Genomic DNA, 72,089 nt, shown 5'->3' with positions numbered 1-72,089 from the left:
CTGACATAAATATAAATAAAAACAGTAAAGATCATTAACACATTAGGTATCGAAGCGTCCGAAAATGCTCGATATATCAAAATATGATAACGGTTTTTCAATGCGTTTAACACCGTAACAGAAAATAGCGGCCAAAGTCGAAAATTGCACTTTTTAGGTCGTACAGTCCTAAAAATGATATCATTGAAAATATTATCAAATTTCGCAAAAAATGATACCACCCACAGCTCCGTAAACCAAAGTATAAAAAAGTTATTAGCGCCAGAATTTGGTATCCCCTTAATCGTACCGACCCAAAGAATAAAGTAGACATGTCATTTGGGGCGCTCAGTGAAAGACGTAATATCCAAGCCCACAAGAAAATGGCGCAAATGCGTTTTTTCACCATTTTCACTGCATTTGGAATTTTTTTCCTGCTCCCGAGTACATGGCATGGAATATTTAATACCATCACTATGAAGTGCAATTTGTTATGCAGAAAACAAGCCGTCACACAGCTCTTTATGTGTAAAAATAAAACAGTTATAAAACAGTTATAGATTGAGAGTGAAAAATGGACATGAAAAAACAGGAAAGGGCCCTGTCCTTAACTGGTTAAAGGTGTATTCTCGTCTGGGCATTCAATTCAATTAATCTACCATATACATATATTTCGTCAATAACATGTTATTAAAAAAATAATAAAGTACTCATGTGGTCCCTTAGAAGACTGTGGAAGCGGAGGAGCGTAATCAGAAACAGGTCCAAGGTCACAACAGGAGGGCAGAATGGCTATATACTACATGGGGCTGGCTATGTGCTACAGGGGGCAGGATGGCTATACACTACAGGGGGCAGGCTGACTATATACTAATTGGGGGCAGGATGGCTATATACTGCATGGGGGCAGGATGGCTATATACTACATGGGGGCAGCATGGCTAGATACTACATGGGGCCGGCAGGCTATATACTACAAGGGAAAGGCTGAGTGTATACTACATGGGGACAGGTTGACTACATACTACATGGGAGCAGGATGGCTATACACTACAGGGGGGCAGGATGGCTATATACTACATGGGGCTAGCTGTCAGTGGCGTGACTAGGAGATACAGGGCTCCCTAGTATATTAGTATACATTAGTATATATTAGTATATTAGTATACTCACAAATGCGAATTACAATCCCATATAAATACACGCACAGCATATACAAACACATACAGTGCCATATGCAACATACTCATATACAGTGTATACAGACACCTTATACACATTACAAATATTGCATATATACATCACAGTATATGTTATATACATATTATGCTGGACAATGTGCAGTACAACATAGATATAATGGTGCACATCCTCTATTCTTTATTGTGTCAGGTCGGATGAGGGGGCTCCCTGACACTGCGGGCCCCATAACGGCTGCTATGGCTGTTACCACTATAGTTACACCCCTACTAGCTGTACACTACAGGGGGGCAGGATGATTATATACTCCATGGGGCTGGATGGCTATATACTACATGGGGCTGGCTATACACTAAAGGGGGCAGGATGGCTATACACTACAGGGGGTAGAATGGCTATACACTACAGGAGGTGGGATGGCTAAACACTACAGGGGGCAGGATGGCTATATAGTACATGGGGCAGGATGGCTATATACTACATAGGGGCAGGATGGCTATATACTACATGGGGCTGGCTGGCTATAGACTACAGGGGGGCAGGATGGCTATGAATTACATGGGGCAGGATAGCTATATACTACATGGGGCTGGCTATATACAACAGTCATGGCCATAAGTTTTGAGAATGACACAAATATTATATTTTCACATGATCTGTTGCCCTCTGGATTTTATATGTGTTTGTCAGATGTTTTTATCACAAACAGAAATACAAGTGCAATCATATTATTATGAGTAACAAAAGCTTTTATTGACAGTTAGAATGAGTTAATGCAGCAAGTCAATATTTGCAGTATTGACCCTTCTTCTTCAGGACCTCTGCAATTCTCCCTGGCATGCTCTCAATCAACTTCTGGACCAAATCCTGATTGATAGCAGTCCATTCTTGCACAATCAATGCTTGCATTTTGGCTCAATTTGTTGGTTTTTGTTTGTCCACCTGCCTCTTGATGATTGACCACAAGTTCTCAATGGGATTAAGATCTGGGGAGTTTCCAGGCCATGGACCCAAAATATCTATGTTTTGTTCCCTGAGTCATTTAGTTATCACCTTTGCTTTATGACAAGGTGCTCCATCATGCTGGAAAAGGCATTGTTGATCACCAAACTGCTCGTGGACGGTTGGGAGAAGTTGCTCTTGGAGGACATTCTGGTACCATTCTTTATTCATGGATGTGTTTTTAGGCAAGACTGTGAGAGAGCCGATTCCCTTGGCTGAGAAGCCGCCCCACACATGAATGGTTGCAGGATGTTTTACAGTTGGCATGAGACAAGACTGGTGGTATCGCTCACCTTCTCTTTTCCGAACAAGCCATTTTCCAGATGTTCCAAAGAATCGGAAAGCGGATTCATCAGGGAAAATGACTTTACCCCAGTCCTCAGCAGTCCACTCCCTGCACCTTTTGTAGAATATCAGTCGGCCCCTGATGTTTTTTCTGGAGAGAAGTGGCTTCTTTGCTGCCCTCCCTGACACCAGGCCTTGCTCCAAGAGTCTCTGCCTCACAGTGCGTGCAGATGCACTCACACCTGCCAGCTGCCATTGCTGAGCAAGCTCTGCACTGCTGGTAGCCCGATCCCGAAGCGGAAACACTCTTAAGAGACGGTCCTGGCACTTGCTGGTCCTTTTTGGGCGCCATGGAGCCTTTTTGGCAACAATGGAACCTCTCTCCTTGAATTCCTTGATGATGCGATAGATTGTTGACTGAGGTGCAATCTTTCTAGCTGCGATACTCTTCCCCGTTAGGCCAGTTTTGTGCAGTGCAATGATGACTGCATGTGTTTCTTTAGAGATAACCTTGGTTAATAGAAATGAAACAATGATGCCAAGCACCAGCCTCCTTTCAAAGTGTCCAGTGGTGTGATTTTTAATCATGACAGATTGATCTCCAGCCATGGAGGAATCACTGAAACGATGTTAGCTGCTCCTTTTGAGGCAGGCCTGCAATGAAGTTGAAATGTGATTTGGGGGAAAAAGTTCATTTTCTAGGCAAATATTCACTTTGCAATTCATTGCTGTTAAGTTGATCACTCTTTATAACATTCTGGAGTATATGCAAATTGTCATTATAAAACCTGATGCAGTGGACTTTGTAAAAATTAACATTTGTATCATTCTCAAAACTTTTGGCCATGACTGTACAGGGGGCAGGATGGCTATACACTACAGGGGGCAGGATGGCTATACACAACATGGGGGTAGCTATATACTACAGGGGGCAGGATGGCTATATACTCCATGGGGCTAGCTATATACTAAAGGGGGCAGGATGGCTATATACTACATGGGGATGGCTGACTATATGCTACAGGAGGGCAGGATGGCTATATATTACATGGGGCAGGATGGCTATATACTACATGGGGCTGGCTATATAGTAGAGGGGGCAGGATGGCTATATACTCCATGGGGCTAGCTATATACTACAGGGGGGCAGGATGACTATATATTACATGGGGCTGGCTATATACTACAGGGGCAGGCTGGCTACATACTACATGGGGCAGGCTGGCTATATACTACATGGGGCAGGCTGGCTATATACTACAGGGGTGGCTATATATGCTATATGGGGGCAGGATGCTTTTATACTACATGGGGCTGGCTATATACTACAGGGGGGACAGGATGGCTATATACTACATTGGGCAGGCTATATAGTACAGGGAGGCAGGATGGCTATATATTACAGGGGGCAGGATGGCTATATACTACATGGGGCTGGCTATATACTACAGGGGGCAGGATGGCTATATATTACATAGGGCAGGCTACATAGTACAGGGAGGCAGGATGGCTATAGATTACAGGGGGCAGGATGGCTATATACTACATGGGGCTGGCTATATACTACAGGGGGTAGGATGGCTATATACTACATGGGGCTGGCTGGCTTTAAATTACATGGGGGCTTGTTGGCTATATACTACAGGGGGCAGGATGGCTATATACTACAGTGGGGCAGGATGGCTATATACTACAGGGGGCAGGATGGCTATATACTACAGGGGGGGCTGTCAGGTTATAAACTACTGGGTGCTGGCAGGCTACAAACTACGGGGGGATGGCTGACTGTATACTACATGGGGCTAGCTATGTACTAAAGGGGGGCAGGATGGCTATATACTACATGGGGATGGCTGGCTATATGCTACAGGAGGGCATGATGGCTATGAACTACATGGGGCAGGATAGCTATATACTACATGGGGCTGGCTATATAGTAGAGGGGGCAGGATGGCTATATACTCCATGGGGCTAGCTATATACTACAGGGGGGCAGGATGACTATATATTACATGGGGCTGGCTATATACTACAGGGGGCAGGATGGCTATATATTACATAGGGCAGGCTACATAGTACAGGGAGGCAGGATGGCTATAGATTACAGGGGGCAGGATGGCTATATACTACATGGGGCTGGCTATATACTACAGGGGGTAGGATGGCTATATACTACATGGGGCTGGCTGGCTTTAAATTACATGGGGGCTTGTTGGCTATATACTACAGGGGGCAGGATGGCTATATACTACAGTGGGAGGATGGGTATATACTACAGGGGGGCAGGATGGCTATATAATACAGGGGGCAGGATGGCTATTTACTACAGGGGGGCTGTCAGGTTATAAACTACTGGGTGCTGGCAGGCTACAAACTACAGGGGGATGGCTGACTATATACTACATGGGGACAGGTTGGCTACATACTACATGGGGGCAGGATGGCTATATACTACATGGGGCTGGCTATATACTACAGGGGGCAGGATGGCTATAATCGACATGGGTCAGGATGGCTATATACTACAGGAGGCAGGATGGCTATATACTACATGGGGCTAGCTATATACTACAGGGGGCAGGATAGCTATATTCTACATGGGGATGGCCATAAACTACAGGGGGCAGGATGGCTGTACACTACAGGGGGCAGTTTGGCTATACACCACAGGGGTCAGCCTGGCCATACACTACGAGGGGCTGTCTGGCTTTATACTACATGAGGGCTTGCTGGCTATATACTACAGGGGGCAGGATGGCTATAAACTACATGGGGTCAGGATGGCTATATAATACAGGGGGCAGTTTGGCTATACACTACAAAGGGCAGGCTGGCTATACACTATGTAGGGCTGGCTGGCTTTATACTACATGGAGGCTTGCTGGCTGTATAATACAGGGGGTGGGATGGCTATATACTACAGGTGGAGGATGGCTATATACTACAGGGTCGCTCCAGTAAATAGTGTCCAAAACAATGACCACAATAAATATCCAGTTAAAAATCTTCACTTTACTTCAAAAAAAAAATTTCATAGGAATATAACAACAGTTTCTTGAAAAATCCATTCAAATTCATATTGCTTGCATTAGACAATGTAAGAGTATAGAGTTTCCTTTATAAATTCCTAAACTCAATCGCCCATGCGGTGTAGTTCAGCAAATGAAAAACTTTGTAAAACTCACGTGTCTCGATTTCAGGCAGAGACTCTACCACTGGATATTTATTGTGGTCATTGGTTTGGACAGTAGTTACTGGAGCGATATTGTGGGGAAACGGGAGAACCCCCCGTCCTAGACCACTCAAGAATTTGTGTACACCGCCTCTATATATTGTCATTTTTTGTATTGATATATACTACAGGGGGCAGGATGTCTATATACTACATGGGGGCAGGATGGCTATAAACTACATGGAGGCAGGATGGCTATGTACTACATGGGGCTGGCTATATACTACAGGGGGTAGATGGCTATATACTAGATGGGACTGACTGCTATATACTATGTGGGGAGCATGCTGGCTATATACGGGGGCAGGGAACTGGCTGGCTATATGCTATGGAGCTGGCTGGATATACGGTATATTGTCTGGCTATATACTGAGAGCATGGGCTACCTATATGATGGGGAAGTTTGCTGGGGCTACCGGATTAATGAGGGGGAAATAATATGGTAGTATATATTATAGTGTATTGATTGATCGCAGTGTATTATCTGTATATGCAGGGGAAATTATATTGACTGTGATTTTCTTTAGGGGTGGAGTGTAGAGGTGTTCTCCAGAGGCCATATACACCAATGTGGAAAATTCTGCAGAGATAAGTCACGACTTGGAGAAGTTTTCATGATGTTCTCTACCTAATGGAGAAGGATTGGCAGCAATGAGGAGACTACAGGAGGAAGAACGAGATGGACCAGGCCAACATGGACAAAGGAGGAGACAGCAGCCTAACAGTAAGCGATGTCTGTGCCCGAGTGCAGCCTAGATGTGCAGTACATGTAATGCTGGCATATATTGATGTGTGTAGTAAATACATTTTTGGTCTATATTTCTAAGTGCAAAATATTATTATGTGCAGTTTATTCATTGCTGGTAAATATTTGTATGTGCGGCCTAGTCATTGGTATGTATGTGTTTGGTATATTCATTTCTGGAATATATTTATGTGTTTGAAACTTTTTGGTATAAGCATTGCAGGTATTTTCACTGGAGGGACATATTTTTCTATTTTACCCTATATTCATGGCTGGGGGGCCTTATTGTAGATGTTTCGATATGATCTGGCTAGGGCACCAAAATGCCTAGTCCTGACCCTGCTCATAGTACATCCCTAATAATACCCCAGTCACTTACATTATACTGTAAACTAGATAATACTGTGAACCAAAATAAGATATCACCCTCACAACTTTCCAAACCGTCCCCTCACACATACATCAAGCATATACACAAGCAGTCCCTAATTAATATATAGCCTTCCTAAGGCCCCCTCACATGATTAGTATGTATGTGTTTTAAAATGCATTGCAAACGCATCAGACAAAATACATCACCAAACGCATATGTATGAGTAACAACATGTAATCTGTTTAATTAACATTAGTAATAATGATTAACAATGTAACAAGTTGCTACATACAAATCACTTATGCGTTTTGCCTGATGCATTTGCAGAGTATATCAAATAGATAATGTAAACGCATCATGTGAGCACAGCATCAATAATATATGGTCTTCATATACTGCACCCTGTTATTCTAAATATTTAATAATTATTACTTATGTACAAGCCCTCCTAATTTATATTTAACAACCCCCAAGATTTATTTACAGTGCCACCCTAATTATTGAATTTTTATAGCACCAAAAAATTTAAATTCATATTTATACCCACTTATATTTTTTTTTTACAGCCCACCTTATTTCCTACTGCGCTCATAAACAGCTCCTCTCCCATTTAATTATATGAAGTCCCATTCAACTATCTCAGTTTCAATATATACCATACACAGATCCCCCTCTAGGGCAACCATAACACTTTACTGTACATCCGATAACCCACCCCTCTCCCCCCATTCCCGACTACCAGTCTTACTCAACAATACACATTCCACACAATCCCCCTTCCCTCAATCATTCAGACAGCACTACCCCCTACAAACCAACAGATCTCGTTAACACCCACCCCTTCAATACCTGAGCTATACTAATAAGCCAGCTGTCTGTCTGCATCTGGGATGAGTGTGATGAGCACAGAAAGCAGGGGAAGCAGTGATAAACATTCCTTTTTGCAGCAGTCACAGCAGTATTAACCATACCTCCCAACTTTTGGGTGAGAGAAAGAGGCACAAAAAGCTCCTCCCCCTTTTTCTAAATCATGGCAATTGTACCACCTAAAAGCACAGTATAATATCGACCTTGATGGTCCCCACATAGTCTCCTTACTTTGGCACCCCCCTACGGACCAGCCTCCTCCTCCTGCCCCCCAGCCTCCTCTAGCATTCTCCTGTCCTCTTCCTCCTACAGCATCCTTCTGTCTTCCTCCTTCAGCCTCCTGCTCCTGTCCCCCAGCCTGCTCCAACATCCTGCTGCTCTCCAGCCTCCTCCACCTGTCCCCAAGCCTCCTCCAGCCCTTCAGCCTCCTCCTCCTGTCCCCCAGCCTCCTCCTACCTTCCAGCCACTCCTGACCTCTATCCTCCTCCTAGGACCTCCTGTCCTCCAGCCTCCTCCTGTGCCCCAGGCCCCCTGACCCCCAGCCCCCATGTCCTCCATTCACCTGTCTTCTATCCTCCTCCTGTCCCCCAGCCCCTCCTGTCCTCCAGCCCCTCCAGCGTCAGGCAACCGTTTATACCACCTATAAGAGGATCCACTATTGACAGTACATGGCATCCACTGTTTCAGGACTGCAATCCTTGTAGAGTCCTGCTGTAAAGTATAAGCCAAATAAAACACAATGTAGGATTGGACAAATCTTTTCTTTCATGGAAAAAGAGTTAAATTAAAAAAGGAAATTATATTTGTGTGACTCACATACAAGAAATGTGGTCATGCTCCAAGAGCAATATAATATTGGCTGGTGGCTTCCTTCTCCAGATGGGATATGCTTTTAAGACAGATACTGAGGATTCCCTTACACTACAAGGGTCTGGAAGTAAGAGTTCTCCTTACATAGACTGCCAATTAAGGCTATATTCACACGAAGGTATGGGGGACGTATATACGGCTGACATATATACGGCCCCCATACGTTTGTGTGAATATAGCCTTAATTGTCAGTCTCTGTAAGGCTATATTCACACTGCCGTTGCCCGCCCGTACCGTACCGGGCAACGGCAGTGTACGGGGAGAGGAGGTGAGCGCAGGTCACCCCCGCCCCTCTCCATAGGAAGTAATGGCGCACGGCGCCGTACTACGGAGAAAGATAGGACAGGTACTATCTTTTTCCGGGTACCTCCTCTTTCTCTCACCCAAAAGTTGGGAGGTATGATTAATACTGCTGTGACTGCTGCAAAAAGGAATGTTTATCACTGCTTCCCCTGCTTTCTGTGCTCATCACACTCATCCCAGATGCAGACAGACAGCTGGCTTATTAGTATAACTCAGGTATTGAAGGGGTGGGTGTTAACGAGATCTGTTGGTTTGTAGGGGGTAGTGCTGTCTGAATGATTGAGGGAAGGGGGATTGTGTGGAATGTGTATTGTTGAGTAAAACTGGTAGTCGGGAATGGGGGGAGAGGGGTGGGTTATCGGATGTACAGTATAGTGTTATGGTTGCCCTAGAGGGGGATCTGTGTATGGTATATATTGAAACCGTGCGCCCATTGACGTCTATGGAGGACTATATCGGCCGTATATACGTCGGCCATATATACGTCCTCCATACGTCAGTGTGAATGTAGCCTAAGGAGACCTCTTACTTCCAGACCCTATTTAAACTATAAGGAAATTTGGAATGCCTGAGGCTGAACACAAACCACGTGGAGATATGCACTGTCCAAGAAAATGGCTGCATCATGAGTCTTGCAGGAGGAGTGATGAAGACAGCAAAAGAGAATGTCACCAAGCAGAACAGGGTGTGGGGAATTGCTCTGGTAGTTGACTGGTAGCAGTGCAGGAAGCAGTGACACACGCAGGTTTAAAAGTCCAACTTAAGTGTTTATTCACACTTGCAAAACAGAACACAAATTCAGCCTTGGCTTAGGCACATGCAAAAACATTATAAAAGTAATTCCTGCCCGGCTAGGCGCTGTCTAATACATTTTGAGGACCCTAGCTATCCGGGTACCAGGCTGCCTGGCACACGCTCTTGGCCAGCAGCAAGACAGGAGACCCTCAGTTACCTTTGCTGTGAGAATGCAATCTCGCTTTCAGCTCTCCAGGTAGGGCCTCTCCTACTGCTTCTGGCCTGCAGACTAAATCAGACCCTAACGAGGCCTGTGATCTGCACCTGTGGGCAATTCACAAACCCAGGACCGAAGCCCGGGTGGAGTAGGAGTCCCACTACCAGCCTACCCCTACTCCATAATAAGCAAGTCCAGTACGGACATTACAAATGTGTCTGTGTTAGCTAGGCCAACACAGACAAAACAGACTATTCCTGCTTATCATGTCTGCATTAACCCTTGGGTTACTGCAGACAAACCCAGGGCTTTTACCACCAGCATTTCATCTGCCTGTAAGACAGATAGCGGTTTTCCCACACAACACCTCTCACTTTCTCACATACCCTCCCCCTCAGTTCAGACCCACCGGGGCGAACTCCTGACATTAAGCAATGCGTTCGGGACAAGGCATCCGCATTGCCCTGTAGCTCCCCGGCTCTGTGCTCCACCATGAAACTGAAATTTTGGAGGGACAAGAACCACCTAGTGACCCTGGCATTCTTCTCCTTAGTTCTACTCATCCACGTGAGAGGAGAGTGGTCAGTTATGAGACGGAACTGTCGTCCCAGCAAGTAGTACTCTAATGCCCACTTTATCGCCAGACATTCCTTCTCTACGATACTGTAATTTTTTTCAGCTGGCGTGAGCTTCCTGCTCAGGTAAGTAATGGGGTGTTCCTCGCCATTCACCTCCTGAGACAGGACAGCTCCCAGTCCTACATCTGACGCATCCGTCTGCACAATAAACTCTCTCTTGAAGTTTGGCGCAATGAGGATGGGAGATCCACATAACGCAGACTTCAATGCCTGAAAAGCACCTTCTGCTTGTTCATTCCACCGCACCATGACAGGCCTTTTACCCTTCAGCAGGTCTGTCAGGGGAGCGGACATGGTGGCAAAGTTTGGTATAAACCGTCTGTAGTACCCTACAATGCCCAGGAATGCCCTGACTTGCTTTGTGCTCACTGGTTGAGGCCAACCCTGTATAGCGTCAATCTTGTTGATCTGAGGTTTAATTATACCTCGACCGATCACATACCCCAAATAGTGTGTCTCCTCCATTCCCAGCGCACACTTCTTGGGGTTTGCAGTCAGGCCCGCTGCCCTTAGAGAGTTCACTAGGGCCTGTACCTTGGCCAAGTGACTCGCCCAGTCTTGGCTGTAGATGATAATGTCATCTAGATAGGCGGAGGCGTATCTCCTATGTGGCTTTAACACTATGTCCATTAACCGTTGAAAGGTAGCGGGGGCCCCATGAAGCCCAAACGGTAATACAACATAGTGAAAAAGGCCCTCAGGGGTGATAAAGGCTGTCTTTTCTTTAGCCCTATCTGTCAGGGGTACCTGCCAATATCCTTTAGTTAGATCCAGGGTGGTGAAGTACCGAGCTCCCCCTAGTCTCTCAATAAGCTCGTCCACCCGGGGCATGGGATAGGCATCAAACTTAGACACCTCATTCAATTTTCTAAAATCGTTGCAAAATCGCAACGTCCCATCCGGTTTGGGAATTAGAACAATTGGACTGGCCCACTCACTTTTGGACTCCTCAATAACCCCTAGCTTCAGCATCTTCTGAACTTCTTCTGCTATGGCTTGTCTACGAGCTTCAGGGACTCGGTACGGCCTTAATCTTACCCTTACCCCTGGCTCAGTGACAATATCATGTTTAATTACAGACGTGTAACCAGGCAACTCTGAGAACACATCTGTATTTCTTGCTACAAACTCTCGAGCCTCTCGCTGTTGCTCTTTGGTAAGGGTATCGGCTATTCGCAGTTCTGCCTCCGGCACAGGCTTATCTGCGGCCGGTGAGGGTATCGCAGGAGGTGGACTAGCCAGGACCATCTCTGTATGCAGACTCTCTCTGTCTTTCCAGGCCTTCAACAGATTTACATGATAAGTCTGCTCGGGTTTTCTCCGTCCGGGCTGACGTATCCTGTAGTTCACCTCTCCTATTTTCTCTATAACCTCATACGGTCCTTGCCATTTAGCGAGAAACTTACTTTCTACAGTGGGGACTAGCACCAACACACGATCACGGGGACTAAAGCTCCTTACTTTTGCTGACCTGTTATAAACCCGGCTTTGAGTTCTTTGTGCCTCCTCCATATGCTCTTTGACAATGGGCATGACGGCTGCCACCCTGTCCTGCATATCTGCGATATGGTCTATTACACTTTTGTGGGGGGTGGGCTCTTGTTCCCATGTCTCCTTGGCTATGTCCAGGAGACCCCTGGGATGTCTGCCATACACTAACTCAAACGGTGAGAACCCAGTAGAGGCTTGTGGAACCTCTCGGATGGCGAACATTAAATATGGCAATAGTACATCCCAGTCCTTCCCATCCTTGTTTACCACCTTTTTTAGCATACTCTTTAAAGTTTTGTTGAACCGTTCTACCAATCCATCCGTCTGAGGATGGTACACAGAGGTGCGTAACTGTTTAATATTAAAGAGCCGACATAGCTCCTTGGTGACTTTTGACATAAAAGGAGTCCCCTGATCTGTGAGGATCTCCTTGGGAAGTCCCACCCGGCAGAACATGGCAAACAACTCTTTAGCAATTAGTTTCGCCGAGGTGTGCCGTAGTGGGATGGCCTCAGGATATCGGGTAGCATAGTCCATGACTACCAGGATATGCTGATGCCCCCGAGCAGATTTAACCAAAGGACCGACCAAATCCATGGCGACCCTTTCAAAGGGTACCTCAATAATGGGCAGAGGTACCAACGGACTTCGAAAGTGTACCATGGGAGCATGCAATTGACAATCAGGGCAAGTTTCACAATACCTTTTTACCCTATCATATACTCCTGGCCAGTAAAAACGCTGCAAGATGCGTTCCAGAGTTTTTGTGGTACCTAGGTGCCCTCCCATCACATGCTTATGTGCAAGGTCTAACACCATCTGACGATATGGCTGAGGTACCATTAACTGCTCCCGGATTTCACCGTGGACCTTATCAATGCGGTACAATAACTCCTGATTTACCACCACTCGAGGGAACAACTTATCCGCACCTGGGTGCTGAGGTACACCATTAATCTCTACCACATTTTCTCTGGCGCGGACCAGAGTGGGGTCCTGGAGTTGTGCAGTACCAAAGTTGTCACGGGATACCTCCAAATCCGACAACTGCGGTCCTGTCACTACCTCCTCAGTTTCGCCTGCCATAACATCTAGGGGAAACATTACACTTCCATCTTCTGTGGCGGTCACCCCTACGGCAGGAACTCCAGAGTCTGGGTCATCAGGCTCGGCTTCAGAGATCTGACCAGACAACACAGGAGAACAACCCCCCAACTCTTGGTTTCCCCGCCATAGAGTCCAGAACATGGGGAAGTCCCGTCCCAAAATAAGATCATGGGGCAAGTTCATGACAACCGCTGCCTCATGTAGAGTCTCTCCACAAGAGGTCTGGAAGTTAATAACTGTGGTGGGGTAGTCCTTTACGTCCCCATGGATGCACAGGACTCCAATTGTGCGCCCTGTGACTGCCTTGGGGTCTGTGAGGGACCCATTAATCAAGGTCACCCGACTGCCTGAGTCAAGCAGGGCCAACGCTGGATGCCCTGCCACTGTCACCCGGCACAGGTGGCGCTCATCAGTAGAGTCGGGGCTAGTAGCTGTGTAGACAGGGGCAGCATAGAGAGAAACCCTTCTGGCGGAACTGCAGTCCATGGGCTCTGAGGAATTGGGGCAATGGGCTGCAATATGACCTGGCTCATGGCAGGTCCAACAGGTGGGAGCCTCCCCCCTCCTCCTCCCCTGGGGTACTTCCCGGACATTGGGCGTTGTCCTGCCCCGGGAATTTGTGGGTGACAAGACCTTCCGTGCCTTAAGGCCTGTCTGGGTATAAGGGGCTTTCTTTGTTAGGGCCTGAGTGGCACAAAACCTCTCCACCAACCCCACCAGCGCATCGGCATCAGACGGGTCCCCGTGTCCCACCCATTGTTGGATCTCACCCGGCAAGGCCCTCAGGAAACGGTCCAAAACAACCTTCTCGACCATCTGGGCTGGGGTGGATGTCTCCGGCTGGAGCCACTTGCGGACCAAGTGAACAAGTTGGTGCATCTGCCCCCTCGGTGGTAGCGCCTCCTGGTATCTCCAGCTATTCACTCTTTGAGCGCGTAGATGCTGATCCACTCCTAGTCGGGCCAAGATCTCTGCCTTTACCTTGGAGTAGTCCCGGGCATCCTCCTCGCTCAGGTCGTAGTATGCCTGCTGGGGATCAGCGACGAGGAAGGGGGCCAACACCTCTGCCCAGTGTTGCTGTGGCAACCTCTCTCGGGTGGCCACCCTCTCAAAGCCTGTCAGATAGGCCTCCACATCATCCTCGGCGGTCATCTTGGTCATAGCTTTGCGGACCTCTTTCCTGGCGTCCTTCACCGTCATTGCTGGGACAGTCCTTTGCTAAGCAGCGGTCAGGGCTGTTATCTGCTGGAGCAGCAATCTGTTTGTCTCTTGCTGCTGCACGTTGGACTGGACAAGCTGCTTGATTAACTCCTCCATGGCTGTGGCTTGCAGCTTCAGTGCTGTCAACTTCCAGGACATGCACTAGTGTATACTTCACTGCACTTTGCCCGCTCCAATCCACCATATGTGGGGAATTGCTCTGGTAGTTGACTGGTAGCAGTGCAGGAAGCAGTGACACACGCAGGTTTAAAAGTCCAACTTAAGTGTTTATTCACACTTGCAAAACAGAACACAAATTCAGCCTTGGCTTAGGCACATGCAAAAACATTATAAAAGTAATTCCTGCCCGGCTAGGCGCTGTCTAATACATTTTGAGGACCCTAGCTATCCGGGTACCAGGCTGCCTGGCACACGCTCTTGGCCAGCAGCAAGACAGGAGACCCTCAGTTACCTTTGCTGTGAGAATGCAATCTCGCTTTCAGCTCTCCAGGTAGGGCCTCTCCTACTGCTTCTGGCCTGCAGACTAAATCAGACCCTAACGAGGCCTGTGATCTGCACCTGTGGGCAATTCACAAACCCAGGACCGAAGCCCGGGTGGAGTAGGAGTCCCACTACCAGCCTACCCCTACTCCATAATAAGCAGGCCCAGTACGGACATTACAAATGTGTCTGTGTTAGCTAGGCCAACACAGACAAAACAGACTATTCCTGCTTATCATGTCTGCATTAACCCTTGGGTTACTGCAGACAAACCCAGGGCTTTTACCACCAGCATTTCATCTGCCTGTAAGACAGATAGCGGTTTTCCCACACAACACCTCTCACTTTCTCACAAGGGCCACAGGCATATCTCAAATGACTTAAAAACAGACCTCAGAAACCAGGTTGAAAAACAGATGGCCATATAGCAGAAGCACAGGAAATCTCACAAACTCAAAATAAATGGTTATAATACAGAGAGTGGTTCCAGGGTACGAGAGAGGATTGGATGTTGCCTTTAAACCGCCCAGTGACATGAGTGGGACTTTACCTTGCTACAAGGTAGTGGTGACTTTGAGGCTCTATAAACTGGTGAGCATTGGGAGAGTGCCAGGGGAAAATTCCTGGATCAGTTGGATGCAAGCCCAGTGGCAGGATTAACCTTTTCCGGACCAGGATTTTTTGGTTTTTGCTTTTATGTTTTTCCCTCTAGTCTTTTCACAAGCCATAACTTTTTTTTTATTTATTTACCCATTTAACTATTTTTCCATTTACCGAGCTATATGAGGGTTTGTCTTGTGCCATACAAATACTGCCAGACAAGTAGTTTTGAGTGGCACCATTTAATATTCTGTGCCATGTAGTGGAAAGCTGAATAAATTCCAAGTGTGGTGAAATTGGCAAAAGAACGCTTAGGTCTTAGGTAGATAAATCATCTTGAGAGTTCTCTCCTCTCTCTGTCACTCGTGGCTACAAGCTACAGCAACTTGATGCGGCTCTCAGGCACAATAGAAGGTGTCATTCCGTATTGGAGCAGTGTCATTCAGTATTGGCCGATGATGCTCTAGTCACATGATGTTGCACAGGAGAGTAATACTAACAGCCCGATCCTATCATGTGAGAATGGGCTGATCCAATCAGTTCCCTGTCACAGCAGCCCGTGAACACGGCACTCATACTAAGTTACCAAATTACAAAAATACAAATTCAATTTAAAATGTAACCCCCCCCCCCCACACACACACACACACACAAATAAATAAAACATTTTTTAAAAATCTGCAAGAATTTTATCCAACACAACAACCATCAGAGGTCTGCAGTGTTAGTCATAGTCTGACTAAATGTCTTGCAACACCAAAAAATTCTCCAGGCAATAAAACATTTTTTGGAGTATAAATGTTATATAAAACATGAAACATAAACAGCAAAAGTTTGCGGTGCCCTCATGATGTAAAACAAAAAAACTAAAAAGTATGATTATATATGAAAATTAATGCACAATAAATTGTAAACAGGAGCGAAAATATTTTTGTACCTGTTTACTTTTTTGGTTTTTAGTTTTATATCATGAGGGCCCCACAAACTTTTGCTGTTTATGTTTTATATAACATTTATGCTCCAATAAATAACCAAAGGAATTTTATTGCCTGGAGAATATTTGATGTACCAAGACATTTGTTGTTTTTGTATATTGCCTGTGATACCAAGGCTATTGCACCCGACTATCCCCATATTTGAACTGGTGAGCACTTCCATACACTTTTTTCTTAATTTTAGTCTGGTCTGGGAGGTCTGAAGCATCATTCATAGTAAGTTCTGGGAAATCTGCAGCATCTGCCATATTCTGGTCTGGTCTGGTGGCTGGCTCCATCAGCCATAGCCTGCTTTGGGGGTTGATGGCCTCAGCCACATCCTAGTGTGGGCAAGTCGGCCGCCTCATCTATAGTCTTGTTTGGGGAATTCAATGGCCTCAGCCATTATAGGATGACCTCAGCCGACGTCATCGGCATCCTATAATATACTATACTAGACTGGTTGACTGTAGACATGATAATAAATAAATAAATGATCCAATCTAAGCTCAATAAAATCAATGTGTACAAGGCTCCTGAACCAGATGGGTTACACCCCAGAATTCTTAAATAACTTAGTTTTGCTATTGCTGTGCCACTGTATAAAATCTTCAGGGATTCACTAATAACTGGTATGATGCCAAGTGACAAGCACAAGGCGAATGTGGTGCCAATGCTCTAGAACTTCACCAGGCAATTACAGGTCTGTAAGCTTAACTGCAATTGTGGGGAAAATATTGGAAGGGTTACTAAAAGACTACATACAGGAGTATGTGACATTAAAAAATAAAATAAGTGTCAGCCGGCATGGATTTACTAAGAATAGAAGTTGTCAGACTAACCTGCTTTTATGAAGAGGTGAACAGATCCCTGGATGGAGGAGCAGCTGTGGATATTACCGTATATACTCGAGTATAAGCCGACCCGAGTATAAGCCGAGACCCCTAATTTTACCACCAAAAACTGGGAAAAACTATTGACTTGAGTATAAGCTGAGGGTGGGAAATGCATTGGTCACAGCCCCCCCCCAGTATATAGCCAGCAAGCCCCCAGTAGTATATCGTCAGCCAGCTCCCAGTAGTATAGATCCAGCCCCTGTAGAATAAAGCCTGCCAGCCCCATGTAGTATACAGCCAGCCAGCCCCCAGTAGTATACCTCCACCCCCTAGTAGTATACAGCCAGCCAGGCCCATGTAGTATACAGTCAGCCCCCAGTATTATACAGCCAGCCCCCAGTAGTATAAAGCCAGCCCCCAGTAGTATAAAGCCAGCCCCCAGTAGTATACAGCCAGCCCCCAGTAGTATACAGCCAGCCCCCAGTAGTATACAGCCAGCCAGCCCCCAGTAGTATACAGCCAGCCAGCCCCCAGTAGAATACAGCCAGCCAGCCCCCAGTAGAATACAGCCAGCCAGCCCCCAGTAGAATACAGCCAGCCTGCCCCCAGTAGTATACAGCCTGCCAGCCCCCAGTAGTATACACCCTGCCAGCCCCCAGTAGTATACACCCTGCCAGCCCCCAGTAGTATACACCCTGCCAGCCCCCAGTAGTATACAGCCTGCCAGCCCCCAGTAGTATACAACAAGCCAGCCCCCAGTAGTATACAGCAAGCCAGCCCCCAGTAGTATACAGCCAGCCCCTAGTAGTATACATCCTGCCCCCCCCCCCAGCACTTAAAAAAAAATTAACTTATATACTCACCCTCCGATGTCGGCGTCGCTCCCCGATGTCCCCGTTGTTGGCGCGTCCCGTCTTCTTTCTTCCCCACGGCTCTTCTACTTACTTCTGTCATGGACGCTGCCATGTTTGCTTCTAGCAGGCGCATACTATGACGCGGCCGCTACTGACGTCATAATACTGACGTCCAGCACCTGCTGGAAGAAAACATGGCCGTGTCCATGACAGAAGAAAGAAGACAGAAGAAAGAAAAAGAGCCGCGGGGAATTAAGAAGACAGGACGCATCGACATCAGGGACATCAGGGAGCTGCGTGGAGCATCGGGCCGCCGGAGGGTGTATAAATGGTTCATACAAAAATTATGGTGAAAAGTTGTTCCAGATTAAATCAAATCAAAAAATAGGTGTGTATGTCAGGCTCCAGGGGTAGTGGACCCACTGGACCACCGCGGCAGATGACGTAAGCCGACACCTGGGACCGGAGTCTAAGTGACACCCAGTGTTCAACAGAGCCCACCGCAAAGCAGGTTGGACTTGCTGCAGCGTGGTAGCACCAGGTCGTTCCACAGGTGCAACTTTGTCCGCGGTGGCAGCTAGAAATGAAAGGCGGATTCATGGTAGGGGACAGCAGGAGGTCAGGACAGGCGGATCAACGTCAGAAGCGGAGGAGAAGGTCAGAGCTGGCAGCGGAGGAGCGTGAACAGGAACAGGACAAGGGTCACTATGGGAAATCAATACACAAGCACAGGACAACAATCTGGCAGGGTGTGCAGGGAGAGGCAGGCTTATATGGTATTTTGGACAATAGCCAGCGGCAATTAACGGCAGGCTGGCCCTTTAAATCATCTGAAGCCAGCGAACACGCCCTAGGAGTCGGGACGCACACGCAGGGCCAAGGAAGCAGAGACAGGAGCGGGGATAGGTAAGCGGACGCCACTGGGGACACAGAGAGTCACGGGTGAGCCCGCAACCTGATACATGGGTCGCGGGAGCACCCTTGACAGTGTACTGTTTGTGTCTGGAGAAAACAAATGTTTACTCACCAGAGGCAACAGGGCCTTTTCTACTATGAGAACTGTAAATCTATGGAATAGCCTGCCTCAGAGAGCAGAGAGCTTCAAGAAGGGTCTAGATGTCTTTTTAAACCTAAATAACATTGACAGTTATGTTATATATAATTGTTTCCCTTAAATCCCCTTCCTCATCCATGTGTCTTTTTCCAACCGTATAAAGTTACTATGATACTATAACGGTACTATGATCTCCTCCTTCTTCATATCACACATAATACTATTGCCCTGATTTCCTATAGATCGGTATTATGCTCCCACAGTATCCAATATAATAACAGTGCTTGCACAGTAGCCAATACAGTAACAGGTCCCCAGCAGTAGCAAATATAGTATTGGTGACCAAACAGTAACCAATATAGTCACAGGGTCCCCACAGTAGTCAATATAATATCAGTGACCAAACAGTAACCAACATAGTTCTGGGTCCCCACAGTGGCAAATGTAATCGCAGGGCTCCCTGTTTAGCCAATATATTAACAGTGCTCCCACAGTAGTCAATATAGTAAATGTCCCCCACAGTAGCCGATATAGTAACCCTGCACCTACAATAGGCAATAGTCCCCACAGTGCCTCCAGGTGCCAATAAATCACAATGTCCCTCAGTAGCCAGTAGTCACAGGGCTCCTCTGTAGCTAATAGTCACATAATCCCCCTTAAGCTAAAAGTCACAAGTTCCCCCTGTATCCAATAGTCACATGGGCCTTCTGAAGACAATAGTCTCAGGGCTCTTCTGTAGCAAATAGTCTCAGGGCTCTTCTGAAGCCAATAGTCCCAGGGCCCTGCTGTAGCCAATAGTCTCTGGGCTCTTCTGTTTTCAATATCATGGTTCCTTCTGTAGCCAAAACTCACAGGGTCCCATATTACTAATTAAAATATTTGTCCCTCCAAATGGATAATTTGCTGTGGCTGTTTAAAAAATAAGAAATCATATATTTACCTCTGCTGAATGTCCCACGTCCTGCTCATGTCTTCAGGCTGAGCGGGAGCTGAGATGGACATGCAGGAAGCACGGCCACATGATGACATCATCAAGCTGCCATGCTACCTGGGTCAGACGCATGTTGGGGAAGTATCCTGGCTGCTTCAGCACCTGTGGGCACAGCCCAATGGGAAGTATGTGCCGGGACATCAGCTCTGTCAGCATCATCTGGGCAACGACAGAACTGATTACAGTGATAAAACAGAGAGCCGGCAGCTCCCTGCACAATCCCTGTGCCTCTGGTTCTGCTGAATGTAGCAGAGACAGCAAGTTCCAAGTGGTGATGTAATCCTTAGGCCGGTGCCACATGCACCGCTTTGTCTGCATTTGAAAACGCAAACAAAGCCGCGCCTACCGGGGCGGGCCACGTTCCCGATCGCAGACGTTTCCATAGAAACGCCGATGTGATCGGGACGCCTGCATTTCTCGGGAAACGCATGCGATTGATAACCCGATCGCATGCGTTTTTCTGGAAACGCATATGCGATCGCCCAGAATTCCACCCCCTTGGTGCGACGCTAGTGGAACGTGTGAACAGGCGCTCAGGCTCATTAGCATAATTTAAAAAGTTGATTTTAGAAGGATGGTGGACATAGATCACAAATCTAACAAGATTACCGCAGTCACAGAGCCTGGATGTATGAGTAAGTGCCCCTAGTTCATCACCATGGATTTTGATGGTAGATTGGAGCTGAGATAATGTGCTCTGTAGTGTTAGTACATGTGCAGCCTTTTTATGATCACCATGAAGTTGCAGTTCACCCCTGCACAGTATGTACTACACTTTATTCACACATTACATTTACCGAAACTAACTTGTGACCAAAAGTTAGTTTTGTGCTGCAAAAAAAAAAGGCTGAAAAACGCCAGTGACAGTGACAAGGTGAGTGTACCTGTGAGGAGCCGCTACACTGCAGACACGTCTGTGCCGCCATCTCCCGGCACCCTGCGGCTGGGCGGCGGCCTATGCTAATGAGCCCTACCTCAGGAATGAGGGCCAGTCCTCCGCTCTTAGTCATTTCCTCCGTGAGTGAGTGAGTAGTTACACGCGGGTCTCCTAGGAGAGAGGGTTTACTTCTCATCACAGCTACAGGGACGGCTGCTGCCCCGTACAGGACACCTCAGGATCAAAGCTAAGGCGGGGAGGAGGTGAGTGCCCGCACACACAAAGGCCGCTGTGCCCCTCACATTCCAGCTGCTCTATTACCAGGGACTGAATGCCCTCAGCCTGTCCCATCAACTTTCCATGGCTCTAAAACTATTGTGATTTGTGGCAATGTAGCGGCAACATATTCAGCAGTGCTGTACAAAGATTGTAAGCACACATGCAATTACAGTCATTAGGGGAAGTCTTATATGATGCGGGGCATCTCTTCACTAGTGACTTAACTTAATTTACAGCTCATGGAAAGTAATTTTTCTTTGTTTTTAGATTTTTATATTGGTTTCTATACACCCACGAATAGATAATGATGTGGGGCTTTTGTAATAATTTCAGGGGTTCATACACAGAGCCCCTTACACTGGAGCAGAGCTCTTATAACATACTCAGCACCGGTATAATGTAAGCTGGACCCATAACATATGCCTGATACAGGGAGGTTCTGATCTGCCTACTAAGGTGTCTATTCATAACTGGCTGCGTGGATTTGGATCTACAGTATCTATTTCCAGTCTCCTCTTTAGCCTGGATAACCTTAATATTTGACATCTAATACCAATAACATTACTTTTACCTTTTAAGATAACTTCAATATGAACTAGTTGTAAGTGACCTGGCCACTGTCTCATATAACAAGGGTAATAACTTATCCACTTTGAAGAAGGAAAATAAAAGATGTAGATGCTGGAGCACAGTCCTCTGTCTTCAGAAAGTTTACAGTTGTGGCTTTAGATCGGAGCAGTGTTGTTCAGATGGGATGCCCACAGGGGGAGCTGTCCACAACATTGTAATGGAGCTAAACCCTAAATCCACTGCGCACTCTGCCAAGGCGCTCACTGTAATGTTACATTTCCTTGCTGTTACTACTGACAAGTATAAACTGATCCAATCAGGAGGAGTAATATGTTGTTCCAACATAATCGTCATAATTCTAACTTCTACAATACATTTTGTTGTGTATGTGGTCATATCTGACTTTCAAACTACTTCAATTAGTTGTATTTTTTTATGCCGTTGGAATAAAATTCATGTAACTTTTTAAAACTTATTGTCCTTATACTGTCAGCTGCTATAATTTGACCCCATTTTATGGTTAGATAGATCAAGCCTTGAATAGGGGGCAACATACAGATATTCCTGGGTGTATATAAATAGAAATAGGTTTTCATTCTAGGATTCATGTTGTCTGTGGTGGTTTGGATTATTGTTTAGGTTGATTAATGTGACTGATTTCTTTAGTCTATATCTGCTATTTAACCACTTCCTCTCTTGTGCAGGTTTACTATGGCCAGGAAATTAGTTGTTGCAGGAAGTGTATGTGGCTCTGTCTGTAATGTTTATCTCCAGAGCACAAGTGCAGGAGTTGTAAATGCTCATTCCTCTGGGATGTCGCCTGGACAATGTATAATCCAAGCCATCTGTGTGGGCTCTATATTGTATAGTTTCTTGCGTTGCTTTTTTTTTTTTTTTTTACATTTTTCATAATCGCCAATCTTTAGTGATTTGGAAACTTCAGAAGCACCATTGATATTGCATCAATGTAGGTAGAATGTAATCAAATGAATGACTTTAAATGCTTTTAAAGGACAGTTGACCATTGTGTTCAAAGGGCTTTTCCAACCGTTGGAAAAGAAAACCCTGAGGCGGCAGTTTTGGCTAAAAAATAGAAAAAGTATACTTTCCTCTCCTGAGGGCCACACTGGTACCATCGACACCTCTCCATTTTCAGTTGATTCAGGTCCTATCAGACCAGAAATAATAGCAGACCCTGGACTAGCGTCTGAATAAAATGGCGTGGGGCTGTGACCTATTCATTGTACGTGATGACCTCACTTCCTGTCGGTGGGAATCTGAATAAGCTCATGGAAAGTAAAGTCTATAGTAAAGAGATGCCCCGCATCATATAAGACTTCACCTAATGACTGTAACGCCGTAAGGCACTGCTGCAACATTTTCCCGAAGTGGGAATTTAAAGGGATGGTACCAAGTTTGTTTTCCCCTATCTGATCTGTAAGGGTCCGATTGCTGGTACTCTCACCGATAATGAGAACAGACTCCCATCAATCTGGAGAACATGGGTCCCATTCTCCATAACGGGTGAATCTATAGGTCACCTTTGGCACTCCTATTCATTGTCAGAGTGCTGTAGATAGCCGAGCACTGTGCTCTACAATTTCTGACACTCCCTTGCTATTGAATTCAGCAGCAGAATGCACATGTGACCTACATCTCCAACCTTTCATGAAGACGGGTTGCCAATTCTCCAGATTGGGGTCCATTGTCATGAACTGTGGGTGCTCCCAGTAGTTGGACCCTCTCTACTCGATTGTTTTCCCTTACAAGATTGAAATTGATATACAGGCGGTCCCCTACTTAAGGACACCCGACTTACAGACGACCCATAGTTACAGACAGACCCCTCTGCCCACTGTGACTTCTGGTGAAGCTCTCTGGATGCTTTTTTATAGTCCCAGACTGCAATGATCAGCTGTAAGGTGTCTGTAATGAAGCTTTATTGATAATCCTTGGTCCAGTTACAGCAAAAAATTTTGAAACTCCAATTGTCACTGGGGCAAAAAATTTTTTTGTCTAGATCTACCATTATAAAATATACAGTTTCGACTTACATACAAATCCAACTTAAGTACAAACCTACGGACCCTATCTTGTACGTAACCTGGGGACTGCCTGTACTGTAGAATTGAAGACTTCTGCTGCTGAATAACTAGCTTGAAGCAAATGCTAAACGTCCGATGTTGCATCTTGTCCTTTCATTAGACAGTGATTTAATGGTTTTCCCTCAAGCATAGCCTATTGCCTTTACATTGGATCCATATAGGAGTCAATGGACCACCATACATGTCATCAGTGTGGATCCCAGTGGTGAGACCTCCAGAAAGGAGAATTGCAACTTATCCACCAGTTAGTTGATGAATTGTAATTTTTGATTAACACCTTCAGGTCTCTCTGTATGATATCCACATCATTAGTTGCTCAATATGTATAACTACATATCTTGCCACATGTAACTACTGATGTTGTATTACTGGAGTATTACCATTTATAGACAGCCAGATATTGTAAATTGATCTATTTAATAATCGTTTTGCATTTATTTCAAGCAATGTTCTGAACTATAACATAAAAAATGGCCTTTTACCTTGTTTTTGTGATATGGGGAAGATAATAAGAAAGCAAGGAAGTGGATTATAGCTGACTAGAGAATTGCATGGAGGAAACCTCATGACATCCATTATTTGCATTGTCCCATTTCCTTGTCAATCAGAACTAATGTTGTTTCAGTGATGTCCTGAGCTTTCCTCAGCAGTTCCATATATGGCTTGTATTAGGATCCATCCCACTCGGTTACATGATATAGCAAGGTCAACACACCAGGCGTGACCTCCATTGTGTAGACATTTCAGGAATACAGGGCAGTTTTAACTTAACTTACAAAAGACCTATTTGCTCTATATCATATTGTGTCTAAAAATAAAAACTGATCTTTCTAAATGTAAGAAGTTGCATCACACTGGGAATATAGAAGAATCGCACTGATATGTTATCATAGTAATTTTCTTCTGATAATGTACCTAATAAATTCAAGCCGGCAAAGACATTCCATTGTGGTTCCCTACCTATTCAGGGACTTAATTGTGATTCGGACACAGGTGGGTGGCGTTTTGTGGCCTAAATTTTCATGGCAGGTTCTCTTTAAAAAAATCTTGTCACCGCCGATCAGCTAAATAAACCCAGGACAGTACCTTAGAGAACACTGTAGAGTCATCTCAATGCTTCTAATCTTGTTGTGCAGTCCACCTGTTAGTCTGGCATCGGCGTGAGCGTTCACGGCCGGCCATACAGGTGCACTGCGCGTGTGTATGTAATGTACATGGGTCTGGTGTGATTGAGAGCCAGCCGTGCAATGGCGCATGCGCGGTGCACCTGTAGGGCCGGCTGTGGACGCACATGCCTATGCCAGACTGGCAGGCGGACTGCCCATGCGGGGAAGTTTCGAAACTGGAGTGTAGTGACGTAGAGCTGGGGGCAGTGTTTTGATTCGTGGGTTCCAGCGAGAACAGCCGTGAGGAGGTAGGCAGAACTTGAATGGATCAGAAAGCTGCCCCGCCTCCTTGACTGCATAAATGAACAACCACAATAATAAAAGGTGTTTTTATCACACAACAGCAATGCAGAGTAATATGATTGGAAGCATTTAGAGGACTCAACAGTGTTATCTAAGGTACTGTCCTGGGTTTATTTAGGTGATCGGAGGTGACAGGTTCCCTTTAAGTCTTCAGTATGCAATGTATGGAATTGTACTAGACCTGATGCATATTGGCAAACAGCAGATGCAGTATGGATACTTTGGTGGCTCCCCTCTGATCCTAGATTTATGATAGGTTCTCAAAATGAATGTACTGCAATCTCTCTTCCATAGAATTAAGGGCTTCCGAGTACTGACTGTTACTAAAGGGCAGAAGAGGTGACTTGTTGCTGGATCTTTGAACCATTAAGAAATAACTTCTGTTTAGTCACTTTTTTAATATAAAAATGTTATGCTTTCTATTAGGAATGTTAATTCTGCTGAATCTACTATGCCTTTTGCCTTACAGCTTTTTCAGTGTTTAGGCTTCTTTTCAAAGCTCCACAGTATGAATTTTATGGATTAGAAGATGTCTGGTGAATGTACCCCTGCCAAAGACAAATTCATTACAGCCTGTGATATGTTATTGTAGGAGCTGAAAAAAAATAACATCTTGGGGTTGGACAACTTCCTTAAATCTCTTCTCAAATCTCACTTCCACACAATATACATATTACACAAAGTAGCTTCTTTGACTTGTCCTATGAAAGAAGCTAAGGATAAAACAACCTTGTTTATCATCACTTACTCTTTGCTGAAAACTTTACTGTGATTCCTAAGGGCAGAATATGATAAGGGGAAATAAGCAGAGCTCTGTGATACTGTAAATAGGTCAACTATATATGACTGTCGTGGGCTAGCTGTTCTAACGGCAGCATTGTGCACATACATGTGTTTCACTGTACCATGTTGTTGCCAGAAAAATGGTAGAGCATTCTGTACCTTTAGCCCTACATGCAGCACAGGAGGAGTACCGGAGTGCTCGCACTTCCACCTCTCAAGCCGATTGTATGCTTCCCCTGGGTCTCGTGTGTGTCAAAGCACCCAGAGGGTGCTATTGATTCTATAGTTAAATATAGTTATAGATTCTATCTGCCAATTCTATAAACTGATATATCATGATATCATATATTCTCTCTATATCATATCCTTGTCGTAGGGCAGCTGAACTTTCTATATATCCGTGGTAATGTTATTGTGTTTTGTTTCTTTGGTACTGAGATGTTTCCTTCTTACCAACAAACACTTTATTTCATGTTTTACTGTAATGCATACATGGGACATGACCATGCATGATATGGATTCCTTTGCATGTACTTTTAGTTTACCTATGTTGCATGGATTTGAGAATTTTGTCACAGCCCCAAGAATGTTCAGAAGTGTTATAATTCACCAGACAGCAGATCTGTCAGATAATTTGTAGACATTCACTTCACAGAGGTGTACTGTTACTTGTACAGGATTAACCTGTCCTTGAGTAAAATATCTGCTGACCATTTCCATGTAGGGTGGTAAAGAGTACAAGTGAAAATACAGCACATGAAATGCAGATTACAGCTGTGATTGCTTATAAAAACCAGGATTTTCATTCTTGTTGGTCTGTGACAGAAGATGATAGAACCTGCAGTTGTCAGGCCCAAGTAAAGTTATAGAATTCTTCATCAGAATGCATAATTTGTTTTGGTAGAGTAACTATAATAAGGGCATAGTCCTTCCCAGACTGACAACTCTGCTGGGAACAGGACTCCTTAATATAGAGCGCTATAATGTAAAGAGCCCTAATCTCAGAGTTGTTGGTGTAGGAAGCAGGACGCTGTCCTTTGTATAATTACTCTACCAAAATGAATTCTGGGGAATGTGAGTAATAATATACTAGGCTAATTTTAATTCTATAGATTTCCATGATTAATAATGATGACCTATTGGTAGGAGCAGTCATTAATATAAAACCCCTAGACCCATAGAAATGTGCATTATTTGGAAGGCTGCAGAGAGTAAAGGTTTGTTAACTTACAATTATTTGTTTAGAAAATGAATTCCTTGAACCATGACAGGGTTGTTTCTGCTGCAGGCACATCTATTACTACAGTGTATATTCAGATAAACCTGTCAGAGAAACCCTCAGTAGTATATTTTCTAGTCATTCTAGACATTGTTTTACGGATAGACTGTGATCAAAGTAAAATGTAGTTTTCCTTCACTGAATATTCAAACACTGTTGCAAATGATCTGTCACTTCACACAATATGTGACAGATGAGGACGTGACGCTGACTTGCTGCATAATTACCTTGTCTGGATGACATAATTGAGGACCATTGATAAACCCTGAAGGTTATTTCATACCTGGGAGGCAGGGAGCAGATTACCTCCTGTAGAGGGTCTAACTTCCCAGAAGTTTTTAGACAGTGGATAACATTTACAGGATTGTCTGAACTCTTAAAAGTATTTTGTTGTAATTCCTTGTTGGGTGTTACGTAGTGCAACTGACACCAGACTTCCATGGAAATGGTAGAGCCACGTATGTCATAACATATGTAAATACTATTCTAATCCTTGCAGTTTCTTTATGTTCCATTATACATTTCTATTCTGTCAAACGAGGCCCACAGTTTGCGGCCTATAAAGGTGTAGCTTTACCCATATCTGTTTGAATGTCATACTTTCTGAGTAACAGATGTGATGATGATTGAAAATGACTTATTTGAGTTTTATGGATCTGAAATGCAGTGAAGACTATCCATCCATGTGCCTTCAATTATTCCATCACCATATCTCATTGCATGAGGGGCTGTAGTGGGGATCCTTGTTCGCTTTTACTACCGTATATTCCGGCGTATAAGACGACCCCCCTACTTTCCTGTTTAAAATATAGAGTTTAAGATATATGCACCGTATAAGACTACCCCTTTTCCAACGCATACAGTAGTATACAGCACAGCCCCCAGTAGTATACAGCACAGCCCCCAGTAGTATACAGCACTGCCCCCAGTAGTATACAGCCCAGCCCAGCATTAAAAAAAAATAAATAAACTTATATACTCACCCCGATGCTCCCCCGATGTCCGCGCCGTCTTCTTTCTTCTGCCGGGCGCCGCCATTGATCTTCCCCGGCAGGCGCCTAGTATGACGCGCCGCTGCTGACGTCATACTAGGCGCCGACCCGGGGAAAGACATGGCGGCGCCCAGCAGAAGAAAGAAGACGGCGCGGAAGACTGAAGACAGCACAGAGCGGACATCGGGGCCAACGGAGGGTGAGTATTTCCCCCCCGATGCCTTTTTGAGGCTGCCGGCAGCTTTTTGAGGCTGCCGGCAGCCATCGCTGTGCAAACACCCGCGATTGGTGCTAGCACCGATCGCGGGTGTTACCGGTAAGCCTTTGCTGCAATATGCAGCAAAGACTTACCGGCTATGGAGAGGGCTCAGCCCGTGAGCCCTCTCCATGCACCGGTACCCGGCGTATAAGACGACCCCAGAGAAGACAGAAGATTTTTCTGTCTTCAAAAGTCGTCTTATACGCCGGTATATACGGTACTTTATTTGCGTAGGTTTTTTGGGTTGCTAATTTACTGGGAAAACTTAAAAGGGTATGCAGCACCAATGTGATTTCCCCATGTTTTTAAGATCTGTGCATGTCATAAAGGTTAAACTTTGACAGATTGTAAAATGAGGATTTATACTAGCCACATGCAATCACAATACAAGATGAAAATGCCCAGCATACATAATTCCAGCTTTGTCTGCTTTATGAAGCTCTGAACACATGGCAAAAGTGATTGTTCCTTTTTTTTTTTTTTTTGTATGATATCAGTATCACATGTAACTGATACTCTGTATTGTTGTAAATACTGATCATCTTTAATATATGGGCTCATGTTGTCCTTTCATCTCCGTTCTTAATTTGCCTTTGTGAGGCTTTTACAGTATTAACTAATGGTCTCTGAACTCACTCTAGCCATCCATGTTTATACCAGCTGATTTGGCAGAGGGCACAATGGACCCCTGCAGAGCCAAGTCCTCTGCCTGGTCTCCCAAAACAAGTACTATTTTTAAGCTCTGTCAGGGAGGCACATTCCTATGTCGGCTTTAAGAAGCATTATACCCAGTGCTGAAATCCTGATGTATATGACAGAAATAACACCTTCATAATTTTTTTTTCTCACACTGGATGTCTGTGTGCGTATTGCTGGTTGCCTGTGGAATTACCGCTGTATAAATTCCACAAACCTTTTACCTATGTAGAATTGCTACATAATAAAGTTATCATGACGGTGGCCCGAGTTATCTATGTATTAGCAAGTCATTTTACTAGTAGTACCAATATTTATCTAACAGGAGCTGAAACAGTTTTGTTCACATCACATTGTTTCATGCACTTGGTGTATATGTCAGGAAAGCTCCCAATATATGCATAGTGTATGCAGACTTAGACAGGTATCCTGTTTTCCTCAAGTATACGCCGTATATATACTGTGGAAAACATGGGATGGAAAGACGCAACAAGCTACATCTTCCCATGTTGAGATATATACCATTATAAATATGGACCGGTGTATCCTACTGCACAACGTGGCTCAGAAAGCTTGATGATTATGGCGCATAAGGTGTTTAAAAGGGTTGGCCACTTTTCAATAAATCTGTTCCATTAGCCATGTCTTTGCATGAATATGTACCTATGTCTTTGCTATCTTTTCACACAGTTGCACGGCTCATTATATCACACAGCTCTGATTGCTACATGATATAATGAGCAGTGCACCTGTGTGACCATGGTCAGATTTCTGTCCACTGTAAGTAGACGCAGAAGCTTTCTATGGAATGACAGCAAGCAGAGATCTAGGAACCCATGCGGAATTGATACAGAAAGTATATTGGAAAGTTTTATAACTTTTTATCATGAAAACAATGACATTAATTTGCTGAAATGGATATACCCCTTTAATTTTCTGGGTAAACCCCAGCACACAGAAGATGATGGCATCTAAAGTTGATGGCTTAAAACAGATGGTGCTCTCCTGTGTAATGGCCAGAAAAATAGGAGTAATAAATGAGTCACAAGTGCCAGTAAAGGTTAAGCAAGGGCAGATGTTCTTTGTTTGTGGACTGAGCAAATACAGGGCTGTGTAACCGCATCTTGTCTTAATATGGCAAAGAATCTTCAGCTATAGTTGGAACATTGCATTTCTTGTCACTGCAGTTTCCAGGTCCTGCTGATGAAAAGTATCTTTCGTGTGGTTATGAATTACTGTACATGGCACCAAAGTAGTCTTAACATTGACTATAGAATATCTGTGCTTACTTGCTTCTTATTGAAATAAGTATATAGGAATGTCTCTGGTGGTGGGGAGACGTGTTGTAATTCGTTAAAGGGGTTGACTTCTAAGCTTTACAAGGATAATAGCAAAATCTTAATAGGGTCACCCATATCATACTCACCATGGTAAAGTTTGTCTGTAACGGTCTCTGGGAGCCCTGCGGTCAGTACTGTATTTCATGTATGCCCCCTCTGCGATGACCACTCTCATTTTAGTGGTTGAAGGGGGGTGCCAATCAAACAAGTGACGTGGGAGAGGATTTCATGGAGGGGGTGTGCATTCAGTAATGAGTGCACAGCCTTCTCCATTCTCCTGGTTGTTAGACAGGTGAGTACAATATGGGAAGACTAATTAGTGCTTTATATTTACCCTGGTAAAGTTTATAAGTGGCCAACCCTTTTAATAGCATTCTCTATTGCCCTGGTAAAATAATCCTTTGGTGTTCCTTGGTTTCTATCCAGTAGAATACTTGTCAGATTCCATGTATGAAATCTAGTTTCATAGGATTAGTAACAGAATGGTCTGCAGGTCAGAAAGTACGAATGACTTTAAGCATTTAATGCACAGGATTTGTGTGCTTTGATGTTAATTTGAGTATACTCATTTTTATTCTGATTTTTAATATCTAAATGGTGTAAAGAGCCCTCACTGGAAATATATTCCAGTGAAGTAACCCTGTTAAACACCTAACGCCTTTGTTATTCCCTATACCCCGTTTGACAACTCCAACTTTTTTTCATCCATTAAAAGGTGCCACTCAAGCTAACACCACGATCTACTTCAGGCCAGAACCCATCATCTGACATTTAAAGCATTTAGTATATTCTGAACTGAAACTACTGTTAATGTTTGGGTTTTCCTTGGCTGTAAGCCATAATCCTCAACATTCACCCTTGAAAAAGTTCACTCTGTTTTGAAATTACTCAAAAAAATTAGTTATTGAATTACTGGATAAATAACTGATATTCTTTATTTATTGAGAAGCCCTTGTATATTAGCTCAGGATGCAAGATATGTTCAATTTCTAATAGTCATGTTCCATATTTATCACATTCCTGGTCTGCTCTGATCACTGCCTCCTGAAGTGCCTGGACATGGAAAGGAAGTGACAATTACTTGGCACACTATGTCCGAAAAGAAGTTGTCACATTTCAAACCCTTTCATCTAGCAAGCTCACGGCAACAACAGGTTACTCCTTTCCTTGATGTCTGATACGTTCTGAATTTACTGGATGAAAGGTTACTGTAATATTTGTGTTACTTAGTTGCATCTTAAACCTCTATTTGTACACAAGCTTGTTGGCTGGAAACAAAAGGAGTCATAAATCAAGACAATGTTCATTTTAAAGGACATCTACCACCAGGATGAAGGATTGTAAACCAAGCACACTAAAATACTGGCATGTGCTCCCTCTGGCAGGCTCTGCTTTTCTTTTAGCTTTTTATTCCCTGGTTTTTACAAAAAAAAAATTATTTTAAAATTCTGCAAATAAGCCTGAGGGGCTCCAAGCTCCATAGGTTTTAATGGAGACTGGAGACCCTTAGACTCATTTGCATAGTTATTAAAGCCTTTTATCCTTGAAAAACAAGGGCAAAAGAAGCTTAAGGAAAAGTGGATCCTGTCAAAGGGAGCACACACCAGTATGTCAGTGTGTTTAGTTTAAAATCTTTCATCCTGGTGGTAGATGTCCTTTAAGATCCTTTGTCAAATAATGTATAGTGGTGTTGATTTCCCCATTATGCATAGACGGCCCACTGAATTGCACTGAATACTATATACTATACACTGATCATTCATATCATGGGGGAGATTTCTTATACACACTGACGAAGCATTTGTGCGAAACGCGCGTCGGGGTGCATCCTTTGGCTTTCCCCTGATCTGCCCAGCGTCAGTCCACCATGTTTTTGGGTGAGTGTGCAATAGTAATATGATATTTTTCCAACACTGGATGGTACCTCCAGTGCTGTGTATGGTTTACCTCTACTGCACTATTGCCACTTTCCCCCTATTTATTTGAGTCTAACATTTGACTGTATTACTATTATTATCAATTACATTATTTGGACTCTGGGCTAATAGGGGTAGCCATTGGTCTCCTGTGTTGCCCTTTTTTCTATCTGGGCTACTTGTGTCCCCCATACATTGTATTTATATATTTTTTTTTTTTTCCCATTTGAGGGTTATATATGTCGAATCTATATATTTACTTCCAATAAAGAGGAGTACTTTTATACATTTAGTGTTTGTTGCTGCTCTGGTTCCTTTTGGTGTTTCAGTTTCATCAATAGGCTTGGGCCTATGGATGTATCTTTCAGGCGGCCACGCAGACCTGGCGTTGTTTTGTGGAAAAAAAACCTGTGAAACTGCGGTAGAAGTGCTAATAAATCTGCCCAAGTGTGTAATATTGTGAGGGCTCTAATTGTGAGGACTAATTCTTCCTAAAATAACATGAGATGGCAGGTGGAAGTGGCTATTATTGCTGCAAGTATAATGACCTCAGGAAATCCCTGGCTCCCATCCCTCGTGTCTGCATCATATTAATATTTTTCTTTTATATGGAACTGCACTAGGCAGAAAATGTTTCAATCCCAGTCCTGCAATGCTTGTAATCTTATTTTGGAACAGATAAAGAAAATTACAATGGTCTACTGTGAAGTGGGGACATTATTCAAGGCTTGCTGTAGAGATGGCACCAAATAAAAAAAAATTAATATCATTTACAGGCAGAAATGGCTCAGCAATCCCATTTTACAAGAGCTCACACCCATTAAATAGGCATATTTACAGAGGTAGATAAAGTTTCTGTAATAACTTAATAAATCTTTGCTAGATGACAGATTAATACCAGTTAATGCCCTGGTCTTATTTATACTATGTGAAATCATTATTATTCTGGGGAACTCCATGTTCACGTCTAATTCCTTAAACTAATGGTAATGTTATAATTGCTCAGTTCAAGGAATAAACACTTTAAGATCAATAAATATTTTCCCTTCACAGCTTTGTAAAAGCTAATGAAACGAGGGTTTTTTTTATGTCTCACTGATTTAGCTATCCAACTTTCTATAAATGGTGCATACTGTTGACAATTTTTCATCTACATGATTCAGGACCTCTACACAACTTGTAACAATTTGACATAAATTAGGCTATTTCTGATCCGGGTGCATAAAACATAAGGTATTCTATAACTGTTAAGGGGGTAAAATTGCAGAGTGGCACAATATAGATTTTTCAGGTTGCAAACAAAAGATATAATACATGTTGTCTCCTTACTAATAATTCTGCACTTTATCCAGAATCCTCCCATTTCTTACCATTAAAAAATATGTAAATTGTTGCTCTGGTTCACTCTTGACTAGCCTTCTGTAACTCCCTCCTAATTGGTCTTCCACTCACTAAACTCTCTCTATTCTTAATGCAGCAGCCAGGCTTGTCTTTCAGACCAAACACTACACGGATGCCTCCAGTTTGTGCCAGTCACTGCACTGGCTGCCTGTCTCTTCTAAGACAAATCTCTACTTTACTTTAATTTGAACAACTCAAAGACTTCTCCCGAGCTGCACCAATTCTCTGGAATGACCTTCCCCAGACTATAGGACTAATACCCACCCTCCAAAGTTTCAAATGTGCTCTTAAAACCCATCTCTTTAGGCAAGCCGATCACACTCGCTAACTGAATGAATTGTCAACTCTTTCCTAACTCGTCCTATGTCCTCCTCCTTACTGTTATCCTGCAATCACCAGATTGATGCCAAGCATCAATCAAATTCATTTTGGACTCTGATGGCTAGTTCAATCAGCAGCATTTTTATTTATTAAATTATTATATTCTGTTCCCTTGTATAGTGGTCCAGCCATACTTTATAAGCTCTTATACCTATTGTGTAACCCCTTCATCCTCATAGACTGTAATCTGTTATGAGCAGGGCCCTCACTCCTATTGTTCCATATGATTGTACTGTAATGTATTATTCCTTTGTGCATGTCCCCTATGATTTGTAAAGTGCTACAGAATATGATAGCGCTATATACAATTATTATTACTTTTGTAGACACTGGTTCTTTAAGCTATTGTTATGCACAGAACTTTTCTCTTTTAACTTTGCGGCAGTAAAGTTTGTTTGTGTTTTGCATCCTTTGTGCCATAAAGAGAACATTTCCGTGCATATATATCTCCATCCATAGGGATTTATGCTTCCTTCAATAATTTTTTACTTTACCTCCCGCCCCCCTTTTGAAAGAGTGTTGTTTTTTTTCTTTGGTAGTGGAAACTAAAACCACATGTCCAAGTGTACTAAATTTAGCCTGGTCAGCCGATAGATATTTTTAATGGTCTGCCTTGAAGAAACCAACCATTGTTTAGCATGTGAGAAAAAAAATGCAGTCTGTGTTTGGTGGAAGTCTTGGAATTTTGGATTTACACCTTCATCATTACATTTACATAATTTTTGTGTAATTGTGGATTTCAAGACACAACGAATATTTCCTAGATCTGCTGTTATAGTAAAATATTTTGCCTCTACAGTGGGTTGAATAGCGGTTACTCTTGAAAAAATGTTTCTATTCTTGACACATACTTTCTGCCCTTAGGTTACACGCCTCGCATAGCTTCTTAGAAGCTTTTTTTCTGGAGACTGTAAATCTCTATGCCCTATTATATAATTGTAAGCTGTGTATCTGTTGCAGCTATTTTAACCACATGACAGGTTTGTATTCATTCAGCATAAACCACACATTCTGTAAGCTGTGATTGTCTCTTATAATGTGAGATCTGTGACGGTCTTTGACGGTATAGCTCATTGCCATGATATCCGTGTAAATTACATGTATCTAAATGCTTTTACTTGGGTGTAAATGAAAACACACTCCAATTGTAAATTTGATGAAAACCTCTTATCGTTAAAAAGCCAGTTTTAGACGGGGCTCTGCAATGGAAAACTTGTTTTATATGAGAGAGGTAGAGAAATGCGATGGTGATAAAGTATGTTACCTCACCCTGCAAAAATGCTTTGTTCCAGAGAAAGTGGAAACCGTCTGAGGTTTGTGGTTTGACTCAAGCCCCTGGTGCTCTATCAGGATGGAGCTATGGCAGCAACATGTTCCACATGTCGCATATGCTTCACCCCATTATGTGGCTCTGAAATGCGTTATTATTCCATTAAATACTCTGAATGGATCCCTTGTTACCATTTTTTGGGTACCACGCAGAAAACAAAATTCGGATACACATTACACCATTTACACCACTTCAGAATAGGTTAGAATAGCGCAGTGGCTTAGTGGTCAACATCTGCAAAGAGTTTGTATGTTCTCTCTGTGTTTGTGGGTTTTCTCCGGGTCCTCTGGTTTCTTCCCACACTCCAAAAAATACTGGTAGGTTGATTAGCTTGTGAGCCCCATTGGTGACAGGGACCAATTTTGCAAGTTCTGTACAGCGCTGCGTAATCTGTGCGCGCTATATAAATAAAGGAATTATTACTCCCTCCCCCACCCCCTTGAATAGGAGTTCTGTTATTAATTCAAGCAGCTGACTAGTGTGGGAGGTAGGTATTGAACCCCAATAATCGCATATTGATCACCTACCCTGAAAACTAGATATCGCCCTTGTATTCCCAGAAAAACACCAGGGTACATACAAATGTCTTGAAGGGAAGTAAAACACATCTTGGCTAATGTTATGCTTCATGATGGGTATTTAGCTGATGAAAGAAAACTAGATTGTTTTCTTAGTATTTGTGTGGGGTGATAGGTGGGTCTCTCTGTAATTAGATGCCTCTCATCTGTGAGCAGGCGTCTGGGCTCTGACTGATGCTAGGCTTGTGCAACCTAAAACGGTAGCGTTGAGAAGTAGGTATTTAGTCTGGCTTCATCTTGTGGTTAATGATGTCATTCTGACACAGCTGGAACAGCAACCAAGCCTATGTAATTTTGCTTTCCCAAGGCTTTTTATTAACTCATTTGTGTCTGGGAGTCTGGATTGACACATGCAGGTTTGTGGCTAAAAACTTGATATCTAAAGGTTTATTATAATCTAGTAAGAAAAATAAATTTAAAATCCCTAAAAATAGGGAAAGCCCCACTTTCACTAGAACTGATATAAATGGTAAAAATCCTATACATGTTTGGGTATCTCTGCGGCACAAAATGTCCAATGTATCAAATATAGTTATTTCCAGTGTTTAACGGAAAATAGCATCCAAATGTCCAAAATAGTACTTTTTCATCATTTTGCAACATCTATAAAATTTAATAAAAAGTGATCAAAAGGCTGTGTCTCATCTCGCATAAACATGACATGTTGCACAGTTCTGCACACTGAAATATGAAAAGGGCATTGGCGCCAGAAGAATGGGAAATTAATTTTTAGGTTTTATTTTTTTTACAGAAGATTTTGATTAAAATTACCCTATTGAAATCAAATGTGATGTTTTTGTTTGTTTGTTTTTTTAACCATATGTGCATTGGAATCGGTGGGGGAAGGGGCTAGTCTTTTATACGGCAAGTATTTCATGAACTCTATATTTTAACTGGAAAAGTTGGGAGTTGTCCTATACACTGGAAAATACAGTATTTTTATTACAGCATTGCTCATGTTTTGTGCGTGGTTTCTAATAAACTGTATGTAACAGGGCGATAAATTTAGATGCCCTAGTTATATGCCGGGTCCTGCCAGGCATAGAATTCTGCTGTAGCCTGCTCCACAATTCTGTTGCAAGGTATAGGAAAGCATCAGATTGCGGTGTCCTTATCCTTGCTCACTCCCCATCCTGTCATGCGGCATGGGGTTGTTCAAGCCATGTAAAATTCTACGGGGGAAATTATGTAAGCCACACCCTTCTGCCATGCCAGATACACCAGGGGGCGCCGACCACCTGATGTGTCCTGCTGTGCTGGTGTACAATTATGCCAGGTGCACACTGGTATAAAATTACACTATTACTGGATACCGTGCCAGGTGCCAATCCATTCCACCACCACAGACTCCCCCTTCTATGAGAACCTAGAGATGGAGATAGCATAATGGGGGAAATAATTGCAATTCCTGACGGAGTGCAAGAAATTATGATAATCTCAGGGCCTTTACACCAGAAAACTGGTGGAGAAGTTCTGATAAATCTCCTCCCTTGAGTTTATCATCAAGCTAACTCACCGGATAGGGCCCAACTTGCTGATCAGTGGGGGTCTCGCTGCTGAGAACCCCACAGATTGCGAAAACGAGGGGTCTGCTCCTTAGACTTAGGAGCTGATGGTCGCGTATGACCGTTCTGCTCCATTAATCTCTATGGAGCTTACGGAAATTGCCGAGCGCCACGCTCACAGATCTCCGCCAGCTCCATAGAGATTAATGGAAGCAAACAGTCATGCGCGGCCATCTGCTCTATTACTTTTAGAGCGACAAGGGGTCGGTGGGACCCCTAGTTTTTGCGCGCTGCGTGGGTCTCAGCACAGAGACCCCCACTGGTCAGTAAGTTCAGGATAGGGCCTAACTTGTCTTTGTGGGATAACCCCATTAAGTCAATTTTATTAAGCATTTGTCCTTTCCTCAGGAGGATAAACTTACCAGGTAGAAAAGACACACTTCAGAATCATTCAGTCTCGGACCATGAAGGTGATTACTATTGTAACCCCCTGTGGTTATCTTGGTCATCTGTGAGATGATATAGATTGGCTCCTGTGTACAGAGTTGCTTAGAGCTGGTAAATCTGTGACCAGCTAGTGTGCTGCCACATGTCTTTTCTCAGTGCTGACCTCTTCCAGCTGCACAACTCTTCTGTCAATGTGGCATTTCCAAATTGGGGTGGGGATGGGGATCTGGCCCCACCAGCCATAAATATTGCTGACAAGTGATTCATCCAGACTGCATGCAACCCCTCACTTAAGAAGCTCTTATTTCCTGTACACTGCTAACTTTTTTCCAATGCGTGATCACAATTTTTTTTTTTTTCTCTGCAAATTCATGCCAGAGACTTGAAGTTAGTTTTGCAACCGTATGTTGATGACAAGCGTTTTTCTGTATGAAAAACTTTGCAGCAATAAAATGAAATGTATTATTGCACATAAAATGACTTGCATCCAGAGTTGTTGTCAGGCAATTTAGTACTTTAACAATTGCACTGTGTTTAAATGACTTTTAAATGAAAAATGTCAAACTTCTATTTTGAACTTTTGGGGTATAGAAGACTATGTATACAGGCCAAATATATGCCACATTTAAAGCTGGAAGGACAGGTCATGTCTACCAAGACATCGGAATTGAATTCATGCATTTGTAAGAGACTATTCAGTCACTAGCGAGTTTTCTTGTCTTGTTACAAAGCATATGGAAGTTATTGTTTTCAGACATTTTAATGACTTGTCTGAATGATAACTAGATGTAGACTCAGTTCACCTATCCTTCATATATGACCCGAGGACAGGTTAGAAAGGGCAGCATTCCTCTGGAGTTACTGTACATAGAGCTGTCTAATTGTCTCCTTCAGTAATAGAAATATGAGGCTAATGGTATTACTAGTCCTTACTTCTGCATATACTATATTTCATTAAAGAATCTAAACCACTGAAACTCAATCATTATAGTCTCCTGGTTTCTGACCAGCAATTATTCATCATTAAACATTGGTTAATAAACAAAACACAATTGTGACATTGGGGTCATCTATGCTCCATTTATCAGTGTAGGAATAAGAAACCCATCCTAGAAACCATCGACCAGCAAAATTGTTTCTGCTGAATGATATGTGTTTTAATGAGAACCTATGGGGATGTTTGGGACAGTTTAAACCACTAGAATGCCTCATTACAGCTGGGTTTTAAGGTTACAAACATATTTATCTTTCCACTGCCCATTGCTGCAACTTTGAGAAAAGGTTGGAAAGGAGGCAGGTGTTGCTGCTGAGAGTGTGCATGTGATGCCTTAAAGTGAACCTGTCACCAGGAGACCCATTTTAGCACTCCCCCAGTTCCCACAGAGCATAGTACATACACTGACCAAGTTTTTGTATAAAAAAATTGGTTTTATCGAAAAAAAGATGCTATAAAGTACCTTTCAATGCCATATGCTCTGTGACTAGGCACTTGTCCCCTGGGAGTGGCTATAGAGAAGCAGTTCCTCCTTCCCCCTCGGGAAACCACTCCTCCATGTGTCCTTTTTAAATATATGAAAACGCCCATCACTAGGCTCAGCTACTCCCCCTGCTCCTCTATAGCCACTCTCAGGGGCTATAGAGGAGCTCTGTGCCTAGTCACAGAGAACATGACATTGAAAGGTACTATGGGTCTCCTAGTGACAGGTTCCTTTTAATAATATAAATTATGGGCAACTGCACAATGAACAGAGGTACACTATCCTCCCTTTCAGATCAGACTCTTTAATGGTAGCATGAATTATTTTATTTTATTTTTTTTTTTTAAAGGGGGAAAACCTCTGGACAACTCCTTAAGTGACTGGAACCAACCAGAACAGGAAAACCAGTTTTTGAATTCCACAGGTTTTACCCCATGTGGTACATGTGTGGGTTTTTTGTTAGCTTTGCCAGTCAATGCTGAAAGCTAGTTGTGTTAGGTTGGCACAACTGACCAAATATTTCTATAGTGCGGTTTACTATTTGTAAAATAATATACACCTCTTATGAAAGTAATAAACTGGTTCATGTTTATCCAGTGCCCTTGGAGTTAAATGAATTCTGACCTGATCCAAGGAAGTTTTTTTTTTTTTATGATTCTTTAACATGGGGTCTGAATGGTCTGCAGCACTGAACATGAATTATAACGATGCATATCAGAAGATTACCAACTTCATAGGAAGCTACACTGCCCTATTCCTCACCCCATAGACATCAGAAGGGGAAGACAAAATGTACAAGTAACATGAGAATCCTGGATGCTTCTACCAATCGTAATAAAATTAGAATAAATGTTTTGGGTTTTGTTTTTTTTCTAGCTGTTTTATTACGTCATTGGCTGATGCTATCTGCCTTCAGAACTAGCAGCAACATGAGAAGGCTCCAAGAAAAACACATAACTGGCAATTCTCCAAAGAGAGACTTCAATAGTGAATTCATGGATCCTCTAGGATATCGTTGTTTGGCTGCAGCCTTTTTTACTTTGATAAACCTCATAAACTGAGGGTCATTATCTATGTGAGAATGGATTGTATATTTGTGCCTAAACACCCAGTGTTCTCTATTAGCTATTCTACACACATTTATTGACAGTGTTTCTTGGCTGGAATTGACCAACTGAAAAATATTAATTTGCCACCTAAATATTTAATAATAATAATAATTCTTTATTTATATAGCGCACACAGATTACGCAGCGCTGCACAGGCATGTCAAATAGGTCCCTGTCCCCATGGGGCTCACAATCTAAACAACCTAACAGTATGTTTTGAGGTGTGGGAGGAAACCGGAGTACCTGGAGGAAACCCACGCAAACACGGAGAGAACATACAAACTCTTTGCAGATGTTGACCTGGGTGGGATTTGAACCCAGGACCCCAGTGCTACAAGGCAGATGTGCTACTCACTCAGCCACCGTGCCGCCCAAATATTTTGGATTATGTACACATGTTTTTAAATCATTGATATTCACAATAAAGCCAATAAGGTGTTTGAAATATACTTCATGGATCATTATACATTTTCCTGTATTGTTAGTAGTAACATTTTCTTTTCATTTTTCATATTTTTATGCTTTGTCAATCCTATTTGCCCTGAGGTTCCTGATTGGTTAGAATTCCTCTCAGAGTAGGAGGTAATATATATCCCCTCTGGATGGAGTTTCAGAGAGTTCTCTTAGATTGTTGTTAGTGATCCTTGCTAGAGGACACCAGGCCTGCAGACACCACCTGATGTTGCTGTCTCTCCTGAGGGTAATCCCTCTCTATTAGGCCTGCTGCAACCCTGCACCTATGTAGAGTCTGCCCAAAACTTGCTGCCAAAGCAGCTTTTGCCTTTTCCAGCCCCTAGTTCCTGGGCTGTGAGCTTATTCTACCTGACTGCATCCAACCAGCTACCTCAGATATTGGCAGATAAGACCAATACCTCAGAATGTTACCATTTCTGCGTAGAAATCTTGGAATAAAGAGACTATTCCACCTGGACCAAGCTACCCGTGACAAGTCTATTGCTAGGCCACACCAAATCCAGCCACTCTGGTACCAGGGGAATCCAGCTGCCCGTAAGCCATTAGGTCAGGCCTCGATTTGGAGGACGTTGCAAACGCGCTCACTCTTCCTTCTCTAAGCATCCCTGTGCTCACCTGGGCAAGTGTGAATTTAGCCAAATTTGGGGGGAAATAACAAAACTCTACAGAGCAAAGTCATGATGTCAGTATAATGGTGTCAAACCCTAGCCACAAATATCCAGTTATGCCAAAGCTTTGCATGTTAAACCACATGGAATATAAACTACAAGTCATTATGGACCTGTGATTTAGGCTACCAAATCAACCTTTTTGAAGTCCTTAAGGTTTAAAAAAAAAAACAAAAAAAAACTTTTTACCCGCTGCTCCTCTTGCGATGCTGGAAGTGAAGCTGACATAGTATCACAGCTTCACTGCACTTGTGCTGTACCTATGTGGCTTGCACAGTGAAGCCTGGGTATAATAAGTCACCTGCACTTGCCAGAACGTGCAGGCGCCAAGGAGACAAGTTGCGTGTAAAGTGGTTTTTGTTTTTTTTCTTATATGCCGACTGCTTAAAAATCAGAGGGTGTTTTGGGATACTAAACCACTATTCCATAAGGACCTGTAGGTGGTTTAGTGTCCCAAATTGCCGGGCAAATTGTACTTCCTATTGTTATCATTTTAGTATTCTGTGCAGTGTGCTGTGCCCATACTCTCTGTACACCCTTGATGGCATGTTTATTTAACCCCTTGACGTAAAGTGTATCCGCAGTGGATCGGTGCTTTAGTTTTGTAGGGAACGGGAACTCCTGTAACTATATGTCGATCCATGTGTTTTAGCCCTTAAACTACAACAGTAAAGTATAAAAACTATTGCCTAACCTGGCACTTAAAGTAAATTAGCAAAAAATTCTCTAATTGGCTATCTGCATGTGTTTAGCTGCTAGAAGAGGTTTTAGCTAGGGACCCCAGGATACTCTGAATTTGCCAAGCTTTCTAGTAACCATGGGAAATTGTATAGAATTAATGATTAATAATAATTATTCTTGTATAGCGCCTACAGATTACACAGCGCTGCACAAAGCATGACACATCCTCCCTGTCTCTGTCTCCATGGGGCTCACAATCTAAACAACCTACCAGTAGGTTTTGAACTTTTATCGACAACAGGAGGCTTGGTGAGAGTGGCTATAGGACCTGTAGTGATGTCATAAGAATGTGACTCATAACATGCTTCCGGTCATTCAATTACGAGCATGCTGTACTGTTCTGGCTTCAGTGGGGTGAGCTGATGTCTCAACCAGTAAGTTCCTTCCCACTTCAGGAATAGCTGAATCTAATCTAATAAAAAATGTTAAAGGACATCAAGGACATACTGGTGTGTGCCACCTCTGGCAGGATCTTCTCTTAGTTTAGCATCTTATGCTGTGTTTTTTTACAAAAAAAGTGCTTTAATAATTATGCAAACGATCCCAAGGGGCTCTGTGCTCCATGGGTGTTAATGGAAACAATCCTTCATCCTGGTGGTGATGTCCTTTTAATTACCAGGCAGATGTATCTCAGGCTAGGTAGAAGCCAGCTGCATGATACAGGTATTGTTGGAATTGTTGTCAAGGCCTCTCTTTAGCTGTGCTTCAAGGGCATCTACCACCAGGATGAAGGACTGAATGCAAATGAGCCTGAGGAGCTCCAGGCTCCATTGAGATCTATGGAACTCGGAGCCCCTCAGGTTCATTTGTATACAATCCTTCATCCTGGTGGTAGGCGCCCTTTAAACCATTTTTTGTCAGGAATTTTACAGTTACACTTCGACTTTTATCTGCACTATTGATTTTCAGTTTGGTTATGGTTGAAGTGGTTTCCTATATTTATCTATAAAATAGTATTTTCCAGTCTCAACATGCTTGCATATTGCAGAGGTTCTTAAAGCCACGGAGATCCATGTTTTTCCAGGTGGCCATTTTCACAAAAGCACTAAATTGTGTAGATTAAGTGGTTTTGTTCTTCCCTTGTTTGTGTTTTTCTACTATGTTACAGAAATGGGGCAACTACAAAAAAATGGAGCAGCAGACATCTAAAATGATGGACACCAATGAAATATTAACTTTTTAGTCTGTCATTTTTTTTGGTCTTCATTAGCGGCCCCAGATTCCATTAAACGCAAAGTGCCAACCTAGCCCTAATGTAATTCTTATTTTACAATTCAATATAAATGTGGATGTGTTCATAATATAATGCAGCCCATAAAAACAGTATTTCACATACTTTTAAACAGGCGTCTACCAGTACATTAGTGGACCTGACTGATCATGTTGCATATGACCTCATTGTTTGTTTCGGGAAAAGCACTTAATATTTTTGCACCTTTTTCTGAGAAGTTGCACACCAAACGTTGTCCCATTACATGAGCTGTCTTTACCTGTTAGGAGTTCTAAACGCTGAGTTTAATTGCAACGTGGTGACGACATGCCTCCCATTTTACCATTCGATGAAAGAAGGGAATGTATATGTCATGTTATGCTTCTTATTAAATCACTTGGAGACTAGTACATCTACTGAATCTCAAGTGTACCTGCTTAACTTTTAGCTTTAAGGAACGTTAAGAGTGGACCTGTCACCCATAAAAAAGGCCCTAGTAGCTGCTGCTGTGAGCTTGATCTGGCGTTCCTATTGTACAGCACGGCAATCTGTTTAAGCAGTAGGAGCTGCTTACTTTAGTAAGAAGCTCCTAGTGCCTTTTTTATGGGTGACACACTCTTTAAGAACGTTCTGTATTAACATTTAAAAGTCATCTAAAAACTTAGAGGACTTGTCACCTCTAAAGTAAGCAGCTCCTAGCTGCCGCAGTGTTACACTGCTAGAAATATTGGAATCGTCTGATAACGCTAACAGACACTGCAGCGCTGTACAATTGAAAAAGCCGGCTGCGCTGTAAGCGGTCAGGTGTAGGCATTAGGGGACGGTCCAAGGCGCTGCTTCACCCCCAGAGCGCCCTCTGGCTCCATAGGCGGGCGGTGACTTCCGAGCTTCACGCGCCATTCTCTGCCCCTACTCCCGCCCCCACATGAATACGCCCGACCTCTTACAGCGCGGTACAACGTTTTCATTTGTACAGCCCTGCAGTGTGTGTTAGCGTTTAACACTGCGGCATATGCTGTAGCACTAGGAACTGCTTACTTTAGTGCAGTTTTTAGAGGTGATAGGTCCTCTTTAAAGGAAACCTACCATTTCATTTGGTGCAGTATGAAGCAAACATACCTTGAGAATGCTGTAGCTACACTGATGCAGGATCATATTTTGGTTAATCCCTGAGCTGAGTGGTTTTGCTGAAAAAACAATTATGACTTCAGGACTTTGGGAAAGCTGGGTCAGACTGGCTGACATAAACACATTACACACAGCAGCTTGTAATTACAAATGGAGGTTAGTCAAGACCTGACTAATCAACCTGAGCTGGATCACTCATACGCAGCAGCTGGGGGAGGGTGCAGTAATTGATTATTCTGTCTTGTAGAAGAAACGCTGAAGCAAGCACTGAAAGAGCCATAGAAGCAACATAGCTTCATGGGATTAACCAAGATATGATTCTGCATCAGTGTAGCTACAGTATTCTCAGAATATGTTTGCTTCATAATGCATGAAATCAAATGGTAGGTTTCCTTTAAAGGTAGCCTCCTTCTGTAAGCCCAGGAAATGTATTTAGACATCAAATACTAAAGCAAATACTTTTGTGATCCCGAATGGAAAGTCATTCTTCAGTGGCAACATGTCCCTTTCCCTGTTCTGTTTAATTGTAGTTCTTTCATTACATGTAAATGGCACCATTCAATATGCTGTGCCCACTGCAAAGTAAAAATGACTGGCTGGTTAAGTCTTACTCTGACAAAGTCAGCTGTGTGCCTCCTTGCACCACCTTTGCCAATGAGTGAGTCACTGTGGGTCAATTTTGTATAAGTTGTCTCCCTGATTTTCATTTGAAAACTTTATCTCAAATCCTGAAAACAAAGAAATGTGTTCAGAATTTGTGGTGTACACTGTCTACACTTTTTTTTTTTTTTTAATAGATCATTGTAATACCAACGAATTGTATGGGAGTGTCAGAAATAGCTCATACAGTGCTCTTCTCTCTGGGAGTCCCAAATAATAGAATGGCGCAACATGTAATGTTGGGACAACTCATTTTAAAAATGGGAGAGAAATGCATCTATCGCACAGTAGGCGGGAATACATGACATCACGCGTGTTGTCATCTCCTCCCAGCATGGGAGAGGGTGGTGCGGGGGCGCGCATAATTATCAGCCCGAAGCGCAGGACATCTTGTACTTGCACTGTGTGCCGTTAATTAGGTTTGTTTTTCTGGGTGATACCAGGGTATCAAGACCAGCGACGGGATCAAGATGAAGAGGAGTGGAGGTAAGTATCTGTAGTGTTTTTTTGTATTCCTACTGGTTGATTTCCTTTAAGACGGTATGCCTGTTTTATTTTTCACCTTTTATCATTTATAATTTTATAGTGCAGGGAGTGGTTTTATTGTCTATATCGAAAAGGGAGTGCCAGGGATATGTTTGGTTTTGAGTTTTGCTTGTGGGATGTGTACTTTGTTTTGTGAGCACCACATTAGGAATGACTGTATTTTTATGGACTGATTTCTTTAGTCTTTTGTATAAAGAACAACCTAGACTGATAAGGAGGTAGTGAATCAGTGCACCATGATCAAAGGTCATTTTGACTTTGGTGACTAACCTGAGCTTAAAGGAAAACATAAGAGCAAAATTGTTACTGTAGTACATACAATGTAGTTATTAGAAGGCCCAGTTAACACAAGTGTAAGGGGGGGGGGGGGGGTCCATTACACTCTCCATTGAAATAGAGAATGTATAGAAGGTTGAGAACTGAAAAATTTAGAGGACCTGTCACCTATAAAAACGCCACTGGGAGCTGCTTACTAAACCTCCGATAACACTAGCAGACACTACCGCAATGTACACTAGAAACGCGAGAGGGGACGGGTTTAGGAGCCTATGGCGTGGGAGGGGTGGTCCGGGGCATCCTCATGAATACGCTGGACCGCTTCCAGTGCGTTTCTAGTGTACATCGTGGTAGTGTTTGCTTGCATTATCGGAGGTTTCTCATAATGCTAGCAGTGTAACACTGCTGCGTCTATTTTAGTAGTAGGAGCTGCTTACTTTAGTGTGTATATATTGCAACCCACATTAAAAACAGGACCTGTCGCCTATGAAAACTGCACTAGGAGCTGCTTACTAAAACCTCACGAGATTTTAAGTGTACTTTGCGGCAGTGTCTGCTAGTGTTATCGGAGGTTTAGTAAGCAGCTCCTAGTGCAGTTTTCATAGGCGACAGGTACTACTACTACTACTTGATGTAGAGCTCGGTACAGAGCACAGAAAGCTCTTCATGATGAAACATTTTCTCCATTCTCGATGACAGAGATACATCCCTGGATTAAAAGGGTTTTTTTTTTTTTGTTTTTTTGCTATTAGCAATGCATAAAAGTAAAATTAAACATCTCTGCATGGCTCCTGTGTAGCACTTTCTGCATTTCTACTACTCAGTCAAAACTACCAGTAGCCTCCCTTTTAAACCATTTATTTAACAATCTGCATTACTGGCATTTTTGTTTTTGTTGCATAGGAGTTGAAGTTGAGTGCCAGTGACTTTCATTCGAAACCTTTTTTTTCTGTCTTCCTTAAATGCTTGCTTTCTATTTCACTTCTCCATATTCGCTGCCTTTTTTTTTTCTTTTTTTTTTAAATCCACTTCTGATCCATTGCGTTTGTGAGGTCCGCTCATGTGCTGAAGACAGTAGAAAAGCCAAGCCACAAATATGAGCTGGATTAGAACCTGAGTTTGAGACTCAGCATTTGGGTAACACACAGGGCCATGGAAACCACTGCTGTTTGAATCAAAGTTTGTGTGCAGGGAGCCTTACTTGTATTATATTATTATATGTATGCATTTTTGTTTTTTTGTTTAGAAGAGGCACATACCCCATATCTTTGATCATTCTCACCATCTCTACTGCTTGAGACAGCAGCTAATGGACAAAAAATTACAATAAATGAGATCCCTCGCAGTCAGAATTGTTTTGAACTAAAATAAAATTTTCGGTAAATAAAGTAATTTACAAGATTTCATAGATGGGCTATTTTAGAACATAACAGTGATTATTCAAGTATTATTAACAGTATATTATGTCACTTTAACTTTTTTTTTTTTTTTCCTTTTCAAGAGTCCAAAACCAAAATGAGTGAACCATTTGACTGTGACAGCTGTAAGGAGTCTCTGTATGGAAGGAAGTATATCCAAATGGAAAAAGGACCATACTGTATACCGTGCTATGACAGCCTGTTTGCCAACACATGTGATGAGTGCAAAGAACTTATTGGCCACGATTCCAGGGTAGGTCAGCCTTATCAGAAATTTTTACCTTCTCAAACTTTCATGATAGAACTGCTTATGATCTAAATATGTGTATATAGAATGGTAATCCTCTCCAATGATTGTCGTTTTGTTGTGGTTTTAAGAGAGTTCAAGTTTTGGCAACAAAACATTTTAAATGGTTAGTTGTAGATATTGGAGATTTACTTAACAATTTTATTAAAGTTTTAAAATTTTACATATCTTAAACCATAAAGAATAACTTTGCAGGGTCTACCTCTGTAAACTAAAACAAAAGAAAGCATACCAAATTCACTCGCTAACGTAGTAACCACCATTTCGGCAAGGTCTACAAAACACAGTAACCTAGTGTATAGAAATCGTAAATGGGAATAGTGGAATAGGACAATGAGAGAAAAAAAAAAGGAAGAACATTAACAAGATATACCCATGGGTTCAAAATGTAGCTGTCTGCTTATACTCTTCTTAAAGGGGTCGTACGACCATAGACTTTGTCCTTTGTGTTTTAAATAAAAAATAGTATAAGTATAAACTATTTACGATACCAGGCTGTTTTGTTAATAATGAAATTAGTAGTTACAAGGACAGAACTTCGGGAGTCTTTGGCCAGGGAGACTTGCTTAAGTGCCAGTTGCGCATTACACTTAGAAAAAAGGCAAATCCGTGCTATCCCAGGTGCTTGATCCCGAGAGACGCCCTTCCCTCTCCTTCACTAAAAAATAATGAAAACTGTGAGATCAGCACTCACTCTTCATTTTTTATTTGTCCAGGATAAAAGCACTATAAATAAGCCTTGAGAATATATAATGTCATCTGACATGTTTCAGACCTATTGTCCTAAGTACTAGATAAAAACTAGACCTTTGGAAAAAAGCAGTCCTTTAGAATCCAAAATCCTTCACGATTTAGTACCGTTTTATACTTGAGTATAAGCTGAGTTTTTCATCACAAAAAATGTACTGAAAAACTCTAACTTGGCTTATACTCGAGTCAAGAAAAAAATTAAGTATTCTCCCCTTCTAGGTCCTCTATCCATCACGGCTCTGGGATCAGGTCTGTGTCCCCGTCCGTCATGGGCATCGTGACGTCAGCCACACACTGACATTCTAATGTGTGCGCCGGCATTGGCACACACTATGTCAGTGAGCGGCTGACGTCATGGTGCCTGCGACGGACCAGGGCATGGAGCTGATGCCGAAGCCGCGATGGATAGAAGAGGACCTGCCGGGGGGTTGTCGGAAAATGAGTACACTTTTAATTTTCCAACAGGCATTATATTTGGGGCAAGGGTTGGCAGGCTATATACTGGGGCTTTGACCAATGCATTTCCTACCTTTGGCTTATACACTCACTGGCCACTTTATTAGGTACACCATGCTAGTAACGGGTTGGACCCCCTTTTGCCTTCAGAACTGCCTCAATTCTTCGTGGCATAGATTCAACAAGGTGTCCATATTGACATGATGGCATCACACAATTGCCGCAGATTTGTCGGCTGCACATCCATGATGCGAATCTCCCTTTCCACCACATCCCAAAGATGCTCTATTGGATTGAGATCTGGTGACTGTGGAGGCCATTTGAGTACAGTGAACTCATTGTCATGTTCAAGAAACCAGTCTGAGATGATTCCAGCTTTATGACATGGCGCATTATCCTGCTGAAAGTAGCCATCAGATGTTGGGTACATTGTGGTCATAAAGGGATGGACATGGTCAGCAACAATACTCAGGTAGGCTGTGGCGTTGTAACGATGCTCAATTGGTACCATGGGGCCCAAAGAGTGCCAAGAAAATATTCCCCACACCATGACACCACCACCACCAGCCTGAACCGTTGATACAAGGCAGGATGGATCCATGCTTTCATGTTGTTGACGCCAAATTCTGACCCTACCATCCGAATGTCGCAGCAGAAATCGAGACTCATCAGACCAGGCAACGTTTTTCCAATCTTCTACTGTCCAATTTCGATGAGCTTGTGCAAATTGTAGCCTCAGTTTCCTGTTCTTAGCTGAAAGGAGTGGCACCCGGTGTGGTCTTCTGCTGCTGTAGCCCATCTGCCTCAAAGTTCGACGTACTGTGCGTTCAGAGATGCTCTTCTGCTTACCTTGGTTGTAACGGGTGGCGATTTGAGTCACTGTTGCCTTTCTATCAGCTCGAACCAGTCTGCCCATTCTCCTCTGGCCTCTGGCATCAACAAGGCATTACCGCCCCCAGAACTGCCGCTCACTGGATGTTTTTTCTTTTTCGGACTATTCTCTGTAAACCTTAGAGATGGTTGTGCGTGAAAATCCCAGTAGATCAGCAGTTTCTGAAATACTCAGACCAGCCCTTCTGGCACCAACAACCATGCCACGTTCAAAGGCACTGAAATCACCTTTCTTCCCCATACTGATGCTTGGTTTGAACTGCAGGAGATTGTCTTGACCATGTCTACATGCCTAAATGCACTGAGTTGCCGCCATGTGATTGGCTGATTAGAAATTAAGTGTTAATGAGCAGTTGGACAGGTGTACCTAATAAAGTGGCCGGTGAGTGTACTCGATTCAATAGGTTTTTACAATTTTTTTTGTGTTTAAAATTAGGGGTCTCTGCTTCTGGACTAAGGTCCAGAAATTTTATATTATATTTATGCCACTGATGCTTAAAAAACAAATTAAAGGGAATACTATTCATGTACAAAACCATTTCCGGTACGGCCGCATCCTTTTCATTCCATACAATATTGATATCATCTTTAAAGTGGCTGTATTTCAACACGTGAGAAAAGAATGGATTTGTTTCTAAAAAAATATATAAATTTCCTCCCACCATGCTACAAATAAGTTTGCAAGCCAAGGGGAAAACTTAGCCCCCATAGCTGCATCAGATTTTTGCAAATAAAAATAACTTTCATATTGAAAATAATTGGAGTTAAGGAGGTAATCTGTTACCTGTATCATGAATATATTTAGGTCAGGAGAATAATTGGAATACTCGTCAAGGTGGTAGTTTAGTGCTTTATACGCTAGAGAATGTGGAATTCTGGTATATAGCGCCTCTATATCGCATGTTAACCAGGAATACTGCAAAACTTGTAGTACATGTTTTCTTTCTTTTCACTAACCAAAGCATCGTGTAACCAAAGGTTGTAGGAGGGAGTCTCAATGCCCGCGATTATTGGTTGTATTGGGGGAGGGAATCTGTCTTCAGCACGGTATGAATCCTGATTGGCAACCTTTAATTAATCTGCCTCTTTACGTGAAAAGATGACCAATGACGAACCCTCTTCCACAATATCAGACAAGTGCTGGCTGAAATACACTGTTGGATTATAGATCAAGGACATCGACTAGTTCGCTGTTAGATGACCACAATCTAACAATACTATGGCACCCCCCACACTTTGTCCGCCTTCCGTATTACTAGATCGATGTTAGATTTTTTTTTTTCTTTATGAAATAGCATTTTTTTCTTTCTTGGCTAAATTACACACACTTATTTGTTTGTGTATGCAGCCTGACCAGCTCTGTTTGAATCATTTCCTGGAATTTATCCAATACTGGGGGTTTTGAATTCACAGAATAAAATAACTGATTCCTGATAGTTAAATTCTCTGCATTACACACTACATTTTCAGATGCTACATTGGCATTTTCTGATAGTTCATTTAATATATTATATACCACAACATCCTGTAGGGAGGGAAAATTGAGATTGGATGGTACAGGATTAGCATTAGAACATTGTAACATTAGAAAAAGTCCTTAGAGTCATCAAATTGTTTGTTCAATGTGTTAGTATCGATAAAATGTTTGTGTCCATTTTGTCAGGATATTGACTGTAAAGAGAGTATTGTCTTGTATAAATTGAAATGGTTAGTAGGAGCAAAATTCAGACCTTTTGAGATTCTTCTGATTTTGATATAATAAACAAGGATAAATTGACAACGTCGTGTATAAGCACAAAAAGTGCTGAAAAACCCTTACTCGTGTCGATGAAAATAAAAACTCTGTATTCGCCAGCCAGCACCCATGTAGTTTACAGCTGGCCCGCAGTTTGCCCAGCACATAAATAAACAAACTTGCATACTCGCCTTCGAGCGGTCCTGATACCTGGCGGAGCTCGCCGATACTCCGGTCCCCGCGGCTCCTCTTCATTCTTCTCTTTTCTGTAACAGCCGGCAGAGACGCGTCCACGTGATCTTCCAGCCAGCGCACTCTATGATGTCATCAGCAGCGACACCGCTGCATCATTGTGTGCGCCAGCCGAGGATCAGGAGCCGGGCCGAGCATCGAGGCGTCGGAGGGCGAGTATGTAAGTTTATTTTTTTTATTGACTCTTATATAAGCCGAGGTGAGGTTTTTCAGCACATTTTTTATACACTAGTATATACGGTAAATGTTTTCAGGACACAATATGATGTACGTAGCGTTCATCATGTAGGAAACCAATGACAATTGAGTTAAATTCAGCTGAATTGCCTGGATGTGTGTGTTTTTTGAAGTTAAAATCTAGACATTTAAATGCAGGCATTGTACATCAGACTGCTATTTGGAATATTGTATGTCTTAATTTGGACCCTGATTTAAGCGGGTACTTCCTTCTACTTAAAAAAACATAAATATAAGTTTCGGATGGATCTTCCCGCAGTCACTAAATAACAAACTTCCATTGACCTTGAAGACCTTTTTAAACTTTTTATCAGGTTTATTTAAATTTTATTTTGTGACCTGCCGCACACTAATCTTGATTGTAAATTATAGGAGCTTTATTACGAGGATCGTCATTACCATGAGAACTGTTTCCGGTGCTTCCGATGTGAGCGATCACTGGCTGATGAGCCCTTCACGTGCCAAGATGAAGAACTACTGTGTAACGATTGTTACTGCAGTGAATTCTCTTCCAAATGTGTCAGCTGTGATAAGACCGTTATGCCAGGTACTTGGGAACTTAAAACAAATCCTTTACAGACAAGTTATTGGGGCCAATGTGGTAGACATGTTGGTGGGTTTCTGTGACATTTGTAGACATTTATGATTCTGTCAATGTGTGTGTCTTATGGTCAGAGATGCCCTATAGTCTGGCAACATTTGGAGAACTGTACAATACTGTGATCCAAAGTGCGGTGTGAAATTATGATGAAATTGAAGTCTAAATTCACACAGCCGTGAGCCCGCCGCACCGTAGCACGGCGGGCACACGGCAGCGCGGGGAGAGGAGGAGGTGGTGAGCGCAGCTCACCCCCGCCCCTCTCCATAGGCATTAATGGCGCACGGCGCCGTAATATGGGGAAAGATAGGACATGTCCTATCTTTCCCCGGGCTACGGAGCGGTACGGTGCCGCACGTGTGCTGCACCATACCGCTCCCGTACAGGGCCGTGAGCCCATAGAAGTGTATGGGGGACGTATATCGGCCGTATACACGTCGGCCGTATATACGTCCCCTAAGTCTGTATAACTTCAAACTTCTGACCGATCGTAAGTTCTTATCTGCTCTTAGAAAGCAGTACAGGTTGTATATGCACACACAGCTTACTGAGGGGATGCAGCAGTTAGCTTCCAATTTCAGGGATCGTTGGTGGGCTCTTGACCTGAGCCTCGTAACTATGGCATGTGAGAAGTTGGTTTGTAAACCGTTTACAGTGCCATAGAATTAATAGCACTGCAACTAAAGCCTGAAAGCAATTATCTGAATTACCTGAGTGATTGACATAGGGGGGTAACACTTTTCTGAACTGATGGGTTTTCAAGTTGCTTTTGGTGATTCAGATAGTGGGGTATAGTCTGTTCTTAAGTTGAATTTGTATGTAAGTGGGAACTGTATATTTTATAATTGTAGCTCCAGACAAATTTTTTTTCGTCTCTGTGACGATTAGATTTTAAAAATGTTGGATTCTCATTAGAACCAGGATTAACAATAAAACTTCATTACAGACACCATTGATAACAGTTATGGCTGTTCATTGTAGACTACGGCTAAACTGCAGTAAATTGGCAATTACCAGAGGTCTCTTTGTAACTAGGGATAGTGTGTAAGTTGAGTGTTCTTAAGTAGAGGACCACCTATATTAGTAATGCTTATGGGGATGGCTGTATAGGATATCAATAGAAGAGATAGTCCAGCACTTGGAACATCTGACTCATCAACTGATTTCTGAAGTAGGTACCGTATTTTCCGGACTATAAGGCGCACTTAAAAGCCTTTGATTTCCTTGGAAATCCAAAGTGCGTCTTATAGTCCGGTGCGCCCTATGTATGGCACAGGGCAGCGGACCATACTTACATAGGTCCCCGCTACCGGAGACAGCAGATCTCCAGCGGGAACTGCAGACCACGCTGCACGAACAACTTCTGCCGCGTGGTCTGCAGTTCCCGCTGGAGATCTGCTGTCTCCGGTAGCGGGATCTGCGTCGCGTCACGTCGGGTCTCCGCTCCGCCCCCGGACCTCCGCCACGCCCCCGACCCTGCGCCTTATAGTCCGATGCGCCTTATATATGGAATTATTACATATACAAGGCGCATCGGACTAATGCGCCTTATATTCCGGTGCACCTTATGGCCCGGAAAATACGGTACATTATTTTTAAAAGTTTATATGTTGAACTAAAATATATACAAAGTATTTTGACATACCCTGACCCTTTAATAAATGGGACTACGGAAACATTTTATAAGTTTTCCCTAATATATTTTTATATGTAATGAAGAGGTTGGGTTTCTTTTCCACACTTTTACTACATTGATTAACGCTCCTTTTTATGAATGGGCAGAAATACTACTTGGCATCTGATGTGCACATTCATTAAAGAGCTCAGGGGAAATTTACAAGAAAAAGAAATAAATCAATGCTCAGAAATCCTTGGCATATGTTACATTCCTAGTGTGTGAGCCAAGGTGCTGCCAAGTGTTTGACAGCATCAGGATATTCTCTTATGACACATCTGGAAATTTTTCTCATTCAGTATAACTATTAATGAACTGTAAACAGTATATGCTGCCAAAATCTGAATAAAGCATTCTCTAATAGCCTTTTTTCAATCTATATCAATAGTTGGATTAATCAATCAATAATTGGATGTGGCAGCCTGAATCTACCTTTTACTAAATGACACAATACTTGCTCAACACGCACTAATAATGCATCAGTAATTAACAGTAATGTTAATCTATTATGTTTGGAATGTGTTGGATTCAGCATCTACAGGGGGCACCAGACAACCCCCAATTTTTTACTACATGTTGAGTTGTGTCATTGCTTTATTAGGTTGTTATCTCTTCATATTTTGGTACACATAAGTGTGTTCTTTTCTGCTACGTTTGTTAGGATTAGTGCGGTTTGTGCCTTGGCTCTGGGCTGAAGTCTTCTTGGGACAGCAGTAATAGGATTAAAGGCTTCTTCAAGCTATAAATATTTAAAATACTTTAAGCCCATGTGAACTTTTTCCTAGAAAACAGATAACCATGCTCCTTTGAGTTTACAGGATTACTAGGAAAAAAGTCTGAGCTGCAAATCTTGAGTGGTTTGCTTTATACTATAGATCCATTTTCAACACCTTACCTTTTAAGTTGATATTGTGAATCGCCCTATTCTATTGTATCTCTCTATTAACTAAAGAACCCTAGTAGATCATGTTTTAAGGCACCCCATCCATATAGCTGAAAAATCAACTAACCTCTAAATTTCCTGGGGGCCTCCCGATTGGCCCTTAACAGAATATGTTGGAGAAAGGAAGGAATGGCATGATATTTATTTTCCTTAAGAAGATAAACTGCTGACAGAAGTGCTGCTTTTCTCCCTTGATATATTTTAAAGGGGTTGTCCGACTGTTATATACAAACTGCCAGGCTGGTGAGGGCCATTTAAAAAAAAAAAAAAAAAAAAAAGTGTACTCTCCTCTTTCGTCGCTCCCGATGTCCCGCCCTGAGGTCCTTCAGAGTGCCTTCTGGTACAGGTGATGGGTGTGTGCGCCAGAGCTTCCGTTAACGACAGAGGTAATGAGTACATGTTTATATATTTTTTTTTTAATAAGCCCAGTTGAAATGAGTGCTCCTTCAACAGCTCTCTGTAGACTCTCCCATACACATAAACAGTCATTCAGTTAATAGCTACTATAACAACATTGCAGAGAAGCGCTGTATAATATTTTTTTATGCACGCTTATAAGTGGTCCTAAAAGTACTTTGTTTTTTTCTTTCTGTAGGATCACGCAAGTTAGAATACAATGGACAGACCTGGCATGAACATTGTTTCATATGCAACAGCTGTAAGCAGCCCATTGGATCTCGCTCATTTATTCCTGATAAGCAGGACCATTATTGCATCCCATGTTATGAGAGCAAGTTTGCTCCAAGGTGCACACATTGCAAAAAGGTAAGAGAAATTAACATGAGCAAAGACTAGGCTTGCATTACACAGGATATCCAATGCTGGGAGTATATGGAATCTGTGACTTGGTGTGAGAATTGCTTCTAGTTATATTAATCATGAACGCACTCATTCTACTTTGCAGTCACTGACCAAAGGAGGCATTACCTACCGGGATGAGCCATGGCATAAGGAGTGTTTTGTTTGTACTGGGTGTAAGACTCAGTTGGCTGGACAGCAGTTTACCTCGCAGGATGAGAAGCCTTATTGCATTAAGTGTTTTGGAAATTTATATGCCAAGAAATGCTCTGGGTGCACAAAACCTATTACCGGTATGTAACTGTGCCTTTTTTTGTTTTTGTGTTTCTATTTTTCACTTTGATTTCAACTGCAAACTGCACTTCATAGTGACAGTATTTAATTTTCCATGCCGTGTACTGGGAAGCAGGGAAAAAATTCCAAATGCACTGAAATCAATGGAAAAAAACGCATTTGCGACATTTTCTTGCGGGCTTGGTTTTTATGACTTTCACTGTGCGCCCAAAATGACATGTCTCCTTTATTTTATTTTTTTATTACCGGTATTTCTTTTTTGAGTTTGTATGACCACAGTGATACTAAATGTATATAGGTTTTATTGTGTGCTAATATATGTAGAAAAATTAAATGAATGTGTACAAAAAAAATTTCATTTCACCATCTTCTGGCACTAATAACTTTTTCATACTTCGGTATACAGAGCTGCCTGTGGTGTAATTTTTTTGCGAGATCACAATTTCATTGCTACCAAGGATTGCTTTGCTGGTGGGGATCGAAGGCTTAACACTATACTTCTACATTTGACACTGCTGCAATATGCTACAAAAAAAAATTACCTTGTATGGAGAGGGCTCAGCCCTTCTTGAACCCTCTCCATACACCCTCAGCCGACGTGTGACGTACTAATACGTCACATGTGGGTAAGGAGTTAATATTGTAGAATTGCCACCTATTATCTTCAATGAAGGCTTCTTAGTTTCTCATCCTGTCTGTTCAAGTAAACCATTACAAAGGTAGAATAGAGTAAAGGTAAAGGTAACTCCCCCTCATATTATTATAGCTGCAGAATTTACCCCAGCATTAATTGCACAGCTTTTCCATGTGCTGCGATTTTGCCACGACTGGGTGGAGGAACTCGACACGCTTAGCATTTTTGATGAGTAACTTTAGCTGAGAAGGAGGTTGTACAAGCTTAATTTTCTCTTTCTAACACTTTCCTGGTTTGATTATTTTTAGGTTTTGGAGGAGGTAAGTATGTCTCCTTTGAAGATAAGCACTGGCATCACAGCTGCTTCAACTGCTCCCATTGCTCCTGTTCCCTGGTAGGGAAAGGATTTATCCCAGATAATGAGGACATTCTGTGCCGTGACTGCAACAGCGACCTATAAACTTGGTAGTGCGCCATGTATTTGCACCACTGTGCACCCTTGTCCAAAATTAACATCAGCCTATGGAGCAATAGGCTAACACACTTGAGGACTACACAGTCATGTTGTGTACTCATAATGGCTTTAGACACTCCGGCATATGTCTGTATTTCAGGCATATGTCTGTTTGTTTGTTTTTGTTTTTTTTTACCTGTGCTGGAGTTTTTTTTGTTCAGTTTGGATTTTGCAGTAAAAATTGCAGTTATTGCTTGATACATGTCTAACTTGCTTTGTAATTTAAATATTCATAAGTATTGTATAAAACGTCTAAATAAAATGATTGTATAAGAAAATTAAAAAAAAATCACCAACTTCTTACATGGCTTACTTTTTGTATAGAATTGTATACACATTTTAATATTAAACTTTTCCATTAAAGTAAACTTGATGAGTTGAAGGTTTGGTAAATGTGATTGTGTTTCTATATCAGAGACTTCATAACTGCAATATTATTTCCTAAAGGAGGCCCTGCACTGAATCAAGATTTTAGGCATTATAAATGAAGTATGAGATGAGCTTACAAAATGCTTTATTTCTGCTGTCTGTAAATACAGACACATTGTGAGAAGTGGTCCACAATAGGTTGTATTTGCAGGACATGCCCTCATTAAAGGGGTTGTCCACTTTCAATAAATAATTGATATTATGGTCATGTGATGGACACACAGGTGCACGGCTCATAACACACAGCTCTGGTTTCTCTGTGACAATAATGATCCATGCATCTGTGTGACACCACAATATTGATGCTGATGGCTAGCAAAGACAATTTATTCAGATGCAAATACATACAGAATGTTGTAGGAAATCTTTCATACCTTTTTCAATTGCTTTGTATAATAAGGAGCTTGCTGGGCTTGTTTACACATGATAATTTTTAGAGGGGTTGTTGTTACTTGTATTGTTATAGAATGTTATGTTTGTGTGTGGTGTATTATATTTGTTTATATGCTGCTGAAATGCCCAAACTTTATTAATCCTCCGAGATTAAATTATCTGTCACATGACCAGGAACAGATGTCTGAATCCAGTTTGCACAAATCAATGTACTTGCCAGCAACAACCCTAAGTGAATCAAGCCTTTAGCATGACAATCTGCAGCTTGTTAATCTCTTAAAAGGGGTTGTCTGGGTATACAATTTTTTTTTTGACTGGGGGGGGGGTTAATGTGAGCACATACTCTGCAGTGACAGGCGGGTGAACAGGAACAGGGAGAGATGTGAGTATATGCTCCTAATTAAGCCTGGGGGGGGGCAGTCATGTATAAAACAAAAATAAAAAAAATTCATAATTTTTTTTTTTAATAGGGTTTTTGAATCTAATGTGCAATGCCTTTTTATACCTCTAATTTATTGTTATTGAAGGCTACATAAATAAAATAATATAGAGCATATGACCTTTTGCACCAACTAGTTCCTCAGAAATAATGCTGTGTATGTTCCTTGCTAAAGCCATTACAAGTAAAAAGTGAGCAGAGGTCAAGGAGCTTAAAGGGGTATTCCTACAAAAAAAATTTCTTAAATATACTTGGGGTAACAAAATAACACATTCTCCAATTTACTGTTATTAACAAAAATACAGCATTTAACAGATATAATTCCAACCTGTCTCCATCAGTCCTGGTGTACATAATTTCAGTTGCCCATGGATCCAACCCTGAATATTCTGACTTCAGGGTCAGGGAGAGGACTGCTATCTGATGCTGCTTTCTCCAGTGGCCCCTACTCTTGCATTCCAGGACGAGCCCACACAGTACACTGTACACTAATGATCTAAGCCCATTGTCGGCACACAACAAAGAGTCCCACACTGTAATTTTACACTGACTAGCCTATAGAGTGATGGGACCTAAAACCGCAATAAAACTGAGTAAAATTGTAAGGGGTTAAAAATTATCTTTATTGTGTAAACCTCAATAGAGGATTGAAATTTTGAGAATTTTCCTTCATGGGCAAAACCCTTTAAGGCAACTTCGCAGAACTACAGCAACTAAACAAGCACCCAGGATAATGGTTATGAACCTGATTTCTCATGCGGTGAGACCCTAATGTCCGCTTTCACCCCTTTCCCAATTGAGTAACCATAGACTCTGCAACTCGGAGTGTGCCTGTTGGTGGAGTCTGATGGAATAGCTTTTACCTCAATCTGTATGGCCATTTAAAGTCTCCAAATGGACTCAAATGGATTCCCGCATAATAATGTAATTGTAGAATAGAAAAAAAGCTGCAAAGCACCGATTCTCTGGTTGGGTTCAAACAAGCCAATTTTAGGCTGCCTGTGAATGTGTGTGTTTTTTTTCCTCTTTTTCCAATGCCAAGATATTAAGGGAAGTAAAATATTATTTTATATAGGTGAGGCTTACTCTAAAAAAAAAAAAAAAACTGTTCAGTGTGAACCTGGCCAATGTTATTTTGCATATTTGTAATGGAATACAAACTTTGCTTATTGTTTATCTTTGATATGCCTGCATCAAAGTATGCTTTTTATTTGTTTCATTAAGTTCACATATTAATAATTTTAATGTTTGTTAAAAGTCATTTACAATAAAAATATTTGAGTTTTTGTAAAGGACTCCATTAATGGGATTATGTTTAGATAAGGAAGAAATTTATTGAAAAATTGATTTGGGGTATGAGGAGGGTGTGCATTATTCTAAATTGCAGTTTAATCGGTAATAAAAAAATGAAAAACCCATTACATACCTAAATAACATGCATTTTCACTTCATGTCTAGAAATGCCAGCAAAACAGATTCATAATATCAGTAAGTATCCACCACTAACTTTTGCACCTCTATTCTACCAGCCCTTGCACGTATCATAGTTTGTATAGTTGAAAAAAAGACATGCCCATCAAGTTCAACAAAGTGAAGGGATTAAATAAGGACGGAATTTAGGGGAAACCATTCTAGATAACATAACCATCAATGTTATTTAGGTGTAAAAAGGCATCTAGACCCTTCTTGAAGCTCTCCGCTGTCCCTGCTGTGACCAGCCCCTGAGGCAGGCTATTCCACAGATTGACCGTTCTCATAGTAAAAAAGCCCTGTCACCGGTGGTGATTAATCCTTGATTTCTCCAGACGGAGACAGTGCCCCCTCGTCTTTTGATTTAATCTGGAACAACTTTCCACCATATTTTGTGTATGGACCATTCATATATTTATATAAATTAATCATGTCCCCTCGTAGTAGTCTCTCTTTCAGATTAAATAAATCTAGTTCTTTTAATCTTTCCATATTACCGAGACCATACCCCTTATCGTTTTTGTGGCTCTTCGTTGAACCCTCTCCAGCTCCAGGGCATCCTTTTTATGGACTGGTGCCCAGAACTGGACAGCATATTCCAGGTGAGGCTGAACCAATGCCTTGTACAGTGGTAATATTACATCCCTATCCCGAGAGTCCATACCACTTTTGATACATGACAAGAGCCTACTGACTTTAGAGGCAGCTAATTGATATTGGATGCTGTTATTTAATCTATGATCTACTAGTACACCAAGGTCCTTCCCAACCTAGCTTTCCAACTTTCTATCTTCAACGTGCAAGTTTTAAGTTTAACAGTGGGTACAGAAAGTATTCGGACCCTTTTAAAATTTTTCACTTTCAATGCAGCCAATTGGTAAGATCAAAAAATGTTAGTTTGCTCATTAATGTACCCCATCTGCACACCATCTTGACACAAAGAAAAAAATTTGTCTGAATACTTATGACCATGTCATATTTCAGTTTATCTTGTTTAATGAGTTAGCAAACGTATCTACATTATGATTACTTTCCATATTCACATTAGTAGATCGACACTGGCCCTTTACATCAAAGAGGTGTGAAACCATATTGAAGATATTTTACCATAAGCGACAAATATAACGTGTAGATATGAAAGAAGTGCAGTTTCCTAATGTTGTCTATTAATAAACTGTTATATAACTGGTAAAGTACAATGAATGAAGGATCGTATACATCTAGCAGTAAGTTTGAATTCTGCTTGCTATTCTCTTCAAGGGTAGGTTAACATTTTCTGGAATGTTCTGATGTGTATAGAAATTGAGTACTACAAACAGAACTGGAAAGCAGTTATGAGCGGGTTAAAACAATGTTAGTGACTGTGCAAAGTTTATTACTAACAGGCTTCAGGGTGCTCCTGAAATGGACTGGGAGCTCTGTAATTTTAGCCAAAAAAGGAAATGAAAAAGACTTTGCGAAGGCTGAGCTTGGGGGCGGAGGGAGCATGGGACACATCTGGATTTTATCCTTGTCATGGGTATTCTGGCATCATGTCTCCTAAGTAGCTGGACGCCTAGCAGCTCTCCTGGACACATGTTAACAGAGAAGAAAGTATTAACCCTTTGCCACCTATTCTTTCTATGTGCAATAGCTTTTGCATCATTTTAAAATAACTTGTATATGTGAGAACCAGATAGCCTTAACCCTTTTACTGTTTTACACTGCACATATTTTCCAAACGGATGGAATTCTACATTAATTTTAGACCTATATTCTTAAATCCCTTTACATATAAGGTGCTACATAGAGTAAACCTAGGACAAACACAAAATAACCCATGTGCCAGAAAGTTCATTATTGTGGTGCAGCTAACTAATCCAATTAATAGGAGGTACAACTCGCCTTACACAGCTTATACAGCAGCAGATTCATCATCCAGCATCAGACACAATGATTAATCTGGCGCAGCAGAGAACTATTTATACGCGACAATGGTCTAAAGACCAACACATTAATACAATGTATATAGGGACAACATCTGCGTGTGTGATTTTGTGATGCTCGTAAGAAGTGCCTGGACATAAATAAATGCCTACAAAAAACACATTCCAGACAGACGAGGTCAGCTGAGCTCCCTTTACTGCTGCTCCACAGATAGTAGGGGCTATGTTTGGATAACCTAAGGATTAAAGATCTCTATCCACAGTCCAGTGTTTTACAACACAGGGTTTTCATGAGTCAGCAGCTATATGTTCATCTTTGTGATCTCTAGAAATTGTTTTTTTTATTGTTACTTCCATGAAATTGTACATGCCAGGTAGTGTCTTTGTAAGGAGCATATACAGGTATTTTAGTATTAATCACAGTGTACCATGGCGAAGATAAATAGTTTTGCTTTGTGTTGATAACCATTAAAGGAAAGATCACTGTTAAAGGGGTTGTCCGAGAGTAATGAAAATAAACTAAAGGTGGCCGGAGGGGGCTGCTTAAAAAAATAAAGATCTACTTACCTTCCGGCGCCCTCCTGTGTCCCGCGCTGCTGTCGCTCCGGGGCGGGTGCCATGTAAACAAACATGGCCGCCGAAGCAGAGCTGGTCTCAGCTTCCAGCCGGCCGTGGCCGGCCATGCCTACGTGTTGTTGGGTCTGACCGGAAGCTGAGTCCAGCGCTGCTCCGGCGACCATGTTTGTTTACATGGCGCCCGAACCGGAGTGACAGCAGTGCGAGACACCGGAGGGCGCCGGAAGGTAAGTAGATCTTTATTTTTTTAAGCAGCCCCTCTGGCCTCCTTAAGTTTATTTTCATTACTCTCGGACAACACCTTTAACAAGAGATGATGGAGACAAGAGGTTAGCCAGGGGGAATTACCTTTCCCTTCATTGAGAATTGGATAAATTAAAGGGGTTATCCGGGTTTTAAAAATTACTTATGGCAGTGCTGGGGAGGGCTATTTAAACATGATAAATTTTTACTTACCTCCGCTGGCGCTGCCGACGTCCCGCGTCGCGGTCCCTTTGATCCGTGCCCCTGTTTGTTTACAGGGGCACGGAAGCGCGCACAGGGAGCTTACGGTCCGCGATGTGGCCAGCTTCTCCCATCCGTCCCTATCTCTCAGCGTTGGAAGTGCTGGGAGATGGTGTTGGATGGGAGCTTCTGGCCGTCCGGAAGCTCCCTGTGCGCCCTTGTAATGAGACCGGCGCACAGAGAAGACCGGCCGCGGCGCGGGACATCGGCAGCACCGGACGAGGTAAGTACATGTTTATTATGTTTAAATAGCCCTCCCCAGTCAGGCCATAAGAAATTTTTAAAACCCGGATAGCCCCTTTAAGGCAGGGTACAGATCATGTTTTTTTTATATTCTAAGCGTATACAGCGGGAAAGCAACAACTATGTCAATGTCTGGCCACTAGACCTCCCGTACGTCAAAAAATGCAAGATGGAAAGATGAAGCAAGCTCCGTCTTTTCATCCTGCAGTCTACTGCGACATATGCGCTCAGCGGACGCAATGTGCAAAGCACATATGTTGCTCAGCAGGAGGGAGGACCCGTGATGTCACTATCCATATTAGGACAGTGATATCACTCGTGTGATGTGGCCAAATGCTGGCTGCTGCCTATGTAAACTCCTCCCCCTGCAATGAGGAGGAGGAGGGGGTTCATCAAACAGTGTCACTGTTATGAATTGGGCACATCTCCTAACTGCAGATCATTAGTCTTATAGACTGAACTCATTGGGGGAGATTTATCATCAAGTTTCTGAGGTAAAACTGGTCTATTTTCCCATGGAAACCAATCAGAGCTCAACTTTAATTTTATAAACCACTTTGGGAAAATGAAAGCTGAGCTCTGATTGGTTGCCATGAACAACTAGAACAGGTCTGCTCTAAAAGACCTAAGACAAATCTCCCCCATAGACCGCAGAAGTAGATGGGAGCCATTATCTCTGGATGAAAATATGGTTGAGTTTGTTGAAACTTCAAGACCGCTGAGTGGGTTAAAACAACCGTCTGTAAGCGTGAATGTGGTGCCTTAAAATGAAGCGAGGAATTTTTAACTCTGCAAGGTAATCTAGAACAGCTGGCTGTCCCATGGGGGTTAAGTTCAGAATTACGTCAGATAAAAATGAAATCACCAACTTGAAAAGCGGGTGACTCATTCATGTGATCTGACAGAGCTGTCTGGAGAACAGAGACTGTATATTGTGTTGGGGGAGACAATGATGATAGGTCATTTACAGGTTCTTTGTTCAGGGTAATGTGTACATCAGTCCAGACACAAAGGTTATCTAGCACATGCTTGTAATTCACTATAATGTACTAGGACTCTTGCCTGTGGCTTTCAGTACAGTTTAGCAACTCTTCATGTTAACCAGTGTAAACATAAGGACAGCTCAGACGTTTACAATTACACAGTTTCCAAATTTAAACATACATTTTTATATTTTTTTTACTTTTCGTTACATAGTATAAATTCCACAATATACAATTTAGTACACTGCCCCTAATAATTTAATAAATAGTGCCACCCAAATTAATAAATATATTTACCACCCTAGTGAACTGATATACAGTCACCAATTTAATCAAATACAGCCCCCCAGTTAAATTATATAGAGAGTCTCATATACAGCCTCCCCCCTGTGTAATTAAAATCTGGCCCCCATAGATGGAACCCTCAATTTTAATAATATACAGTACCCCATAACAACTCTTCCCATAAATGCCCCCCCCCCCTTTTTTAAATAGTTTAAATTACATTACCTGGCACCCTGCAGTGATTCCTGGGGGTGAGGGCCAGGGGCGAATTAAGGTTGGTGGGGGCCCCTGGGCCCAAAATATGGTGGGAGCCCCATTGAATGTAGTCCAGACAGGGAACAGCAATCGCTATATACCCCACCCCAGCAATAACTATATACAGCTTCCCCAGTAATCACTATATACAGCGCCCAGTAATCATTATATACAGTCCCCAGAGATCACTATGTACAGTTCCCAGCAACCACTATATACAGCTCCCCCAGCAATCACTGTATACTGCTCCCAGTAATAAATATATACAGCTCCCCAGAAATAACTATATGAAGCCCCCAACATTAATTATATATAGTCCCACAGCATTAACTATATACACCCCCTATAATAACTATATACAGTCCCCCTATATTTATAAGCACCCCCTATAATAGCTATATACAATTCCCCAATTAAAACTATATACAGCCTCCCTATAATAACTATATACACCCCCTATATTAACTATATACAGCCCTCCTACAAGTACTATATACACCCCATATAATAACTATATACCGGCCCCTATAATGATTATATACAGCCTCCCTACAATAACAATACACAGTCCCCCTATAATAACTATATACAGTCCTCCTATATAAAAACTATATACAGCTCCCTATTACTATATACTACCTCCCTATAATAACTATATACATCCCCCCTATAAAAACTATATACACCCTCTATAATAACTATATACACCTCCCTATAATAACTATATACAGCCTCCCTATAACTATATACAGCCCCCCTACAATAACAATATACACCCCCTATAATAACTATATACCAGCCCCTAAAATAACTTTATACAGCCTCCCGACAATAATAATATACAGTCCCCTATAGTAACTATATACAGCCTCCCTATAATAACTATATGCAGTCCCCATAAAAAACTATATACAGCCCCCTATAACTATATACACCCTTTATAATTACTATATACAGACCCTCTATAATAATTATATACAGTCCCCATATAATAACAATATACAGCCCCCTATAAAAACTATATACAGCCCCCATAATAACTATATATAGCTCCCTATAATAACTATATACAGTCTCCCTATAATAACTATATACAGCCTCCCTATAATAACTATATAACTTTACACAGTTCCCCTATAATAACTATATACACCCCCTATAATAGCTATTTACAACCTCCCTATAATAACTAACTACATACAGTCCCCCTATAACAACTATATACAGCCTCCCTATAATAAATAACTATATGCAGACTCCTATTATTGCTATATACACCCCCCATAATAAATTTAAATTCCCCTATAATAACTATATATAGTCCTAGTTAAAATAATAAAATTGTACTCGCCTTACATCATTCCTCCAATGCTTTCCGTCCTCATCTTCCCTCGTGGTGTCATGGTGGATAGTGGATGTAAACAAAGATGGCAGCGTCCTGCTACATTTGATCGTCTATGGCAGATCAGGGAGCTTATTGTTCCCTTGCTGCAAGAGATTGCAGCATGATCACGGAGGACGCTTGTAGAATTTCAAAGCCTTTATTTCATATTAAAATCCAGGTCACAAAAACATGCAGCAAATGGACGTAGACAGACAGGCAGGCAAAGTGACAGGCAAAGTGGTGGGGGCCCCGGGGTGCGCACCTCGGGCGCACCCGCTATGATGTGGCCCTGGGGAGGTCTGTCTATAAGTCCGTGTGCTGCATGTTTTTGTGACCTGGATTTTAATATGAAATAAAGGCTTTGAAATTCTTCAAGCTTCTTCCGTGATTGTGCTGGAATCTCTTGCTGTTTGGATTGTTCATGTTCGTGTAGGCTTACACGTGTATCCGTGCACCTGGAGGACTGCAATAGGAGCCGAACGGTGCGCTGGCTTTTCCCTTTTTGTTTGCAATATTGTTCCCTTGCTCTGCCATAGACTAAAGTCAGGCACATCTGCGGGATTCGACCCGGGGAGCCTGGAGCCAAATACACTGGCACCCACATTTGATGGGGCCCATTTAACCCCTTAACGCCTAAGCCACTTTTCACCTTCATGACACGGCCCATTTTTTCAAATCTGCCCTGTGTCACTATAAGGCCCCTTCTACACTAGCGAGTGTGATGCGATGAACTCGCATCACACTCGCAACGCAAGCTGCCGGGAACGCACGGCCCGAACCCTGCACCGCGGGAGTGAACTGACATGCTGAGTTCACTCCTGCGGTGCAGCGTTCGGGCCGTGCGTTCCCGGCAGCTTGCGTTGCGAGTGTGATGCGAGTTCATCGCATCACACTCGCTAGTGTAGAAGGGGCCTAAGTGGTTATAATATAGGCGGCACGGTGGCTGAGTGAGTAGCAATTCTGCCTTGCAGCATTGTGGTCCTGGGTTCAAATCCCAACCAGGTCAACATCTGCAAAGAGTTTGTATGTTCTCTCTGTGTTTGCGTGGGTTTCCTCCAGGTCCTCCGGTTTCCTCAAAAACATACTGGTAGGTGGATTAGATTGTGAGCCCCATTGGGGATAGGGACCAATTTGTCATGCTTTGTGCAGTGCTACATAATCTGTGTGCGCTATAAAAATAAAGATTTATTATTATAACTTTGGAAAGCTTTAACATATCCAAGTGATTTTGAAATTGTTTTCTCGGGACACATCGTACTTCATGTTAGTTAAAACATTTTGGTGTTATGTTTTGCATTTATTTATGAGAAATTATTTTGGTGAAAATTTGGAAAAATTCTCAATTTTTGAAATTCAAAATGTTCTACTTTTTCCACACATGAGTCATAACAGCAAAAAACGTAATAACTCAATTCACAGAATGTCTACTTTATGCCTCCATGGTTTTTATACATACTCTCATTTTTGTAAGATGTAATGGGGCTTTGAACATCAGGTGCAATTTTTCACATTTTCATAAAAAAAAGCTAAATCCTGCTATTGAGGGACCTGCTCAGGTTTCAAGTCACTTTGAGAGGCCTAAATAAAAGTAAAACCCCATAATTTACCCCATTATAGAAACTACACCCTTTAACGTACGTAGTACAACTTTTAAGAAGTTTGTTAACCCTTTAATTGTTTTACAGGGGTTAAAACAAAATCGGATGCAATTTCAAAATTAATTTTTTTTTGGCTAAATTAATGTGTTTTTCATAAAATGTACAAATTGTCAGTGGATAAAATACCAAAACGCTCCACAAAACTCAATCCCTCCCGCGTATAACAATACCCCATATGTGGTGGTAACCTGCTAAATGGGCAAACGCCAGGGCATCGAAGGGAACCTGCGCCATTTAGAGCAGATTATTCATTGTCACTTTAATGGCTATACAATCTTTATTTTTTTGGCAATTTGGACATATAAGGGCTTATTTTTTGCGACATGATATGCACTTTACAAATACTTTTTAATGTATGGAGGAAAAGAAATTTTGGGTTTCTTTTTTTTGTATCTTTTTGGGGTCGTATGCCGTACACTAAAAATACTATAATATCTTTATTCTATAAAAAAAAACTACGATTACGGTGATACCTCATTTATATCGTTTTTTTCAATATATTTGTACAATTTTACCGGAAAAAACAAATATAAATAAAATCTCCTTTGTTTTTGCACCGCCATCGCCATCTGCGCATGCTCAGTGTGTCACAGCTGGACAAAAGGCAGGACCCGGCTTCCCGGAAGAGGATCGCACAGCCCTGAGACACTGGCAGTCAGAGCCACGGAACCCCCTGGTAAGCGCCGTGGGGGGAGGTACATTCCAGTTAAATGCCCCTGACACGCCGCGGTCAGCGCGACTGTGGCCTGTTAGGGGTTAACACCCGCAATCAGAGAAATCTCCGATCGCGGGTGTTAGCGGCGGGTGTCGGCTATAGTATATAGCCGACACCCGCAGCTTCTGGTGCAGGCTCCGTGGATCGCCGGCTGCGGTCAGGATTTAAATACAAAGACGGTCCAAAACAGTCTCACAACAATCCTGCAAAGCCTATAAAATGGTTAAGTGCAAACTTACTGAAAAAATGGCATTGGCAGTTGTGCAAATATGTTTCAAACACACATTGGCTTTAAACAGCCCAATGGGTACATTACTTGAACATTTAACGTTACAAACGTTACAAGGAATGGCTACTCAGGATAGCAGGATACATAATGGGGCAGATTTATCAAGCAGTCTGAAAGTCAGAATATTTCCAATTGCCCATGGCAACCAATCACAGCTCCCCTTTAAAATATTCATGAGCACTGGTGAAATGAAAGCTGAGCTGTGATTGGTTGCCATGGGCAACTGGAAATATTCTGACTTTCAGACTGCTTGATAAATCTGCCCCAATGTCTCTTTTCCTGTGAAGAAAAAGGCATAGATCATGCAGGCAAAATGTCTGAACCTGAAAAGGAAGGCATTAAGGGCAAAGCAAAGTACATAGCAACTTTCCTTGTAGCGTATGGCTAAAAGTCTCTCAGAAGGCTTTCTAAACAAAGTCCATCTTCTGGGCACAGCCCTTGATGTGGGAAAAGTGCAGATGAAGGGTCTCCTCCAGATGTAGAGGGACAGAATCCTTTGCGGAGATGTGGCTCTGCATCAGCAGAGGTTGATACTAACATAGCATATAACAATACCGGTAGTAAGCAGTTCAAGGAAAGTCTCTTGACTGTAGTAAATAAATAGGGGAAGAGTCTCAGGAAAGTCTCTGGTTTTATGAGGTAGATGGGCACTCAGCCCAACTGGGAGTAGCAGAAAAAAAATATACAATATATATATATATATATATCTCTGTACCTGTTAGGGTTACAGCCCATCAGGGGTTACTCAAGAGCAGGATCCGGAATCAGAGCAGGATCCTGTGCAGAAGTAGAAACAGCTGGCTGGAGCAGCCAGTGGCAGATTTAGGAACTGCAGGCTCCTCAACAGGGGTGCTGTCCTCCGGGGTGTCAGCTTCTCCAGCCAGTGGCTCAACAGAGCCTGAGACCATCGAGGGGTCCAGAAGCAAATAAATAAAGCAAATAAATAGGAGCCTGCAGAAGCGCCGCAGCTCCCTCCAGCTCCAAATCTTCTGGGGCCAGGTCATCACCCCACTGGTAGGCGGCTGCCCATTGTGAAGCTTTCGTCTGAGCCTCTGGATAGGGCTCATCTGCCGGCCCGCCCCCTCCCCCACCATAGAGGACACACTGGATCTGTTCGCACTTGCGGTGAGAGAGGCAGCCGGGGGTACTCCCCTGGACCAGGCCTGGCCCATGGATAGCGATGGGACCCGTGCTAACAATCACAGTAGATGGGGCACTCACGTGGGTCTTTGCTTGGGGGATCAGAAGGCCTTTTTTCTTTGAACTGTACTTCTACATGAGCACTCCTATTTCAATTGTGTACAATAAATTTGACATAGTTTCTGTATGTAAAGTAAAGTACAGGTTGTCCTGAGGGGACAGTTTCACTCCCATCACAATTACATCCTTTCAGGGTTACTCCGGGAAGTAGGAGAAAGCTATCCACAGCCTTCTTGAGAGCTGCCCTGTAGGTAATTAGCCTCACCACTTGATACTCCATCCATTCCCAAGCAATACTTAGCTACTTAAATGGAGGAGTTAACATCTAAGTGAGATCTAAAGGTTCAGGATCAGTAACAGGCATAAAACTGTGGCTGGCACCCGTATGTGCTGGTATAGGTGCTGCTCCATCACAGTATTGCTCCAGTACAGAGGCTAACGAAAACAATATACTATTGTGCCACATGACTAATACACTCCAGTGTATCTCACTCTGTGTGTGGGCTGGTAAGGATAAAATGTCACAAGTCCCACACTGGACTTGTTGCTCTAGCTCTAGACTTAACAGTGAAGTTATATGAATAAACCCTCAATTCCACTTGTGGCAGAAACAGACCACTTACTTAACCCCTTCAGTACCTAGCCCTTCTCTGTATTTGCATTTCTGTTTTTTTCCCTTTGGTACAATTTAATATCCTATGTAACGTATTAGGAAGCTGGTTGGTACAATTGAAAAAAGAAAACGTGTTTGTGATATTTTCTTACAGGCTTTGTTTTTACAACACTTAGGCTGCATTCATAGACGGCAATGGGCGCACGGGGCTGTACAGGAGCGGTACCATTCCATAGCCAGGAGAAAGTTAGGACATGTCTTGCCCCGGAATACGACGCTGCGCACCATGTTTCTCTATGGAAAGGGCCAGGGGTGGGCGGCACTCACCCCCTGATCCTCTCCCGTCGCGTTCCCGCCATATTCCGGTACGGCGGGCACACGTGTGTGTGAATATAGCTTTACAGAGTGGTTCAAATGACACATCCTCTCTATTTTTTTGGAACAATATGATCATGGAGATATTGAATGTATAAAGGTCTTATTCTGTCTTAATGCCTCTAAAAAATGTATGACTTTGGAAAAATAAATTGTTTTGCAGGGAAAGTTGTACATAGAATCTATTGATTCCACCTGAAGTACACTGCAGTGCTAATATACTGCAATCCTTTCTAGTTGTCAGCACATGACTGACAGGCAGCCTATTCTATTAAATCTTATATTTTTTTCTCTTTCCTT

At 42.4% G+C, this 72,089-nt stretch overlaps 1 protein-coding gene across 1 annotated transcript; it reads left to right on the top strand.

Moving 5' to 3' along the window:
* The first annotated feature begins 20,974 nt into the window (after nt 1–20,974).
* Nucleotides 20,975–58,421, top strand: FHL3 (four and a half LIM domains 3). The gene is made up of 6 exons (XM_072136753.1): nt 20,975–21,194; nt 48,053–48,222; nt 52,970–53,144; nt 56,409–56,578; nt 56,718–56,904; nt 57,848–58,421. Exons 2-6 carry the CDS (start codon nt 48,067–48,069, stop codon nt 57,997–57,999), a joined length of 840 nt encoding a protein of 279 aa, XP_071992854.1. The 5' UTR covers nt 20,975–21,194; nt 48,053–48,066; the 3' UTR covers nt 58,000–58,421.
* The last annotated feature ends 13,668 nt before the right edge of the window (nt 58,422–72,089 follow it).

Source organism: Engystomops pustulosus, chromosome 2, assembly GCF_040894005.1.
Source record: "Engystomops pustulosus chromosome 2, aEngPut4.maternal, whole genome shotgun sequence".
Classification (NCBI taxonomy): Eukaryota; Metazoa; Chordata; class Amphibia; order Anura; family Leptodactylidae; genus Engystomops; species Engystomops pustulosus.
Note: the sequence above shows the minus strand (reverse complement) of the source record. Positions and strands in the feature narration are given on the sequence as shown.

Bases quoted from the DNA above. Each gene is read 5' to 3' on its own strand.
- FHL3 (XM_072136753.1), top strand. From the start codon at position 48,067: ATGAGTGAACCATTTGACTGTGACAGCTGTAAGGAGTCTCTGTATGGA. The intron at 48,223-52,969 runs GTAGGTCAGCCT...TGTAAATTATAG, and splicing joins TTATTGGCCACGATTCCAGG to GAGCTTTATTACGAGGATCG. The intron at 53,145-56,408 runs GTACTTGGGAAC...TTCTTTCTGTAG, and splicing joins TGATAAGACCGTTATGCCAG to GATCACGCAAGTTAGAATAC.